This window comes from Canis lupus, chromosome 1, assembly GCF_011100685.1.
Source record: "Canis lupus familiaris isolate Mischka breed German Shepherd chromosome 1, alternate assembly UU_Cfam_GSD_1.0, whole genome shotgun sequence".
In the NCBI taxonomy this organism is placed as follows: domain Eukaryota; kingdom Metazoa; phylum Chordata; class Mammalia; order Carnivora; family Canidae; genus Canis; species Canis lupus.
In genome coordinates this window covers 29,824,518-29,896,606 of record NC_049222.1, presented here as the reverse complement: position 1 = coordinate 29,896,606, position 72,089 = coordinate 29,824,518, and the positions used below count along the sequence as shown (strand labels likewise).

Sequence of the window (72,089 nt, the reverse complement as noted above, 5' to 3'; positions counted from 1 at the left end):
AATCAGTGGTATTTCACTTTTCATACAGTTTTACCTATAAAACTAGTGTATGTATACATATATATATTATATGTAGATAATCTATGTATATCTTAAAGATTTTATTTATTTGTTTATTCAGAAAGAGAGCAAGAGAGCAAGGGGAAGGGCAGAGGGAGACTCTCCATTGAGCTGGGAGCCCAAAGGGCTTGAACTCAGGACCCTGGCATCATAACCTGAGCCAAAGGCAACGTGGTTAACCGTCTAAGCTACCCAGGCGCCCCAGTAGTGTATATATATTTTTAAGTGAAGCAGTATCTGTCTTCTTGCAGTTTGCTCTTCCACTGTGGGTTTTAGTAATATTCAAGAGCATACTGTACTTTCTCATAGAAGTGGGGCTCTTACCTTAACTGGCTCCACTAATAAAGTGGAGAAAGTCTCTTTTCTGACTAAAGGATAATGTTCTGGGTTGCTTAAATTTTTCATTATTTTCTTTGGCTCCTATTTTTATTTCAGAGATTCAAAATACTTAAGACCATGCATTTTAATTACATTTATTGTATAGGGTATTAATAATTTATTTTTCATTTTATTCTTATTCATGATTCCTTTTTTTTAAATTCATGATTCCTATGGACTTTGAAAGGTTCTCATTTTAGTTCCATACAGAGGAAAACCTAAAAAAAAAAAGAGAGAAAAATAACCCTTATAAAAGAGCTATCTCATTAGATTTGGCAGCAAACAGCAATAGTGCCATTGTTGTATAAACTAGATGAATAATTAATGGTTCCATTTTAATTGGATAGAAACAGAATGAGAATTGAACCAGAATTAAATTAATTCCTGACAGGAAGGAATCCATTTACCTGTAATTTTCTTACTAAGGGAGTCTCTTTGGTTTAGATTACCCCAGTGCATAGAAATCAGAATACCAATATCCATTTCAGTCATGTCCATTCCAAAGAAATGATTTGCTTTAACACATTGTTCATATTTTGCAGTGGTCATCATATAATTGTGATAGTACAATAAATCATGCAAAACTACTTGAATTAGATGCTTGTGAAGTGACCAGAAAATAATCATCTCCACTTTGTATTAATATATGGAGATCATTTTATTTTAAACTATTACCAAAATGATGCCTAAGTTGCTTTTCTTAACCAAAACCAACAAAACTTTATAGACTGTCAAGTCTTTCAATAGCTTCTCTACACTTTTGTTTTTGCATTGATAAAAATATGTATACCAGTATCACCTCTCTCATAGAATGGTTTGTGTTGGTTAATGGAGACAGTGCATAACAACGTGGAGCACATTGCTTGTCTTGTGGTAAATGTTTAATGCACACATTAGTAATTACCATTCAATAATGTTCATTGTTATTTATTTTAACAAATATATTTTAAAATATTAAATTGTTGTAGTTGTATATGAGAAATTGTGTTGGCTTTAAAAAAAAAAATCATTCCAAATCAGTATGAGACCTTTAAAATATCAGCAACTAACTTGTTCTTCTCTCTTTCCCCTGTTTTTCAGAAACTGAAAAAAGTTTTTCAGCTCCTATTTCTCAACTATTTCTCAACTTGGAGTGAATTAGTCCAAATGGGAACTAGTCTTGAGAAATGACCTCTCTCAGGGTATAGGTGGATCTGGTCCAAGTAGAATTTGTTGGCATGCCAAGCAAACCCAACTAGATAAAATTGAATAAATAGGAGCACATATAAAAATCCTGCATTTTAGATCAGAAAGTGGCTAAGCAGATGTTTATTGGAGAAGCTCTAACTTATCCAATGGTGGTTTGGGTAAGAGATCTGGGGGGATTTTAGTTAATTACAAATTCAGTCTAAGCTACTATTTGATTATGTCCATCTCTTTAAAAAAAAAAAAAAGAAGGAAAGGATTTCATTCATATCTGTTGTATTCTGGGCTCCACAAATTAAGAGAGAGAATGAGTGATAAAATCAGAATAGAGCCTGAAGACAAATAGAAGAGAAGACTGTAGACCTATTAAGAGTATTGACCCAGGGCAGACCAGGTGGCTCAGCGGTTTAGTGCCGCCTTCAGCCCAGGGCGTGATCCTGGAGATCCGGGATCGAGTCTCACGTCAGGCTCCCTGCATGGAGCCTGCTTCTCCCTCTGCCTGTGTCTCTGCCTCTCTCTCTTTCTCTCTCTCTCTCTTTCTCTCATATATAAATAAATAAAATCTTAAAAAAAAAAAAAAGAATATTGACCCAGCTAGGGAACTATTTTATAGAGTGACAGCTTTATTATTTTATTATTTATAATAATAATTTTATTATTTGAACCCTTAGCTCTGAATCTCTTTTTCTAAAGGTAAGGAAGTAATAAAAGTGGAAAATAGACTTTTTGTATATTCATCTTAAAGTGACAGATGATTCAAAGCCGAAAAATACTGAAATGTTTCAATCAAAAAACTTTCATGAACATTTGAAATGTGTAAGAGTTATCAAAATGTCTTTATTCATCTTAAATCTAGAAGACACTCCTGCTTGCTAAGAAAAAATTTTGGAAGGCACTAAGAAAATAGCTATTTTATCAGGACCATAAAACCATTCAGGAGGTAGATTGTGCTCATAAATATATTCTGAAAAAAAATTGCAGAAGTCTTGGTTTGATATTTCTCCCTTTTCCTCCTTGGATTTCTTTTCTTTTCTTTTCTTCTTTTCTTTTCTTTTCTTTCTTTCTTTTCTTTCTTTTCTTTCTTTTCTTTCTTTTCTTTCTAGTTCGATTTGTCTCCCTGGATTTCTCAATGCCATTTCTCAGTTTGTAATGAGAGAAGAAACCTTTGTAAAAACGCCCATGACTCTATCTTTCACTAGGGGAAAGGTGCTAGAGAGCTTTTCTCTGAAAGTTGTTCAGTCACAAAAGGGTCTGATGCTTTAATTTGGAGCACTTATTTTTGAGCTGTAGTGTCAGAGGCTTAGAATCTCCCCAAACAATTTAATTACTGGTCCCTTTATCTCCTTTATGCTTCTCAGCTCCTCCTTCCCAGAGCGAGGTTGGTTAAGCAGATTGTCAGATGGTGTCTACAGACTCCAGAGCTCTGCTCAGCCATAGATGTACGCACTTTTATAGTCTTTGTTAAAATCGGGCAAGAACTTCTGTGACTATCCCTTTTTCAGTAGAGGTACAGATGCTTTTGGTGGTTATGGGATGGAGGACACATAGCAGCCTGTATTCTGGCCATCATCCACACAGGAAATCTGGAGATGTCTGTAGGTCCTTGTTTCCCCAGCAATTATTACAGAGCTGTTCTTTCTAGCTGAGGTTTTTTGGTCTTTTGTGATTTCCCCTTGCCCGTCGTCTTGTGTGCTGCTTCCTCACGTACTGATCAGTTTTTCTGTCCTCTTCCTTGCTCTTCTTTTCATATCCTGTCTCTCCCAGTTTATCAAGAGGAAACGGTTGTAACCAGAGCTTCCCCCCGCCCCTCCCCGCATTGTAGAGTGGTACAAAAAAACGGATTGTTCTTTACTGTGTTTGGTTTTATTAAATCCTCAGCTGTTCAGAGGCATTCTGAGAAGAAGATTTTAAAATAGCAAAAGTTTATTCTAGGTAGCATGCACCAAATAACGGAACTCATTTCCAAAACAACATGAGTTACAGAAAACTATCTGTATCATTTTCAAGAGAAATCTGTAAGATTATTTTATGTGATGAGATACTCTTCCTTAAACATCACAGATAATCCTTTCTTGTTATTTCTACATATATTTTTATTGACATAAAATAAAAATTTATTTTGAATAGAAGTTTGCTGTAAGCCTTAATTATTTTAATTTGAATATAAAATGATTTAAGTGACGCCTGGGTGGCTCAGCAGTTGAGCACCTGACTTTGGCTCAGGGTGTGATCCCGCAGTCCAAGGATTGAGTCCCATATCGGGCTCCCTGCATGAAGCCTGCTTCTCCCTCTGCTACATCTCTGCCCCTCTCTCTGTGTCTCTCATGAATAAATACATAAGATCTTTTAAAAAAATAAAACAATTTAAACTTTAGGTCACAAACTTCTGAAACAATAGAAAACTACTCATGTCTACTTATCATGAGAGTTTGGCAAATAATGACAAAGGCAGATGTGTAATAACCACATGGTTTCTCTGCTGGTAGCATAAAACCACAAGTTACATCCTTTAGTGTATATATTCAAAGTTTCCCCTTTAGTAGAATGGTAAGGTCTGTTAGTATCCATTGAAACCTCCTCTTCCCACCACCTGTCTCTTTTTGCTTTGAAAGCTGTGATTTAAGTCCTTTTTCTAGTCAACCAAGTCAAGCTTTAACTTAAATTATGGGAAACATCATTTGATTCACACTAAAACCTAACCAACCTAGTGTGCCAGGCTACTTTGTGGGGTTTTTTGTTTGTTTGTTTTTTGTTTATTTTATTTTTTTATTTATTCATTTATTTGACAGAGACAAAGCAAGAGCAGGGGGAGTGGCAGGCAGAGGTGGAGGGAGAGAGTGAAGCAGACTCCCCATTGAACAGGGAGCCTGATGCTGGATTCTATCCTCGGACCCTGGGATCTTGACCTGAGCCAAAGGCAGACATTTAAGGACTGAGTCACCCAGGTGCCCCTGTTTGTGGTTTCATAACTATGATTCAGTAACTTCTTCTTAAATGTAAATGTGCTTTATTTAATATTCTATATGCCTGTTTCTTGAATATAGGAATCTCAGTGTGAGTCTGTACAGTTAAGTCATTCCTATTGGGAAGGATTTTTTTTTTTTTAAGAGACTTAAAAGGCAGTGAAGAACTCTTCATTTTTGGAAACTGGAGGAAAGCACGTCCTTGTTACCAGAGGCAGAAAGCTTAGGGACATCATTGCCTTTAATAGCAGGAAGAGTAGGAAATGCGCTTGTTGAGTTCAAGACCTACCCAGGAGGTTGCCAAGCAGTGCTGAAAGTGCCACATGGTTTCTTCTTGCTTCTGGTGGTAAAATGCAAGAATAGAAAGAGTAACCAAAAGAAGGGCTGTTAAAAAAGAGCCAGGACCTGAAGGTTTGAAAATTCTCAGTCTCTGAAGAGGCAAGAGATGCTGAAGTTAAGAAATGGCTTTTGAGAGAAGTTCACATTCAGTGTGAGTTTTCATAGCATCAGGTTCCTCCTCTCTTACCTGGTTAAAAATAATGTTTATATGTGTGATGATGATTATTATTAAGGATTTTATTTATTCGTTCATGAGAGACACAGAGAGAGGCAGAGACATAGAGGGAGAAGCAGGCTCCCTGCAGGGAGCCCAATGTAGGACTTGATCCCAGGACACCAGGATCACGATCTGAGCAGAAGGCAGATGTTCCACCAGTGCCACAATATTATTATTTTTTTTTGTAGATTTTATTTATTTATTTATTTATTTGAGAAAGACATAGTACATGCATAAGCCAGGGGAGGAGCAGAGAGAAAGGGAGGAGCGGACTCTCTGCTGAGCCAGAAGCTCCACATGGGGCTCAATCCCATTTCCCCAGTATCCTGACCTGAGCCAAAGGCAGATGCTTAACCGAGCCACCCAGGCACCCCTGTTTATATTATTTGATATTAATGTTGATTTGACCCTGAGGAGTGTGTGTGTGAGGGTGCCTTGTATTTCCTCCCCACAGATTGTAGGCTCTCTGAGACTAGGTTGTTTCATGAAGTTGAGGTGCAAACATCCAAAAAGGCATCCAAAAAATGCCTAAAGTAACCGAAAAAAGAAGCCTCAGTAGGCCCTGCTAAGTATGCCATGGAGCTCTACTGAAACCAAAAGAGAAGAATCAGGGCTAAATCTGCCAAGCCCAGTGCTGTCTGGCTCACCTGCAAGGAAATTGCTTAGAGAACCAGAGATGCTAGGAACCAATAGCTGTCAGCAGTATTTCAGGAAGAGGAAATAGAAAACTTGTAGGTGTCTGATCACTGGCTACATTAAGAGCACCTGGGTGGCTCAGCAGGAGAGTCTGCCTTCGACTCAGATCGTGATCCCAGAGTCCTGGGATCCAGTCCCACATCAGGCTCCCCAGAGGGAGCCTACTTCTCTCCCTCTGCCTGTGTCTGCCTGTCTCTCCCTGTGTCTCTCATGAATAGATAAATAAAATCTTTAAAAAGGAAAAGAAGCAGCATACTATAAGCATGCAGTGTTTGAATCTGTGAGACCTCCTCCAGCTTCATAATCTCAACCTTTTGGCACAAATTGTCACAGTGCTTTGATATGTAGTTATAGAAGTTAGACAAAAATGAAAACCAAAGGTATTCATTGTGAGGAAGCCATGTAATATATTGGTTTATCAAAAGGATTCTATTTTTAAATTAGTTTTTCCTCTTAAGCAATAATTAAAAATTCCTAAAGTTGTGAACATATGAAGCATGATCCCTCAACTTTAGTGCTGTTGGCATTTTGGACTGCCAAACCATGGAGAGCTGTCCTGTGCCTTTATAGAATACTTCACATTCTTGGCCCCTATTCTCAAGATGTCAGTAGCGCCTTACCACTACCACTCAGTTGTGAGAACCAAAAATGTCTCCAGACAGTGCCAAATGTCCCCTGGGAGACAAAAATCACCTCCTGTTGAAAACCACTGTTACAAAGGAAAATAATCATAAAAGGAAGGAAAAAGGCATAGAATTTAATTGTTCATAACTCTATTTTTTACTGAAATAATTCTGGATCTGTGTTCTGTTTTATTTTATTTTATTTTTTTTAAGATTTTATTTATTCATGAGAGATATAGAAAGAGAAAGGCAGATACAGGCAGAGGGAGAAGCAGGCTCCACTCAGGGAGCCTGATGTGGGACTCAATCCAGGGACCCCAGGATCATGCCCTGAGCCGAAGGCAGAGGCTTAACTGCTGAGCCACCCAGGCATCCCTGTGTTCTGTTTTAAAACAATTATACAAGTTTAAATAATTGTAAATTAAAGCAATGTACCAGTTTGGGTTTGAATATTGGAATTTTGCTTTGGGAAAAAATACTGTAGACATTTCCTTCAAAAGTAAGCAAATAATTTATGTGAAATTAACACCTCACGTATCAGATTAGGAAGTCTGAAATGACTAGGAAAGAACCCACATTTCTTAATGTCCAATCCAGGGAATATTTTTTATTAGAACAGTCCACTTTATATAACTCCAAGTAATCATCATTGTCAGCTAGGGAATTTTTATTTTTATTTTTTAAAAAAATATTCATTTATTTATTTTAGAGAGAGTGTGTGGGAGGGGGAGGGCTAAGGGAGAGAGAGAATCACAAGTCACCTCCCCACTGAGTGCAGAGCCCGATGCAGGGCTCAATCCCAGGACCGTAGGATCCTGACTTGAGCCAAAATTAAGAGCCAGATGCCTAACCAACTGAGCCACCCAGGTGCCCTGTGCTGGGGAATTTTTTCTTTTTTTTTAAATAAATTTTTGGCTCTCAGAATTTTTGAGGCTGATAATAAGTTATGTTTGGAAGCCACTGTACCTGACCACAGTGCCATCCTTTCATTTATTTTAATTGTAATTGTAAATTATGTTTCATGGTGTTCAGGTAGGTAGAATTGAATACTCTTAAATTTGGGGTCATATTGCCAACTCTGTATCTTCCTGTTCACTCATAAAGAAGGGTATGAAGGGAGAGAAAGAAGAAGGGAGAGAGAGAAAAGGAGGAAGGGAGGAGGAGATGTATGTGTGATTGTTTCCCAAGGGGTGGTGGTCAGCAGCCTTTCACACTGCACAGGGGAGTAAGTGGCTGGTTTTGATAATTAGTTACAGGATATCAAAGTGACTCCTGCCTGTTCTCTCATGTGACTCCCATCTTCTCAGCAGACATTTTCTGAAATGGTTTACAAGAGCAAAGGCAAGAAGAAATATTAGGTGTGTTTTGTAACAAGCCCTTCACACCTCAGACAGCAAAAAATTAATGAAACTGACAAGGTGAATGGCTCCTGGAGCCAAGTGAGGCCTCAATTCCTGTGCTATTAGAAAAGGTGCCAAGGCAGGTGAGGGCTGAGAGCCTACGTGGTATTTTAGAATGAAATTGCCCCTCCCTGGCGTAGCCAGTTCTCCTCTAGACAATGAAGGCAATCTGTGGTTTCAAATATGGGAAATTCTAGTGAGTAAATGAATCAAGGATTATTATTACAACAGACAGTGCATTTATTTATAAAAACTCCTAAAGACATTATAGAGATTTATTGCCTCTACTATATTTGTATTTACCTCATATTACAGTGTTTTAGGAATTTAGAATGAATCAGAACTCTATACATTTTCCAATAAAATTAGTTTTTGTAAGTCTCAATTTAAATAATTGTATTTGTTCTGGTGAATTCTGCTTTTCTTCAAAATACATATTTGGCTAACATGGCTCCTTACAAGGTTTTCTAATGTTAATGTTAGTTTCTTACAGTTGTCCATTTTACTTTTTGAATCTCTTACAGTGCCAGTACCAACCAATATTACAATTGAGGCCTATAACTTTAATACTGTCCTATTTTGGAACTACCCACCCATGCCACAGACTCCTGTTTTTACTGTACAGGTAAAGAACTATGGGTAAGTGTTACTCTTTTATCTTTTTAATTCTGCTTTTGTCTAGGTCTTTATACTTCCCATAACTTTGTTTTTTCTCATCATCTTTCTTTCCCATGTGGAAGAACTTCTTAAACTGCTTGTATTTCCAGAAGTGCTAAGGATGCAGATTAGTTATTTTCAGAGTATTCCTGCCTCTTAATTCTTCTATCAAAATTGAAGTAGAAGAGTCCTGACTTCTGAAATTTTTTTTTTAAAGACCTACTTATTTGAGAGAGAGAGTGCACATGTATGTGTGCTGATGGGGAGAGGGGCACTGGGAGGAGAGGAGAGAGAGAGAATCCTCTAGTAGACTCTCCACTGAGCAGATAGGCCAACTCCGGGCTCTGGCTCAGGGCTCGGGCTTGACACAGGGCTCAGGCTAGATCTCAGGGTCGTGGGATCCAGCCCCACATCGGGCTCTGCACTCAGCGTGGAGTTTGCTTGTCCTTCTTCTCTGCTCCTACCCGTACTCTCATTCTCTCTTATAACTAAATACATAAAATATATTTTTTAAAAAAAGATGTCCTCTAACTTTCCATAGTAAATGTATTATTGAGTAGAAAGATAAAAATTTCAAAAAATTTTTCAAAAGTGTCAGGAGTCTCTGTAATACATTAGATTCTGCAGTCAAGTAATGATTATGTTCACAGAATCTAGAGTGGTTTAAAGATCAGATTTTTAAAAACTGTATGTGGAATGTGCTTTGTTCAGGTGTTGTATTTTGAATTGAGCCTCTTTATTGTAAAGGTATTTCTAGTACTTCTGACCAGAGTAAGACTTCCTACTTTGTCTGGCTTCTCCATCCTATCCTTGATCAGTTCTTTCTACCAGCTCCATGCTGTACGTGAAAAGCAAAGCACAGACAGAGATTATTCAAGTTTGTATATTGACAGTAAATGTTACTATTGTGTTTCTTTATTCCTAATTTTAGGGAAGCAGTATGGATTGATGCCTGCAACACCTCAGATCATTACTGTAATATTTTTCCTGTAATTAATGATCCATCACTTTCTCTCTGGGCCAGAGTTAAAGCTAGGCTTGGGCAAAAAGAATCAGCCTATGTAGAATCAAAAGAATTTATTTTATGTCGACAAGGTGAGTAGATCTTTGAAATTTGAAAATATTTACGCATATCTTCTGTATAGATTTGCTTTTATTAGCACTTGCTGAAAATAATCACAAGAAACCTTTGGAGGAATTTAGGGAGTCTGTGTCTTCCTGTTTGCCCAAGCCCCCACAAAATTGGGCTGAGATGTGCCCATCACTGTACCCCTTCTAAACAATTACATTTCCACTCCCTGAAAGCATGGGTCAGTGCTGCCCCCAGGGACTCTCTAGGAGCCTTTCCCCTCACCCCCTTCCCTATAACTCCTTGCTGAGTTATACTCACTGACATCTCCCTCTTCCACACTCTGCCTAGTCCCCAAGACCTTGAGGAATTTTATCTACCAACTTAATACATTAACAAATGTTAGATTTCTATCATCTCCTCAACCCCCAGTGATTTTCAGCCCTGACTTCTGCCAGCTATGCATTCCCGTGATATACCTGATCTTAGTTATTGCCTCGGGCTCCAAAATCTTCATGGCCCATTCCTCTGCTCTGACCAAAATCCTACTGTGTAGCTCTCATACCCTCACTCGTGAGTAAAGAAATGATCACTTTGTCCTCTCCAGTACTCTAGGCCTTGTGCCTTGCTATCCATCTTCACTTCCTTCTTTGCTTCCTCCACCATAGCCTTGGTTCTGCTCCTGCTCTTTAGATTGTGCTTACTTATTAGAGGCCCTTCCTTTACTTGCCCTTGAAATAATGTTATATCCCAGAGTCCATGCCTTTGTCATCTGATAGCTACACCATCAGATTTATCAAGGGCACACTGTGCTAGAAAGTATGCCAGGCCCTGAGGAACAGACCTGCGTGGCACATAGTAAGTGGGCAATAAACACATGAAGAATAGGTAAATGATTCACCAACAAAGTGTCAAGCATTGGTGACACATAATCATAAGCATTTGCTGAATGAATGAATGAATGAATGAATATCTAATTTTAATTTTCACAATAAAAGTTCAACATATTTAGCAAGCTTTTATAAGAGCCTTCATGCCAGATGTCCATAGATATTGGTAATACAAAGAGTTTCAGTGAGTGTGCAAAGGTAACTAAAATGCCTTTTCTGAAACATTTTTTGAGAGAAAGATTTTCCTTTTTATCTGCAGAACCACAAAAAAAGGAAAAATATCCTGATAGAGCTTACCGTTACGTCAAGGTTTTTTTAACCTTGTAAAACAATATTTACCTTTTGGACTAGAAGTGACTTTATTTATTTATTTATTTTTTATTTATTTTTTTTTAGAAGTGACTTTAAACTATTAAAGAGTTTAGATTTGATAAGAATACTTCCTGCTTGAGATTAACATTTCTTTTTTAAGGACATTTAGAATATCTTCTAGGTCTTTGTGGAATGGTTTAAACATGGTCCTGCTTTAGAGCAACAGAAAGAGTAGGTTGATTGATTTTGGCAATTTTATGTAATGCGCTGTGAAGTTCCAGGGATAGTACTAATTCTGCTTTTGTGTGTCCTCCCCACCACCACAGGGAAAATTGGACCACCTGCACTGGGTATCAGAAAAATGGAAAACCAAATCATTATTGATTTATTTCATCCTTTAACTGCTATAAGTGGAAGACAGGCAGTACCCATATATGATGAAAATAATTGTCACACATTCATGTATATTGTGTATATGAAAATAAATGGAAGTGAGGTATGTGTTTCTGTTGATCTGTTTTTCTGTTGCTAGCATAAGTTGTCTCTATATGTAATGTAATGAAAGTAGAATGCTTATGAACACTCAGGCAGGACTTATGGATCATAGGTGTTGGTAAGAAAAATCACATAAATAAATGTTGAGGGGAGTCAGTATTGGAGTAAATCACTAGTGCTGGGCAGGTGGATACATTTAAATTTTGTCTTGCCTCATTTAACAGCATGGCTCTATTCTAGGATTTTAAACCTGTTTACTTCTATTTCTCCACTGGTAACATGAACATAATTTTAATCTTTTCTTCTTCATGGCTAGTGATGTAAAATAATAGGAAGATATAATTGGAATCCTTGTTTTTGAAAGTAAAGGTTAGCGGTACTGCTGTGGGAATATACTTACTACACTGGTGTGCAGGCCACACTTGGATTGGAATGATTCTAGTCCATCCATTCTCCATAGCGCTGCTGTTGCTTTATTTAGTAGTATTTGTCAGGCATGTGCTCTGTGCGTTCCTGGCACCAGCAGATAGCAGCAAATAGTACAGACAGTGCTCCAGTGCTCCATGTAATGGAGGAAAACAGAGCAGGGACAGGGGATGGGCAGCAGGGTTGGGGGCAATAGTGCTTTTCCGTAGGGTGGTCAGAAGAGGGAAAGGTGAGACTGGAGCCAGGTCTGGAGGAGGTTAGGAGGTGACCTTAAGGGGTATATATGGGGAAACTGTTGGAGGCATAGATTTTGGCAGAAGCACACTGGGTGTGAAGAGCAGCAAGATGGAGCAGATGAGGTCAGAGGTCACCGGGGGCCACATCTCTTGGGGCACTGGAGAGATTTGATGTTTTTCTGACACAGACGTTACATCTCTGGAAAGATTTGAGCAGCAAGAGTGACATTTGACATAGATTTTAAAACATCACTCTGGATGCTTAATGGAGTTGTCCTGCTGAAGTGCACATCTGACCTTCCTTCACTGCTTAAAATCCCTTCACAAATCCCTGTGAGCTACAAAATCATATCTAAATTCCCTTTCATGGTATGGCCTACAAGGCCTTTATGATTTGGCCTCTGTGTCCTTTCCAGCTTCCTGTCTCCCCATTCTTTCCAGCCTATGTTTTATTTGTGCTTTGGTGAGTGACTTTTGGCTCTTCGTTCCCTGTGGGTACCATGCTCTTTCCCAGAAGGCCCTCTCCACCTTCTCAGCTTTGGCAAGTTTCTACTCACTCTTCAGTATTCAGTGAGCATTTCATCTCCCCTTTGAATTCTCTTCTGACACGACAGACTGCTTCTGTGTGGTTCGATGATTCCTAGCTCCTTTGCAGGCCTCGTGGCTCACATGTCTTTCTGCTCTGGCGGCAGTTGTTTGCAGTCCGGCATCCCTGTTCTGCCTTCGTGCGTGCAGGCGCTCCCTGGCACAGGTGATGCTTGTCCTTTGGCTGCTCGAATGAAGGATAAACTGGCAGAGGCTGACTCAGTGCCTTCTGTGTACTACCGCTAAGAGAAGCCGCAGTCATTGTAGAATAACTTTTCTACAGATGCTTTTCTCTCTCATCAGCTAGGTATTTAGCACTATTCTCAAAGGACTAATGACCATTTGTTGCTTTAACAACTAACAGTGAGGGACACCTGGGTGACTCAGTGGTTGAACATCTGCTTTGGCTCAGGGCGTGATCCCGGGGTCTTGGGGTCGAGACCCGCAACAGGCTTCTGCAGGGAACCTGTTTCTTCCTCTGCCTATGTCTCTGTGTCTCTCATGAACAAATAAATAAATTCTTTAAAAAAAAAAAAAAAAAAAAAAAGCAAAACCAAAAAAACTAACTGAACATTCCTGCTATTTGAGCTTTTAAATTTGTTGTCACTACAAAGAACATGTTCATGGATACATAGCATAGTACTGTGTTGAAATAACAAATTGACTTATTGTTTGACATCAACACTATTTACAGACCTATTCAACTTACACCACATAAATTTCCTTCAGGTGTTTGATCAGGATAAATACGGTACTTTTTTTGGTTTTTGTTTTGTTTTCTGCAGAATGAAAGAAGCCATGCATTTTCTCTGTTGTTGTTTCCCCCATACAGACAACATACAGAATGGGTATAGAGGACGAAGATGATTGCAATGAGACTCAGTGCCGCCTTACGATCCCAGTGTCCTCCCTCAGTTTGAACTACTGTATTTCAGCAGAAGGAGTCTCAAAAGAATGGTCTGTTGTAACTGAGAAGTCCAGAGAGCTTTGTATTACCACTTTTGATGGTGACCACATAGAAGGCAAGTTTCTGCTGGTTGTTCCTAAATACAGGGAGGGATAACTGAAAAGAGGCAGTTTCAATAAATCTCTGTCCTTTTTAAAAATACTTAGCAATTCCATTTCTTAGAGAAGTCCAAAAGTAAAAATAAGCTCATTTTTCAGGCACTGAGAAATCTAAAACAACCGATTTGGAAAGCTATGTGATGACCTTTTGACCCAGGGGTAAAGAAAGCACACCTAAACCTCCAAGCATAAATGTCAGCATTTCAGGATTACACTGTAGTGATATAAGGCAACTTACTATTTACACATAGCAAGAAGTTATGTTTCCATTAGAATGTTCGTAATGGGGGTGGTAAGTTTAAAAACTGAATAGCAAAAATATTCATTGTCATGTGTGATGCAAACTAGACAAACACTGGAAATTAGTATCCAAAAATAAATATTGATAGGTTATGTTATGGGTCATTTTTATAACACTTAATAATTTTATTTTATTATCTTTTCTTTGTGTGTGTGTGGGGGGGGGATTTTTATGATAGAACTTTAGAACTGATATTCTCAAGTGGCAGGTACCTTAACAAAAATTTGGGCTGTTCTTTGCACTTATGAAATTTAAATGTTCCATTATAGATAATTTCTAAAATATAAAAAGCTGGAAGAAAAAAAAAAAAAGCTGGAAGAAAACAAAATTATTTGTAGTTCTTTCATCCAAATATTTAGTTAACAGTTTGGTGTTTTTTTTTTTCCTCATCCCATTTCCCTTTTTCTACATAGCTATGATCATTAGTGTATAGTATATACAATTTTATACACTGCCTTAAGTATATATTATAAATATTTTTCCATTTTAATTCATATTCTCTATTAGTATTATTTTTTAATGTATGTAGACTGTTTTATCATGAAGAATTTATATTCATTTTAATGTTCCTCAGTTTGAGACTTCTAGATTATTTACAATTTTCTCTATGATAGCATGTTTTGATAACTGTGTGTGAATATATATATATTTTCCAGTTATAAGGCTGTTTTTAAATATGGCTTTCTTTTATTTTTATTTAAAGATTTATGTATTTATTTTAGAGAGAGAGCATGAATGGGAGTGGCAGAGGAAGAGAGAGGGAGAATCTCAGGCAGACTCCATGCTGACATGGAGCCTGAAGTGGGGCTTGATCTCACAACCGTGAGATCACGAGCTGAGCTAAAATCAAGAGTCAGATGCTTAATTGATTGCACCATCCAGGTGCCTCCCCCAACCAAAATTTTATGATACAAATAGCTTCTTGAAGAATGGGATCTAGGCCAAAAATTGGACCAAATGCCTAGAATTTAATATTAGTAACTTTTAGGCTATTGTAACAAAGGTTTCAAATAGTTTTTTTTTTTTCCAAATAGCTTTTCACTTAAAATAAAGCAGTGCATTTTATGCCAACTTGCATTGCTATTTTGAAAAAATAAAATCCTAATTAATGTACAAAGTGTGAAATAATGCAAATGCCTCAAATTTATTTTTTTTAAACTGAATCATAAACTGAGTTACTACTCTGGCCACATGGTGGCAGCACAGTGTCTCAGAAGCCGTATTCCCTGCCTGCCTGCTTGTGCCGTGCTTCTACACACAGTGCTGGCATTAGTTATGAAGTTATTTTATCTTTACTGTTGTAATAATTTTTTCCACATCCTGTTAATAATATATCTTATACACTCGTTCATTTAGTAGTAATTTTTAGAGTGACAATTCCAAAAAAGTAACTTTGGAATAGAAATTAAAGGTAATAAAATGCTAGTAAGGAAGACAAATGCCACCAGGATTTGTAGGGCGCTGTTAATTTGGAAGAGAGGACAGTGAAAATAGAATACTGAAGATTGTGGGGCAGCCTGATGGCTCAGCAGTTTAGCGCCGCCTTCAGCCCAGGACCTGATCCTGGAGACCCAGGATCGAGTCCCATGTCAGGCTCCCTGCATGGAGCCTGCTTCTCCCTCTGCCTGTGTCTCTGCCTCTCTCTCTGTGTCTCTCATGAATAAATAAATAAAATCTTAAAAAAAAAAATACTGAAGATTGTGCTTTGAAAATAAGCAGCATTAGAACAAAATACACAATAGTGATTATAGATGTATGTGCTTTGAAACAGATCTTTCCTAGTTTAAGTTATTATTTCTGGTTTGCATTTAAGGGCATCTAATTCTTGTGCAGCTTTCCTGTCCGTGTATGTTATGTGTATGTCTATCTCTTTAAAGGTATTTACAGCCTCGAAATAATTATAAAATGTGACAAAAATTCTGAGGAGCAAGATTAAATTATTACATTGTCAGAATTTACTTCTGAAGGGATAGATTTTTTTAAAATTTTGTCTTTTGCCTTATTAACGGGGAGAAAAGTGTAACTCTGGAAATACCCTATATTGGGGGGCTTTAAGGAAGTTCTTATGAAAATCTGTTCTCGCTACTTTGTGTCATGGAGATGGAGTTACAGAAAGTAGAGAATTGCAAGTTGAGAAGAGCCCTCTTCATATCTAGGATATGTACCTGAGTGTTTTTTTGTTTTTTTTTTTATCTTGCCCAACTTCTGTGGCAAGGGTTCTTTGCAACTCTAACCATATTAATTTCCCAGTTGGCAAATCTATTAAAGAACAGCACTAAGACTTTAAAACTATTTCATGGATATAGCAGTATTCTATCCTAATTCTAATTTGTGATTTTTCCTTTTTTAGATTCTGTTTGGATTCCAATTGTTGCTGCTCTCCTACTTTTTCTAGTACTTATCCTGGTATTTGTGTATTGTTACATTAAGAAGATGAATCCATTTAAGAGAGAAAGCATCATGTTACCCAAGTCCTTGGTAACATATTTAAATATTTTTCTTTAATTATATACCGTAAAGTGTTCAATCTGCCACACATCCAAAACCACATAATTTTTACTACACATCAGGTACTTTTTAATGTACAGAACAAGAGCATAATTGGATAAGTCTGTTAAGAGCTTAAAGTTTAGTGGGAGAAGAAAATAAGTATTCAGTGGGAGTATGGTGTTCAAATGTAGAAGTTTACGTGCATGCCAATGAGGACTGTCCATCTTTGGAGGGTAGGGCTTAGTTGTGGCCTTTCTGGAGGCAGTGATGCTTAAGCAGTCTTGAGAGACAGATAGGAGTTTATCCAAGTACTAAGAGATAGTATGTGCTAAAGCCTAGCATCAAGAAAGCATGGCTTCTGAAACTCCAAAAATACAGAAACACTATTATGGTTGGAGTATAGAAGGAAAGATGGCCACAGGAGAGTGCGCCCATGCACGCACATGAACAGGGGGAGGGGCAGTAGGAGAGGGAGAGAAATCCTTAAGCAGACTCCCCACTGGGCACGGAGCCTGATGCTGGGCTCAATCTCAGGACCCAAGATCATGACCTGAGCCGAAGTAGAGTTGGATGCTTAACTGACTGAGCCACCCAGGCAACCCAGAAGTTTGAAAGTTTGATGTTTTAATGTCAAACATTTAAAAGCCCTTTGTAGGGCAGCCCCGGTGGCTCAGCGGTTTAGCGCCACCTTCAGTCCAGGGCATGATCCTGGAGACTGGGGATCGAGTCCCACGTCGGGCTCCCTGCATGGAGCCTGCTTCTCCCTCTGCCTGTGTCTCTGCCTCCCTCTCTCTCTGTATCTCTCATTAATAAATACATTTTTAAAAAAAATTAAAGAAAATAAAAGCCTTTTGTATAATGAAAAGAACGCTTACAGGTAACAGAATGGTAACTGTTTGAATGAAATAGGACAGGAATAATATCTCTGTAACACACTAAGGACCCATATCAATTTGTCTTGAAAGCGCTTTATGTAAAGTGAATAAGAATTATCAGTGGTAGGTAATTCATGTATGAATTATAGTATTTATTCTTACTGATTTAGGATAAATAAATAAGTAAGCACAAAGTGACTTTGTAGTATGTAACTTTATACCCACTAGAGAAGGAAAAATAAACCTGACTATCCAGTAGTATCAGTAGTGGTAAAACTGATATATACTGGTAAAAGTAATACAACTCTGGTAGAAAGGTAAGCTTATAATGGATATGGAGTGTCATAGTGCCATAAACAATGCCACAGCCTTTGACTTAGTGATTCTACTTTTAAGGATTTATTCTTTAAAAAACTAAAAAACTCCATAAATAAAAAGATGTGTAAAAATATTCACTTCAGCATGTTCTATAAATAATAAAAATTGGAAACTCTTCAATATTTGCTATTAGAGAAATTAATCATCAGTATAAAGAAATTATATGAGGCAGTAAAAATTCTAATAAAAGTTATAATTATGAAGATGAATGGTGAAAATATTATATAAATAGGTGTACTCCCATTACAAATTTAATGTGCATACATGTGGAGACAATATAGAAAAAACAGCACATACTGGTTAGATGGTGGATGACTTTTTAAAAATTCTAAAACTTATTTTTAATACAGTGTATTTTCATTTAAAAGCAAGAAAAGGCAACCACCTGATACTGCTACATTGTTCCCATAAGTATGCCCTTTAGTGGTATATTTCATTGTCCGTTACCCTTAGACCATGACTTTTAAAGGACATGCACTTAAGCTTACTACTTTATTATTTTTAATCATTGACTTCTCTTCCCTTAGCTGTCTGTGGTAAAAAATGCCTCTTCGGAGACAAAATCTGAATCAAAATGTGTATCACCCGTCACCTACCAGCCAATTGTCCCAGAAAATGAGAAGATGGTCTGGGAAGAGCAGTTGTCTCCAGCAACAATTGTAGGTATGCCTACTGAAGACAACGCCGGAAAAATGGAACCCCGAGAAGACCTTTTCAGTGAAACAGAAGTGGTGACCACTGAACAGAATACTTCTGACATGGCTTCTAGGCGCCCTCTGACCCCAGGAATGACAGAGAATTCTGTCCATTCAAATAGTAACCAGTCTGAACCCTGTGTTGTCGCTTTCAACTCCTATCACTCCAGAAATGGTTCTGACAGTGGCGTTGTGGAATCGGACAGCTTCTTATCTGACTCAGAACTTCCCCCAAATAATAAAACTGAAATAAAGAGCGGAGAACAGGAGACTGTAATGCTGAGAAACACCACCACCTCCTTTGGTTATGACAAGCCACATGTGTTAGTGGATCTGCTTGTGGACGAGGGTACTAAGGAGTCCTTGATTGGTTATAGACTTACGGCAGATTCTGGAGAGTTTTCCTAAGATCAACAAAGTTGCAGCAACTTTGAAGGATTGGCTTTTCCTGAACAGTTTTCTTGCTTTCATGATAGGATCATGATTTCAGAAATTATTCTTTGTCAATATCAACCAAATAAGAGTATCTGGGTGTACATAAAGTGCAAAGAGCCTCTCTGGCATTGTTACATTTGGTCTGAAAACTGCAGAGGCTTTGAAAGAACAAACCACTGTCACATTTGAAATTTTCCATCTAGATGGGTTGAGTAACTGTGAAAGCTCTTAAGAACGCTGCTTCCTATGATAGTAGGTAAGATGCCCCAGGGCCCTTTCTAATCACTTCAAGACCTGTAAGATTCTATTTCTTTTTTCTTTTTTTTTTTTTTTTTGTGCCTCAGCATGGTATTTGTTTTTGGAAGTCTGTATATAGTTGTTATTTTTTTAGAGAGAATGTGAGAGCATGAGTGTGAGGATGAGAGACAGAAGAAGAAGGAGAGAAAATCTTAAGCAGGCTCCATGTTCAGCGTGGAATCTGATGCAGGACTTGATCTCACGACCCTGAGGCTAGGACCTGAGCTGAAATCAAGTTGGGTACTTACCAACTGAGCACGCAGATGCCCCTATGTATATAGTATTTTTAAATGTTTACTTTCAGGAGAAATCCTGAAAGCTTTCCAAAATTGAATTTAAATTGTAATTCAAATCAATAGACTTAGTTAAGAATATGTAAATAGAAACATGTATATATTTTTTTATGGAACATTGCATTTAGAGATTTGTAAATAAAATATGTTTAAAATTGATTTTTGTACTCATTTATTCAAGCACTCAGGCAGTTAATATAGTATTTTTTATCCATTTGTTGTTTCTATGCACTAAGACTATGGAATTATTTTCTAATTCATATCTAATCTTTAAAATGGTGCTACTCTATGAGATACTTACATCGTTTTGGTGCTAAATGTGTTGGTGTTGATGAATTTGATGGGAGCATATGGAATCCAGATGGTATTGACCCAAAGGAACTGGAAGACTTCAAATTGCAACATGGATCAATCCTGGGCTTCCCCAAGGCAAAGCCCTATGAAGGGAGCATCTTGGAAGCTGATTGTGACATCCTGATCCCCGCTGCCAGCGAGAAGCAGCTGACCAAGTCCAACGCACCCAGAGTCAAAGCCAAGATCATTGCTGAGGGTGCCAATGGACCAACAACCCCAGAGGCTGATAAGATCTTCCTGGAGAGGAACATCATGGTGATTCCAGACCTCTACTTGAATGGAAGGAGTGAGCTGGAGGAGTGACAGTGTCTTACTTTGAGTGGCTGAAGAATCTGAATCACGTCAGCTATGGCCGTTTGATCTTCAAATATGAAAGGGATTCTAACTACCACTTGCTCGTATCTGTTCAAGAGAGCTTGGAAAGGAAATTTGGAAAGCATGGTGGAACTATTCCCGTTGTGCCCACAGCAGAATTCCAAGACAGGATATCGGGCGCCTCCAAGAAGGACCTCGTGCACTCTGGCCTAGCTTACACCATGGAGCGCTCCGCCCGGCAAATCATGCGCACGGCCATGAAGTACAACCTGGGCTTGGATCTGAGAACGGCCGCCTACGTCAACGCCATTGAGAAGGTCTTCAAGGTCTACAATGAAGCTGGGGTGACCTTCACATAGACACCTGGCTGACCTCTTCACCGCCCTCTTCCCCCCTTCATCTGCAGACCCTTCACAAGTTTACATGTAGCCACAGAAATCTCTCGCGCGTGCTCTCTCGACTTACTAGATAAATGGACATCACGCTCAAGACATCAGTCCAAATCCGCCCCTTTGAGAAAAAGAAATTAAGGTTAGGGGATCATGTACCGGCCGACGAATATGGAACTAGAAACGACCTGTGCCACAGAGCCATTTGGGTATTTTTGCCTTTAAATGGAAGGTCTCTTCCCTCCAGCTGTGCTGCCTTGCTCCTCGCCTGCTCTGGGAAGGTGGGACCCCCAGGGCAGATCCTGGGGCCGGGAATGCACCTGTTGCCCAGCAGCAGCCAGTGGCTCACTGCCTCGGCTCTGGACGAGTCTGAGACCTGTGGTAGCTCTGACGCCTCTGAGCAGCAGGTGTGGGGCATTTTCAGAGGGTGGCATGGTCCTCAAGTGACTTACTGGTATTTTACATCAGCAAAATAACTCAGTTTTACAGATTGCAACAAAGATAAAAGCGGTTTCTCTTTATGCATTTTATTCTCTTAGAATAAAATAAGTACATGCTGCTGTAATAAAATTGCCTTTAATCACTTACCAAGCCTAACCTTGACTCAAGCAGTGAATGCCTATAAACATAATAAATGAAAAGAAGCTAGTATTTTTATAATATAAAACAGTATCATTTATAGCTTATCAGTCATGTATTGTTGTCCAGCAAAAAAATAAGTCCAATGGAGAATTAAGTTATCTTCACACCTGCCAATGGTGGAGGCTATTTTTTGACTGTCAGAATTTACTAACTGCAGTTACGACATAGAGTCCAAAGAGTGCAGTAACCTCCTTATCGTGGTAATTAATTGTTCTCTTCCGAAGATCTGTGTTGTCTAATTGAACAATAATTCAAGTAGAGCGTCCCAGAAAAAACCACTTGGACTCCCGCTCTGGAGTCTAGCTGGCGGCTCCGAGCCCTGCCAGGGGCCCCGACTCGGCCTGCCTCGGCGTCCCCTGAGAGGCCTGAATTCTGCTCGCAGCTTCATTACCACTGGGCTGGAAACATCCTTGGGTTGAGTGTTTTGTTTGGGAGTTATTTCACGAGGGCCTTTTAAACAGTGGTGTCCCAATGAAGTACTAGATATTATTTATGTAAGAATGAGCTTTTTTTTTTTTTTTAAACAATATCCTTTCAAAATTTCTAACTACTTTGTAACTGCATGACTTAACCTGGTGATAAAAGCAGTTATTAAAAGTCTACCTTTTCCAAAAAAAAAAAAATAATAATAAAATAAAATAAAATGGTGCTAAAAATAATGTAATCTTTAAAAATGGTCCTTTTATGGTCTCTGTTTCAGTTATACCACCCAGGTTACCTAATACTATTCCAAGCTGTTTGGGGAGGGGAAAAAAACGATTTTCTGTTGAGCATGAGGATTGAGGGGTCTTTAACATAAAGATGGTGGTCAAAACCATTGGAATGGGTGGGAGCCCTGAGAAGCATGTGGTGTGAAGAGAGAGTCCCCAGTGAGAGACAAACCAAGAGTTAATTTCTATATTACACAAGGAGTTCTTGGGAATTACTAAGAAGGTAGTAAATTTTAAGATTCAAATAAATTAATTGACCAAAAAATATGTTTTAAATACAACTTCTATGAGTAAGTTAACCAGGGAGAAATATTTCCCTTCACTTAAAAAGTACAGATTAAAATGAGGTGCTATTTTATTCTATTAGTGGGGGAAAATGTAAATACTAGTGAGATTTTGGTGAAACTAGTATACTCACTTATTTGGGAACAATGTCTTAACTGCTATTTTAACTAATATATAAGTACATATATTTCATAAAAATACATATCCTTTTCAGAACTCAATCTATTCTATGAAAATTATAAAAAATAAATCCTTAAAAGCATACATTAGAAAGGGGAAAAGCAAAAATAAGAAATGATTGAAATAGACAAGTTAACTGCTCTCTAAAAGGCCTGTGCTAATCATAGACACCACTGCCACATGTGAATAGGGTACATGGTTTTATATTTAAATTTAAGTGATTGCCTAATCTTATCCTTTGTGCATTCCTTTGGGTACTGTTTATTTTTCTGTTGACTGTATCCTTTGCCATGAATTATATATTTATTTTATAGTTTATCTCTTATCCTGCACATGTTTAAAATGTTTATAAAGTCAAATTTATTCATCTTTAACTTCCATCTTTAAGAAACTCCCTAGAAGATATGAACTTATGCCCACATTTTCTATATTATTTGAGGGTCATTGTTTATTTCATCTCTATGTTTAATTCTTTTTTTCCCCCTCTAGATTTTTTTTTTGTATAAGGAGTAAGCTGCCATAGTAAATTACCATGAACTTGAGTGGCTTGAAGCAATCAATGGAAATATAAACCCTCACTGTTCAGAGGTAGGTCCAGATTATACTGGAAAGCTTTAGGGGGATCCTTCTTTGCCTATTCCTAGCCACTGGTGGTAATTGGCAACCCTCAGTTTTCCTTGAGTTTTCGCTATAGTGTTCCAGCTGCGGCCTCTTGTCACGTGGCATTCTGTCCTGTCTCTCTCTGTGTCCAAATCTTTGTCTCTAAAGACAATGGTCATTTCCAAATAAGATCACATTCATAGGTACCAGGGGTTAGGGCTTTATATCTTCTCGGTGGACACAATTCAACTCATATTTTCCGTGACAAATCAGCTTACGCAGTACTTCTAAGTCATCTAACTTCTTTGCTGATTTCAAATGTCACATTTATGTCTTGTGCCAAATTAAGACTTCTGGGACTGTTTCATTTTGTCTTGTATTTATATCCTATTATCTATCTACCTTTCTTTATTCCTTTCTTTTTTAAAGATTTGATATTTTAAAGTAATCTCTACACCCAGCGTGGGGCTTGAACTTAAAATCCTGAGATCAGCAGTTACATGCTTTACTGATGGTGCCAGCCCGGTAGCCCTGCATCCTACTGTTTTAAATGTTAGAGCTTTATACTGGCATATTTGAGCTTTCGAGGCCCTCCTTAATACTTGACGTCAATGCTTACCGCTCATGTTTCTTCTCAACAATTGTTCTTTGAGGTGAACTAGAAGAATGTTTGCCAAGTTTCCCCCCCAACCCCCCAAATTTTCCAGTCTTTTGGGAGTTGTGTTGGTGTTGCATTTACTTTGTACAATGTTTAGGAATACCTTACATTTTACGAAGTTGAAAGTTCTTCTGCAAGAATGGGGAATATTTCTCCCATTCTTAAGACTCTCTCAAGTCTTACATCCCTTATGGAAGTGTTATACTTCAGGGTGTAGGGCATCTCTTACTAAGTTTACTCCTCAATATTTGATGTTATAGTTTCTAAATGACTGTAAAAAAACAAGAACTTTTTGTTACAGATTATTTTTGGTACAGTCACAATCTATACTTTTATTTTTTGAGTTTTCAGTTGAATACTCAACTGGTATATTGGTTGTGCCAATATACAACTATATCATCTATAAATAATAGATGCTTGTTGCTAATATTATACTTCATATTTTATTCCCTTGTCTTCAAACTTTGATGAATTGGCATGGTCTATTTCCCTAGAGCAATACCTACTAAATCTTAGAGGAAAAGCTGGTGACTGTGAGTAAATCATTTAGCCTTATGGGAGTTGAATTAAATTCTCTCCACCTTTGGCTCCAAGAGTAATTTCCACTTACGTCAACCAGTAAGGAGATCCTCATCCTGACACCATTCTTAAATTAATTTTTCTCCTAAATTGTTACTGGTTTTACCCAATTCTCATTGCATCATTTCATGCCAAGTTAAATTGTCTAAGATTATTGTGTCACATTAAGATACTTTTTATACCCGAGAAGAATATGAAAGGATGACTTAGATCATAAATTCCAGTTTTGTGGGGTGATTAGTTAGCTTCATTTATGAGGTGAGATACTTGATCTGAATTTTCTCCTCTGACTCTGTATTCTGGACTCTTGGCCACTTTCTACTAGAGCTACTAATGGAAAATAAAAGGAGGGAAGGAATGAACAAAAGAACAAATGTATAATTACTGAACTGTTTTCAAAAATACTCCACCTCATTTCATTTTCCAGCACCTTGTGGAGAGGAGGAACTGCTGTTCCCCACTTAAGATGAGAAAGCATGACAGCACAGTTAGTGACAACCCCAACCCGCCCCTCCCCTGGTGCCTGGTGGGATAAAGATTCTGCTTCCCATGCTTTTCCCAGGAAATCTCAACTGCTTGCTAGTGGTGGTTTGCATGCTTGGTGGTAGATCTTAGAGTAGGAAATATTTTCTGGGATGCTTAAGCTGTGTTAAGAGACAATAAAAACATTCCTTAAAAACTAAAAGGGTGGAGGTGAGCAATTAAGTAGCTAGGAGAAAGGAAACCCAGAAACAAATCTGATGAATTATGTATACCAACGAAGAGATGGTAAAAGGCTGGCTGGCTTGCACTAAGTTCCCTCACTGTGCCAGGTACTGCTGAGTGCTTCACTTGTGCAGCCTCATGGCTAAAATCCCATATAACCCATATTTATAAGTGAAGAAACTAAGACTTAGAAAGAATTACTTCTGTCACATAGCTACCCCATGCAAAGCCATTTTTTCAGAATGAGAGTGAGTATGAGTTTGCCAGACTAGAAGCTCCGGGAAGGAGAAGCAATCTATAGAGCACCATTGAGTAGCTAGGAAGAGGCCAAGGAAGGCATGTTATACACAATGGGTGGAGTGAAGTGTGTGGGGGCCCAAGCAAAAGGTGTCCCCAAAACCTACCCGTCCTGGGTTAGAAATTATGGCTGGAGAAGAGTGCTCTATATTCAAATCTCAAAGATGGATCAGTTTTGAATGATGATGTCTAAAAAATGTCTTCTTTCACCTAATTAGAGCCAAGCACGCACCCATAGCCCCTAGTCTCAAATATGTGAGGCTAATGGTTGATTAAGAGCAGGGGCTCTGACATCAGACCCTTGAGTCAGGACTCCAGCTCTGCTACTCACCCAAGTGGTTGGAGCAAGTCACTTGCTTTCTCTACCTTGGTTTACTGTGAAGCGATAGTATTGAGCACACACTTGTGGTACTTGCAAGGGCTATATGCCAGCACTTCATGAAGATCAGCTCCCAAAGTGTGGGAAGGAAACAACAATTAAATCACCAAATTCTTAATTATAAACAAACTGACAAGTATAACGAAGAAAAAGCACAGAGTGCAGCTGCAGCATAACAAGGGGACTTAACTGAGATTGGAAGTCAGCCTCTTCAGTGACATTTAAGCATAAATTGGGTGGTGAATAAATTGGGTGCAGGGAGAGCATTTGGGAAGAAATTTCTAAACCTAAGGAACAATAAATGTAGGATCCTGAGCTGCAAATTTTATTATTTTTTCATATTTTAACATACATAAGAATATTATTTTCATTTGGCTTCTTTCCCATTTCAACATGTCCTCTCATCCTCACAGCTGAGCGGTGCCATCAAGCGGAATCAGGACTCTCCCCAGGAAGTGTTGCCACTTAGGGGCAAAAGATAAATGTCAGTGTCACACTGACCCAGACAAGGAACAACCAGACAGGGGGTCAGAGCTCTCCCATCTTATGTTCCCTATCCCTACTTCAATGCTGACATTTCATTATCACTCTCATTTCAAATGTTCTGTGCTTAACCTTCCAGTGGCTTCACCTTCTCTCAGAAAGCATCCAGAATCCTTGCCATGGCTTTTGAGGCCTTTGGCCGGCTTGCTGGGTGCTCCTGCCCTCCTTGCCAATGCTCTACCCCTTCCTCCTTCCCCTCCGACCCCAGGGCCTCTTACTCTTTCATCTGGACTTCGCTGTTCTCCCTCTTATTGTTCCTCTCATTCCTTCCACCGTGTCTGCGTGACTCCCTGCCTCGGGAGCTCAGGTGTCTGTTCACACAGCACCTGCTTATCCAGGCCTTCCCTCCCCCATCACCTGCAAAGGCATCTGCGGGGCCTTCTTGCACCCTGCACCCTGCTCTGTCTCTCCACCATTGATTGTATCTATTCACTGCCTGCCTCCCACACGTGTTAGAATGTCAGCTCTGTGAACCAGAACTTGTCTAACCCACCGTATATTTCTAGAATTTAGGACAGTGCCTAAATTTTCAATTTAGAGCAAGTTTTCAATAATACTTGCTGACTTGATAAATTGTCTATGCAACCACTCCTATTTGGTTTATCATTATGCCCATGTCAATATTATTTTTTTTACAGCACTGTGTGTGGAGGGGGGGAGGTATGTGTATAGAGGAAGAGAGAATATATCTGCTTCTGATAGTCCAGAAAATTTGAAAACGTGTACAGAATTGCAGAAATTCTTGCAAACCAGAACTGATGGAATCAACCAAATGCATGGAATAAATGGAATAAAGGTGTGGGATTATAATCAGATAATAAAATTAGACAAGCTGCCAAAAAAACCCAAACCCAGCTCTTTTATGTTGGAAGGATATTAGCCTCCCTGTCCTGTCACAGCTTGCCAAATTCAGTGAACTGGTTTCACCTCAATGATTCCACCCGAGTTATGTCATCTATAGAACTGTTTGTTCCCATCATTTCCACAGAGCTCATGCAGGACTAGCATGGAAAAAGGTCTGACTCCCTCCCTCTTAGGGCCTGAGGCAATCCTCTTTCTATACAGCAGGATTCTTGCTTGACTCCTGCCAGAATGTTCGGGAAATATCGTGGCCACTGCCCAACTCACCAAACCTGGAAAGAGGACTAATATTTATCATGGGTCTGCTACAGGCAGATGTTTGGCAAATGTCTCTTACTGGCCCTCCTTGCTCTCTGGTGAGGCAGCTATTATACATCTTTTCCAAGTGAGGAGCCAAGGGCACAGGAAAGCAGTTGTTTTTTGGTAAACTAGAAACCAGGGCTATATCTTGGGAATGCAACATAGTAGGAACTCAGAATGTACCTAAAACATGGAAAATGAGGAACGCCTGGGTGGCTCAGTCAGCTAAGCATCCAGCTCTTGGTTTTGGCTCTGGTCAGGATCTCAGGGTCCTGGGATGAAGTGTAGGGCGTTGTGCTCAGCAGGTGCTCAGCAGGGAGCCTGCTTGAGGATTCTCTCCCCTGTGCCCTCTGCCCCTCCCCCGGTGCTCTCACTCTCTCTCAAAACTCAAATAATGTAAAAAATCATGGCTGGAGGATAGCAGGGCTGGACCTTCTGGAGCAAGGGGTGTTGGTGGTGGTGGTGGATGGGGTTGCCCCAGAGCCTGGGAAAAGGTGCACGTCATAGGCTAAGGAGTCAGCCAAGCGCTGGGACATGGGAACCTAGGGCCTCTGCTGGAGTCGCGTTTGGCTGGCAGAAGGACACAGGTGGGGAGAAGGTAAGCACCCTCTGCAGGATTAAGGTGGAGTCCCTACACTGGGGAATATGGGATTTTAGAAAATAGAAATGTAATTGACATAACATTCTATTAGTCTCAGGTATGCAATAGAATAGTTTGATGTCTGTATATATTATGTAATAAACACCACAATAAGTCTAGTTAATGTTCACCGCCACACAGTTACAATTTTTTTTTCTTGTGATGAGAACTTTTTTTTTCTTTTTTTAAATTTTTTTTATTTATTTATGATAGTCACACACAGAGAGAGAGAGAGAGGCAGAGACACAGGCAGAGAGAGAAGCAGGCTCCATGCACCGGGAGCCCGACGTGGGATTCGATCCCGGGTCTCCAGGATCGCGCCCTGGGCCAAAGGCAGGCGCCAAACCGCTGCGCCACCCAGGGATCCCGTGATGAGAACTTTTAAGAGCTGTTCTCTCAGCAGCATTCACTTACACAGAACAGTCTCATTAACTCTACTCACCTTGCTGTACCATTACATCCCTCGGACTTACTTCTCTTATAACTTGAAGTTTGTACATTTTGTATATGGGATGTTTAAATGGGTTCAGGTAAGAATCCAGAGATCCCAGAAATCAAATGAACTTAGCCTGTGCTCTAGGTTTGCCTAAGTATTTGGAGGGGAAAAAATGACATCCTTTGGGCCTTTGAGTACCCGGATGGGAAACCCATCACAAGTGGATAAAGCGGAGAGAGATCTACTTTGAGGGATTCGAACTCAAGCTTTATCTAAAGTGCAGGCTTGGGGCACCTGGGTGGCTCAGCGGTTGAGCATCTGCCTTTGGCTCAGGGCATAATCCCGGCGTCCTGGAATCGAGTCCCACATCGAGCTTCCTGCACGGAGCCTGCTTCTCCCTCTGCCTGTGTCTCTGCTTCTCTGTGTCTTTCATGAATAAATAAATAAAATCTTTTAAAAAATAAAATAAAGTGCAGGCTCTTCCCATTTGTCTTCGAATATACATGATGCTTTAACTTTGATAACCAGGCAGCTTCCTCCAGAAATAGCCTTCAGTGAGGCTGGAGATACACTCTCATACAAACAAGTTACTTAGGGTGGTTACTTGTGATGCTACAGTAAGATAAGACCAAAAAGTCATTACTTTAAAATGTAAATGGTACTTTCCTTACTCTGAGGTTCATGAGGATTTTTCAATTTTATGTAGAAACTCAGTGTACCCCTCGTTGAATGGATATTACACCTAAGCAGTTGTGCGACCATATTTTATCTTGTTCATGATAATAAATGAATACTAATTCCTTTCTGCCCTTCAACTCCTAGAAAGCAAAACAATAAGAGGGGATTTCCAAACTGCACATGATTGCCTAAGTCAGCATCTTCTCTGAGAATCATGAAAAAACAATGAGAATTAAAATTAAAAAGCTTTATCCATGGATCAGAAAAAAACAATCTAAATTGCAGAATTCTTAAAGAAAAAAATAAGGAAAATATCCCACTTCAGAGCAAAAAGATGGAGCCTCTGGGATGCATTTCAGAGTAATTTCCTAGTGTAAATACTTGTACTGGTATAAAACAAAGAATGAAACAAAACTGTACTTCAATAATAATTTTTTTAAGCAGGAAAAGCTTTTATGTGCATAAATGTCCACGGACACCTTATAACCCTATTCAAATATTAGGATTTTTGTTACTGAAGTTTTTGGTTCTTTCAAAAAAAAAGTAAAACAAATGAAATAAACATCTGACTCCTGGAATTCTTATAAAAATAAACAACAAATTAAACAGAAGATAGTAGGAAGGAATTTTAAAAGGCAAAAGAAGATATAAATGAAACATGAATTTTTTTTAAAGTAGGAGGTACAACCCACTACAAAATCTGATCCTTAAAAAAATTTTAAAGATAAATAACTGACTTAACTAATAAAATTTTAGAAAAGGGAGAAACTGTCATTACTCAAAATAGGAAATTATTTTTAAAAATCACAGAAACAAAAGAAATAAAATATGTATATCATTAGGGAATAATTTGTGTAACTATATGCAAATAAACTTAAAAGCATGAATGAAATGGGTATTCTTCTAAAGAAAATACAGTCTGTAGAAACTAAACCTAAAATAGAATATCTGAACAGACTAAGAGAATTCTAATTAGAAAATTACCAAAGGAATGCACCCCACCCCCGCACCATGTGCCCTGTTCCCCAACCTAGAGAAGTACTCAGATGATTGATCAGGAAAATCTCTCCAACCCTCAAGGAACAGCCACAATCACAGGTCACACAGATTACCCAGTCCAACTGGAGAGTTGGCAGTGGTACCACATGGTGTTGTAAAGCTCGAGTTGTCTGTGTGTGTCTGAATGAACCACAGTAACCTCATAGATCATCAGGACTCCTACCCTAGACCATAAAAGCAGAGAAGCTTCTTCATGTCCTTTTAGCTTAAATCTTGTAAACTTCTGCCAGCTGCCCATACACATTCCTTTTCACCGATTCACTAGCTATGCATTAAGGGCTTACCAGGTGCCTAGCACTCTCCATAGTATAACAGTGAACAACACATACAATGTCAGGAGGGGACTCGTAGAGTTTATATTCTAGTGGGGGAGATAGACAACAAGAATAAAATAGTTTACCAAATGATAAATGTTATGGAGACAAATTAAGCAGACAAAAAGATGCGGACAGATGGTGAAGGGCAAAGTGCAGCCATGTTGGGTGGTCATGGGAGAATTCACTGGTAAGGTAATATCGAGTAGACAGATAAAGGAGGTGAGGGTGATTCTGGATATCTCATAAAGAGCATTCAAGCAAGTGAGTAAAAGACTTTAGCATGGGGATGAGCCTGGCATGCCTGAAAAACAGCGAAGAAAGGCCAGTAGGGCCAGAGCACTGTGGATTAGGGGAAATGTAAGAGGTGAATTTAGAGGTAATGGGGCCAGAGTACCTACAGCCTTGTGGGTGAGTATAAACATATTGACTTTTATTTTGAAAGAGACGTGAGAACATTAGAAGGTTCTATGCAAAGGCTATGAGCTAACATTTTAAAGAAACACTCCTGCTGATGCAGAAGACAGTGGGAGAGGTGGGGAGAATGGACAGGAGGCTCCAACCACAATCCAGGAAAGACATGGTAGAGGTCAGGACCCAAGTGGTTGCAGTGGAGGGGGTGGCAACTGGGTGGATTCTGGCTTTGCCATGAAAATCTTTCCAGAGTTGAAACAATGTTCAAGCACATGCTAGTGGATGGACATAATGATTGGTTATATCCAGTAGGGCTTTCAGGGTCAGCAAAAGACCTTGGTCAAGAACAGTTGAAACAAAATCAGAAAAAAAAAAAAAAAAAAAACCAAAAAAACAAAATCAGTATCATCTTTTATCAGAGCAATAGGAGTGAAGAACAGAAAGTTACCCTAAGGAAGCCCTAAGTCTTATGAATGGAGATTTAAAATAATGTATTAGTGTTCATGGCCCCAAAATTAATCAAAATTAAACTGGATCAGATTGGTCATTGTGTTTATTGCATGTATTTGAACAATGAAGTTCCTTTTTTTCTGAATTCACATCCATAAACTATTGTGAAATGCATGCCAATTATTTCTAGAATGCAGAACTGCTTAAAGGTCATGAGTATTATTCAGAGTTATTGAGGTCCCAGCACATAAGAAAGAACAAATAGTTTCCCAGTTATTGGTACTACAAATATGTAGTTCTCTCTAGGTCTGAGGAGAAGAGTGGATTTCAAATCAACATTCATAATTAACTTTAGAAAGAGGACCTGCTGCTTACCAAATCATAGAATGAGGGAAAGAACCTGGCTAAGAAATGATGCAGGCCCCATTAGGACTGGCTCTGCCCTCTTGTTCATCACTGCATGCCTAACACAGTGCGTGGGATACAGCATATGCTCAGTAAACATTCACTTGAGTGAATCAACAATTAGAGAAATGAATGGCCAAATTTTCATTGACATCATTCTATCCCTTTTTGGAATACATATTATAAGTGAAGAATAACACATAGTGATTTTATAATGGACCCCTTAGGTCAGCCAGACCTGACTTAACCCCTTGCTTTGTCACTACATGCTATAGAGCTGGCTAGGTTCCTTGAGCTTGTGTCTTGTTTTCTTCATCTATAATATCAAGATAATAATACTGACCGCCAGGGCTTGTTGTGAGGATTAACTAAAATAATGCATGGAAAGAATTTAACACACTCCTACATAGTTACTAATTCCAGTCATCAACATTAAATGGCATTTAAATTACTAAAAGAGTTTTATGAAGATAGTATGTTGTAGATAAACTTAAAATATTTTTCCTTTTGTTATGAAACAGTTCAAATATATATGAATATATAAAAGTAGAAATTATAATGAATCTCCTTGTACCCAATACCCAGTTTCAATAATTATCAGCTTATGGCTGGCCAGTCACACTCTTTGTGAGCCCTTGGATTATTTTGAAGCAAATCCCAGGCATCATGTCATGTTATCAATAATACTTCAATATGTATTTCCAACAATAATAATAATGATACATCCCATATCACACTTAAAAATAATTAATAATGAGTCCTTAATTAGGTGAATTGTTGGTCTGTGGGAAACCACAGTGAAAAAGAAGGGAATAGGGTCTATCCAAGGCAGGTGCTTAGGCAAGTTCTTTTCCAGACCTGGCATGATGAAGGCACCCCTGTCACTGTCCAGGTAGACTTTTCCTACTGAAGGGGGAAGATGGAGAATGAGTTGAAAGTCAGCATTTCATGCTTAAAGCAGAGTAGATCAGACATCTGCTATTTGTAATTTTCTTACTTCCAAAGCAAATGTGTTTTCATTGGAAATAATTCTGTACAAATTTTTCTGCTTCCAAATTGGTGGGATTTTAGAATTTAATTAGAATTTACCTTCTCATCTACCTGAGGCATTGTAGCAGAACTGGCTTTTAGGCAGATTATGATATTACACAACTAAAGAGCTCATGGAGTGGTTATAGGACTGGTTTGGTTTCTGCAATTTAACATAGTGCAAAAGTTCACATGCATCTTTGCAAGAATTCGATTCTTAGTATATTCTGTGCTCTTCTTCTTTCTCCTCTAATTGTCCCTTATTTGTTCTACAAAGTCATTAACCCAGTGCAAACCCTAATTTTATTGCCTGCTGCACTACTTATTAAACTTTGAATGAAAATAGCTTTCTTTTTTTTTTTTCTTAATTGGAATTTGGAGCAATGGAGTTGCTTCAAAACAAGAGCTTTGGTGTCAAAGGTGTTCAAACACAGGTTATCACCCCCCACTTAAAAGCCAACATTAATGTGGGGCACTGGGGTGGCTCCACTGTTTGGGTATACAACTCCTGATCTCAGCTCAGGTCTTGATCTCAGGGTTGTGAGTTCAAGCTCCACACTGGGCTCCATGCTGGGCATGGAGCCTACTTAAAAAAAAAAAAATAGCCAAGGTTAATGCAAAGTCTAGAGTTCACTGGGTAACATCAGTAAGTAGATGCTGCTGAAAAGCCTAGAAGACAGGAAGCACCAAGAGGGTGCAAAGAGAGCCTAAGATCTGTTGCATGTTTCTTCTTTGAAAGCGTTGGTTCACTCTGAGCAATGGAAATCCCACCTGGAAGAGATGAGGGGTCTGGTTAAGAAGTCGGACACAGCCTGGAGGTGCTGGAAAGCCTGGCGTTATTTTCACAAACCTGTCCATAGTGCTCTGGCAGTTATGTCTACCTCCCTTTTGAAGTAGGCTTTGGAAGGTAGAGACAATGTCTACCTTAACTGCTGCTGCACCCTTTCTGTGAGAATAATCAGCCGCAAATGTTTGTTCAATGTTGTTGAGCGAAGGCATGAATGAGAACTGCTTAGCAGCCCTCTCTAGTACTTACTACACAGGCTGGTCTACCAAGAACTTAAGAGAGACTACAGAGGCATTTCCTCTTTTGACCTAAAAATCCTCATTCGAAAAAAAAATATTACTTTCTTCTTGTGCTTTCATGTACAATTATAGTGCCTCTACAAACATGTGGTTTAAAAATTGGTAAGAAAAAATGAATATAATGAATCATAGGTGAAGCATAGATGACCTAGTTCGATCAGATTTCAAAGAAGATATGAAAAAGATACGATGTGGCTCAAAATTATTGTTCTCCACATTCAACCTTTTAAGGACTCAGTTTGACAGCTCAAAATCTTTCAGATGGCTGGAATGGAGGGTGGAAATGGAAAAGGAAGACTTTAGTGACTGCGGCCCTGGGCCACCAAGGATTAGCAAGACAGATGGATGAGTAGGGCAGGGAGGCGAGTGGAGAGCCAGGGGGGTGTGGAGGCCATGAGGTAAACACCAAGGAAGTTAGTCAGAGAGAGCTTCCAAGAAGGGAGGAAAAGGAAGAATCAACCAGAGATCCTACCAGCTTGAACCACTGCCAGGAGTCCAGATAGCTGCCACTGGCAAGCACATTTCTCAGAATCGCTTTGCCAGCTAAGTGGTGGTGGCTGGCAGTGTCTCTGCCTCCCTGGGCTAGATTCCCTGAGGGCCTTACGAGCTGTTTTGTTCCCTCACCTTTTCATGCCTTGCACAATTCCTGCCCTACCCTGCCCTCTGATCTGCCAATCCTCAGTGTTTTGCTCTTTCTTTTTTTTTTTTTAAGATTTTATTTATTCACGAGAGACACACAGAGAGAGAGAGAGAGAGAGGCAAAGACACAGGCAGAGGGAGAAGCAGGCTCCACGCAGGGAGCCCGACATGGGACTCGAACCCAGCACTCCAGGATCATGCCCCGGCCGAAGGCAAGCGCTAAACCGCTGAGCCACCTAGGGATCCCCATGTTTTGCCCTTTCAAGGCTAACAAAGTCCTAGTCCCAACAAAAATAAGCTTCTACCTTGAAGTGACTTATGGCAAACATTTTTGAAGGGATTTTTATACTTTTATAATAAACCTAAAATAAAAAAACATTATAGTTGCTTCAGGGAACCATGGTTAAACCCACGAGGGGATGTCCAGCATGAGGATTCTTCAGTTTCCTCTTCTGTCCAGAGCTGTGCTCTCAGTGAAGGGACCACTGGCTGCCTGACAGTCGCACACCAACCATGATGCCTAAACACTGCTTTCTAGGCTTCCTCTTCAGTCTCTTCCTGACTGCTGTAGTAGGTAAGTGCTTCACTTCTTTTTAATTGCTCATGATTTTGTCATCTGAGTCTGCTCAAGGGGCTGTTGGAAATGGCACCACTGCTTTTCTGGGCTTTGTCAAATTTTCAGCTTTCTTCTGTTGTGAAATGATCAGAACAGACATGGGGTCAATTTCTATGTGCAGCCTGCGTAACTCCACGTGGACTTCACAAGGAGCTGCTAAAGAGGAGGCGCTCAGGAAACTTCAAGGGAAACTACAGCACAGTAGTTATGAGCAGGCTCCTTGCCTGACTACCTGAGCCTGGATCCCAGATCTGCCATTTACTATCTAGGAAACTTAGGGCAATTGACTTTATCTACCCTGTGCCTTAATTTCCTAGTCTGTAGAATGGGGATTGTAAGTCGCCGTGAGGATTACGAGTTAATATGTACTCAGTGCTTAGAGCAGTGCCTGGCACAGAATGGAGACCATAAACTTCATTTGAGAATTTGCTGTTGGTCTTCACAGAGAACTTTTCAAGAGCAGTGAATATCTTGTCACCCCAAGATACCTCTGATCAAGGCCATTACATTCCCCCAGTGAAAGATAGCTACCTGTCAGCGTGACTTAACAAATGTTCCCAAGACTATACAATTGCTCAGAGACTGATAACATGAAAACAATTCAAGCCCTCATCTTTCAGAAATGAGTGGATTTGTGGGGCACGAGGTTGGCTCAGTGGTTGAGCATCTGCCTTCAACTCAGGTCATGATCCCAAGGTCCTAGTATTGATCTCGCATTGGGCTCCCCACGAGGAGCCTGCTTCTCCCTCTGCCTATGTCTTTGCTTCTTTCTCTGTGTCTCTCATGAACAAATAAATAAAATTAAAAAAAAGAAGAAAGAAAGAAAGAAAGAAAGAAAGAAAGAAAGAAAGAAAGAAAGAAAGAAAGAAAGAAAGAGAAAGAAAGAAAGAAAGAAAGAAAGAAGAAAGAAAGAAAGAAAGAAAGAAAGAAAGAAAGAAAGAAAGAAAGAAAGAAAGAAAGAAAGAAAGAAAGAAAGAAAGGTGTGAATTTGAGTGGACTATACCTTTGGTCCTTGGCAATAGAAAGGACTTGTTTAGCAAAATATAGCAGGAATTCAAGCACTAACAAAATGATTCTGGCTCTACTTGCTACAGGCCTGGAACTTTGGGCAAGATCCACAATGTTCTGAAGGCTCAGCTTCCCCATGTGTAAAATGTACTAATAAAAATTCCTACCTTATTTGGTGGTCATGAATATGGGATACTGTGTAAAGCTTTCCACACAGTGCCTGATACATGTTTCATGTTCATATATGCTCAGTGATCAGTGAGTGCCAGCCAGAGGAGGCGGAGATGAAAAGGAGGAGAAAGAATATCCTCAGACGCTCATTGCTTTTTTTCCACGTCTCTCCAGAGGCTTTGTTCTTGGTTTCTGCAGTGGAGGGGTGACAGCAGCAGGCTCTGGAGTCAGGTGCCTGGTACAAAATCCGCTTCACCAATTTTGTCTGTCAGAGGGAGACTTCAATAGTACTTTTTTCATAGAAGAGTAGGGCAGATTAAGTGAGTTAACACAGGTACAGGCCCTCAGTGGCTGGTACCCGGTGATCTGTTATTATTGGTGGTAGCAGTGGTGGTGTTACAAAAGTGAGAGAAGAAATCCAGAGACAGAGGGGATAAAGGACATTGAGCTGACCATCTCTGGGGTGGCACAGGCTCCAGGAAATTGTGTTCATCACGTCCTGAGACTTCTGGAATTTTTCTGTACTGCATAGGACAAGATCCGGTAGTGATTTTGGTGAGCAAAATCAATGGTGGCAGTAGACTCTTTCCAAGTACACACCACCATTTGATGCACTGAAGGAGTTCCAAAAAATAAAAATAAAAGCAAACAAAAACCAAACAGCTCCCTTCAATAGAATAAAACAAAGCTTGAATGTTCAGAACTGAGATTGTGAGCTCAGAAGTATGTTCTCACTTCTCAAAGATTTTTTAGCAAAGGCTTGAAGGTGGTAAAGAAATGAAGCGTGTGGGATTCCAGGGGAGAGCTAGGACCGGTGCAGGGACCCGCAGGTGGGAGCACACCCGGCGTGGCGGAGCAGGAGGAAGGGGGCCACCCTGGAGTCAGGGGGGGTGGGGTAGAAGATGAAGTCGGGAAATGATGAGGATGTGTTTCCTGACGCCCTCTCCTTCTGCCCAACTTCCTATCCCTGATCAGAAACCCCACACTTGCTGGGAGGCAGAACTTCTTCACCCCTGCCCATCTTAGGCTTTCAGCTGGGACTCATTACCAAAAAGGCAGATTAACAAGAGAAAACAGAATCATTCCATCACACATCACAAGGCAGGAACCCAAGCGAAGAGTCACTCACATGGTGCTTGGTATTCAGCTTCAACACAGAGCAACACGTTTACAGGGACCCGACGGGCCACTTAGGCTTCCGAGGGTGGCAAACTGTGGTAGTAAGCTCAAGGACCTGACGGGAGGAACTGATGGAGGAAGGTTTGTGTGCAGACTCCTCTGGTGCCGTCCTGGGCTGAGAAGTCTGTCTCCAGTAAAAGGAGAATTAAATCCTGCCTTCAGGCAGGCAAAGGGGAGGATATTGAGAGTTTTCCTGTATGTGTTGCTTCTTCACTGCCTTCAGCTCACACTATTTTTTCTGTCAAAGAGGCCTATTTTGGAGTGACGTATTCTGGTTTCCTTCAGACTCTAGAATAAAATTTTGTCAACGTCTCTTGCCTCCAGGGGACTGAATGCAGATCAGACTGGGTCACTCACTCAGTGATTAAAGGAAGAAAGCACAAGCCGTGCGGGTACACAATGATCCCCTCTCCTGCCACAATTAGTGTCGAGATTCTTTTCAGAAACACGACAGCGTCTTGGGTGGTCTCCCTTGATAGCGTGGACGGATTCATCTCAGCAATTTTGCTTGAGTTCCTGGAGCCAGGATGCAAGCTGGCAAGTGCAGCCAGGACTGGGACTGCAGAGGAATAAAGCCAGGTCTGCTGGGAGAGGTTGGGGACCAACGAGGCAACAGCCAGCAGTTGAGCAAGAACCTGAGAAAGGAGAAACCGAGTGCTGTGCTGAGGTCTTAGGACCAAAACTGATCCCAGGCAAAATTTCCCCTCAGTGTAGCAGTAATATAATGGCTCCTAGGAAGGGGGGCAAGTGGCCTTGGTGTGGGCTTCTCATGTTGGTCATTACATTGCATCACCATCTTGGGCGGGACTGAGGACAATATTTTTTCACTGCTACTTACTCCATCTGGAACTCGGGAATGGACTCAGAGAATATCATGTTTTTATAGTCTGGGACACAGTTGTTCTGGAACTTTAGCGTGCATAAAAATCCTCACATTCAAGATCCAAAATGTTGACTTCTGGGCTCCAGGTCTCCCAACTGCACTTACAGCAACTGCTTTAGGAAATCCTTATGCAAGGATCACACTGCCAAGTATTACTAATAACAATGGTGCCCATGTCAATGTTCAAAGCTTTTCCTTCTCTTTTTATTTTAGAAACTCAGTCAGCCTATGAGTCTCTGAAGCCTCAGAGAGTACATTTCCAGTCTCGAAATTTTCACAACATTTTGCATTGGCAGCCTGGGAGGGCTTGTACCAGCAACGGCAGTGTCTATTTTGTGCAGTATAAAATGTAAGTAATTTGAGCTTCCTCTAGCTGACAGAGATGGCCACTAGAATCAGATGTTCTAGTATGCAGTGGAGTGTAAGGATCTTTTTTTCAGTTTCAGAAGGGTTAAGAAGAAGCAGAGGTAGGAACAGGAGTGTCCTGTCTCCTTGAAGTCTGCCTGGGGACACAAAATGCATGATGAGGTGCAGTCTGTGGGGGAGATACTTCATCCTTCAGAGACCCAGGACCGAGACATTACAGGCTGAGCCTTTGGCTTCACAGTGGACCCTGGCACATGGTGGACCTTCTACATATCTATCTAATAAATGTTGGAAGCAAATTGCTTAGCACATAATAGGTACTCAACCAAGTTGATGCGATTGATAGCTGAAGAAGCAGCTGTGTGACATATGGAGATGAGTGTACAAAATGTATTTTAAATTCAAAAGTCATTTTTGAAAACTTAGAAAAAAATTCTTTTCAAAACCAAATACTCCTGTAAGCATGAACTTAAATCTGAGCATGCTATGGCACATTCCTCTCTGTGCTCTTCAGCCGCTTCTGGTGGATTATTGCCAAAACTCAGATATGATCCATTCCTTTCCTAGGTTGACGCCTGGAAACAGAAGCTCCTGATTTGCAAATGACAGGTTTTCCCACCCATACATTTTTGGGGGTTTACTGAGGCTCCACCTTCTCTTCCATAGTTTGAAATGCTGGCTGAGGGATACTGAGACAGGAGATATTATGGTTTTATATTCACCATTTTTCATTTGAAATTCAGAAAATCAGATGTAGCTGTGGACCAAAATAGCAATTTTTATTCCACAAAGTCATCCGTGTCTCTCTAGCACGGGGTCAAGTTCAGATGTTACCATTAACTTCTTGCTAATGTCACAAGAACTATTTCCAGAAGTTTCTCAGTCTTTAACTGCTGCTGCTTGTCTCAACATATTTTATGTAGCAACTGTAAAGTTTATACATCTTTATGATAAAGCTTTCTCCATTCTAAAAATAGATTTGTGCATAGTTGGAGATACTCCATCACATAGAATGCAAGCATTGGTTTTTTTTTTTTTTATACTTTCCCCTTAGGTAACATAAATAGGGCCTATTTGTGATCCAGTGTTAAAAGTGGATGAGAAGTTGTTTAATGAAGATTAAACTTTAGGGCCCCATGGGAAAATTTTATACTTGTAATTATTTTTCTTAAGGAGGGTTCCCAAATTCATATGAGATTCAGAATACTTGGATCCATTCTCCTCTATCTATGTGCTCAAGAGCACAGTGCAGATATATATTTTTGAAATCTTTCACTTTGGTTCTATTCCATTCATGTGGGTCTACTGTTAATATTGGTCCCATTTGAGACAGGACAAAAAATGAAGTATCACATTACAAAGAGAAGCCAGCCACTATAGCTAAATTCAGCTAGCAGAGACAATGTCTCAACAACAAATAACAGTGAAATAACATCAAATTGTGCTCAATATATGTTATGGTTCTGCTCTGATAATATCCTTTGGTAAAATGCCACGGTGCCATCATAGAGTTTACAGAGGACGGACACCAGAAATATTCCTCATTATATGGCTAGAAAGCTAGATTTCAAGTCTTTCCACAAATATTTTGGGCAGACTTTCACCCCAGCTTCTAAATTCTACTCTGTTCTCACCATCATCTTATTGCATCCTGTCTGATTTCTAACAGAAAAAGAAGAGAAGCATTAATCTTCCCTTTTGCTGTTACACCATCCCGTCTCTTTGGCTGAGTCAACCTATCTGCCTCTTTCCCTCATACCTTTTTTTCATAGGTTCCCCTCCCTCCCTCCTAGTTCCTGATTAAGTACTCCCTGACGACAACCCCTGCTCAATTTGCGACAAAAAGACTGACCAAATATGTTGGGTAAGCAATACCTGGGATGAAAAGTGGTAGCGACTTCTCAGAATTGGCCACATTACTCAACAGCAGGCTGATGAGAAGTGAAGAAAGCTACAGGGTCAACACCTCAGAAGCATTAATGATGTGGGAAGCTACTGCTCAAAAGTGGAAGTTGGCTCACATACCAGAAGAAACACTTTGCTAAGTATTTAAAACCCCAAAACCCTTTTGTTACTGATACAGATACAGATACAGGTGTCAGGCTTGGGTTTATCTTTCAGCAAGATAACGCTTTGATTAACAAGAATAAAATTTTTTTTAAAGATACTTGAGAGTAGCCAGAAGCTTTCACAGAGGTACTGATGCTAGAGGACAAATCTCAATGAATCTGAAAAATTCATAGATTGAAAAAATGGAAGACTCCTTCAATGGGGGAAAAGAAAATAACTCTCAGATCTTTGTCTTTATAGGTATGGACAGAGACAATGGAAAAATAAAGAGGACTGTTGGGGTATTCTAGAATGCTTTTGTGACCTTACCAACGAAACATCAGATATACAGGAACCGTACTATGGGCGGGTGAGGACCACCTCCGCTGGGATCCACTCGGGCTGGACCATGACACAGCGCTTCACTCCATGGTGGGAAAGTGAGTTCCATGGAGTTTCTTTGCATTTGCTCTTCCTGCCCCCTGAGTAGTCCCACAGAGCAGGCCCTGTACTTTGCTGAACTCTATGGCATCATCTCGTTTGACCTAATTCTCACAACAACCTTAGAAAATGGCTTTTGTTATCCTTCTTTTGTAGCCCATGAAACCAAGGCACTGAGGCTCCAGTGGTTGGGCGGGTCTCATGGCTTGCACAACCCAAGTCAGTGTTCATATTCTGCTGCATCTGACTGTAGCTTGCTGCCAGACTTCTACCTCCTAGGAAGAAAAGTAGTTTCAGATAACAGAAAAGGAGTCCTTTCCTGAGCATGGGAGTTAAGTTCCTGGAAATATTCCTCAGAAGGATTTTCTGTTGAGGAAATTAAGACGTTTTATCATCTCCCCAAAGGGGAAGCCAGAAGTTTACTCTTATATCCATTCCTCAGTGACCTACATTCTTTTTCTAAATTAATCATAATCCTAGAATAATCTAAAATGTAAATTATAAAATAAACCATTACCATGTAAAATAGTAGACAAAAGGGAAAAAGAAAAAGAAGTCTTAAATGTATAAAGATATGCATAACAAAACAAAGAAAATATGGATATTTACTGCAGTCTTCATAATCACCACTAGTCATGAAGCCATAGTTAATATTTATAACTTCTCTCAGTATTAACTCAACATTTGCTTTCTTTCCAGCTAGTACTTTAGCTCTTCACTCTTGAGGAATTGGGGTCCTTTTGGTCTTTCTTGTATTAGTTTAGCATAATCTGACATATCATAGAATATAGAAGCTCTAAGAGGCACCCCAGAGTTACGAAGCATACTTCTACTTGGTCCTGTTGTATATATAGCAACTCTTCTTCCCCTTGATACTCAGAGCCAATTCCCCCGGACAACACAAGGACCTCGTTTTCTCCTTGTTGGTTAAATGGCATGAAGAGCTCCAGTCAGGAGGCAGCTTTGACTTCCAGTTCTTTGAACCTATTGTTATAATCAAGTATGTGGAAAACAAACCATTTCATGAGTCGTTCACCATGTCTAATAGTGAGAATAGTGAGCCCTCCAACTTCCACTTCTTATATCCTAAACCAGTGAATGCTGTCTGTGAAAGAAATAGCACCATATATTGGTCACAAGATTAGAGCATATATCAGTTCATATACAACTTTGACAGATCTTGTCTCTCAAACTGAGTTTTCAAATAGCCACTTTATCTTTTGATAAAGCCTGGAATTTCTAAGTGATGGGCTATATGGGAAGGCCAAATATTCTTGTGGGTATGAGACTAACTTCACCTCTTCCATATTAACTTGGTTCTACTCTCATAAGCAATGTATCATCAAGTATTATGCTCATGAATAAGATAGTCACTACATTCACATTGAGGTGGTCAGGGGCACTGCTGATAAAAGCACTGAGGTAGAGAAGACAAATCTATAACAAATCTACAAAAATGTCTATTCCAAAAAAAAAAAATGTCTATTCCACTGTCTCTTGTCCCCTCATTGTTAGAAGGGATAAAAAATATCTACTATATAAAGTGAACTATCCTAGGGGTGCAGTATTGATCCTCCTTACAGGGAAGTTGGACTCTCAATAGTGTCAGTCCAGCCTTGGCAAAAGGAAATTCATATTGTAGAGTCTATATATAGTCTCCATCCCTTTCATAAAGTCATTTTGTTCATGAGCCTAAGGAGCAAGCATGGGGAAATAGGCTTTCACTGCCTCCACATAAAGTTTTTGTATTGAGATATAATTGACACCCCTTTCAGTGACCTATATAATGTGAACAATTCAGTGATTTTCAGTTTATTAATAGATATTACAACCATCACCTACAATCTGTTTTAGGATATTTTCATCACCTCATAAAGAAACACCATACCCCTTGGCTGTCACCTTTATATTCTCTCATTTCTCCAGCGCCTTAGCCCAAGGCAACCACTCATCTACTTTCTGTATCTATAGAGTTCCCTGTTCTTGACATTTCATATAAATGGAATCACATAATATGTGGTCTTTTGTGACTGGCCACTTTCACTTAGCATAATGTTTTTAAAGTTTATTCATGTAGCGTGTATCAGTACCTCACCTCTTTCTGTGGCTGAATAATATTTCAGTACGTGAATGCATCACATTTTGTTTATCCATTCTTCAGTTGATGGACATTTAAATTGTTTTTACATTTTGGCTATTATAAATAGTGCTCCTATAAACATTCATATAAACATTTGGTGCTCAAATAAACATTTGGGTAAACAAATGTTTTCATTTCTCTTAGGTATATACATAGGAGTGAAATCCCTAGGTCTCATGGTAACTCTGTGTTTAGTCATTTGAGGAACTGCCAGACTATTTTCCAAAGCAGCTGCAACAATGTACATTCCCTTCAGCGGTATATGAGGGTTCTGATTTCTCCACCTCCTTACCTGACTTTTTGATGACAGCTGTCTTCGTCAGTATGAAGTGGTATCTCATGTGGGTTTGATTTGCATTTCCTTGATGATTAATGCTATTGAGTATATCTTTTCATGTGTTTATTAGCAGTCCACTTCTGGCCAGCACCATCATGTCATGCAGAACCTTCTGGAAATCAGGCTTCTTTTTTCCCCCCTTATGTTAAGTAGTCATAAGGGATTCTTCAAGATGCCAACTATAGACGAGGAAGTAATAAGACTGAGTTGCACTGAGAGGATAAACCACCTACTTTCGTAAATTAATTTGATGTTTAGACCTGCTAGAGGCTGGACTCCTATAATCCATTTCCACGTAATGTTGGCATGTTTTTGTGTATTTTATGACTTTATGTATCAGAGAACACCCAGTTTATGATAGGAAACTCAGGTCACATGGCTCCTTGATATCCCTTAATTCAAGTATTCAGTTTTTTTTTTTTTTTTTTTTTTTTTTTTTTTTTTTTTTATCAGGGCTCAGTAACAAGGAAATCTGGAGCTTTTTCTCCAAAGAAAATAAACTATTTTTTAATAGTTATTTTCTAGAGAGGGTATGACTTTTTTTTTCCCAAAAAACGTGGACTTAGAATTTACACAGTCTCTAAATAGCATCCTGATATGCCACAGATAATTTGAAGATTGTTGGATTTTTTGGATCATAAAAGACAAGTGGCTGAGCTGCTTGTTTGCAACATGAACTAATTAAGAAGTCTGTCATTTAGTCTGGGTCCTTCTCAAAGCTGAAAATCTTATGGGTTGCTTTGCAAATGGGTAACACAACTAAATGTGGTATGTGTCTTACAAAATACATACAGGCCCAACAAATCTAGTGAATCTTTCTCAGCAGCTGAGGATGCAAAGTGAAGCAACTTTCCTTTCACTTGAGAGGAAATGTCTCAATAAACCCCAGAGGAAATTTAAAATCCAACATTCTGCTTCAGTGTACCTTACTAAAGTATCTACAGTGCCTACAGGACTTTAGGTATACCAAGTTCATTCAGTATCATGTGATAAATTCAGTGGACCAACAAGATATCCTGTGGTACAAAGATTAAAGATTCTGTAGACTATCTGTGACAGATCCAGATGACAATGAAAGCCAAGTGAAAGGAAATTGTTCTGATGCTTTCTAATTATTGGACAAAGGAAGGAAAAAATTCTCCAGTCAATAGCTACATTGATTGGCTCCAGAACATAGACACTGTAATTGAATACCAATACCCTATGGTCACCACCTGAGTATATTTACAATTATCCCTTGTATTTATTCAAGATCCATCTTTTTGGGAGAGGAAAGCGTACTTCAAATAAATGAGTTAAGTGGAGAAGTGATGCATCTTCTACCCCTGCATTTTTTTTTTAAGATTTTATTTCTTTAATCATTAGAGACACAGAAAGAGAGCAGCAGAGACACAGGCAGAGGGAGAAGCAAACTCCATGCGGGGAGCCTGATGTGGGACTCGATCCTGGAACTCTAGGATCACACCCTGAGCCGAAGGCAGGTGCTCAACCACTGAACCACCCAGGCATCCCATCCTTGCACTTTGTTTTTTTTTTTTGTTTTTTTTTAATTTTTTTATTTATTTATGATAGGCACACAGTGAGAGAGAGAGAGGCAGAGACACAGGCAGAGGGAGAAGCAGGCTCCATGCACCGGGAGCCTGACGTGGGATTCGATCCCGGGTCTCCAGGATCGCGCCCTGGGCCAAAGGCAGGCGCCAAACCGCTGCGCCACCCAGGGATCCCTCATCCTTGCACTTTGAAAGCTGTTTTTGAAGGACAAATTTTGTTCAAAAGAGAAATTCCATGGATTCCACTTGGCCTTTCATCCCATAATAACTTCCATGTCACAGACCAGGAAACCCGAATGGAAATGAATTCTGTCAGTTGTTGTGTATATCTTATTAAATTTACTTTTATTACCTGACCACTATAAGAATGCACTATAAGAGGCATTCTGAATCCCCAGAGGTTATCATCCACTCAGAATCAAGGTCCCATTACTGGCCAGAGTCTGTACTTAGCTTTCTCAAATTCCTAATTACCCTCTGGAGAACGATGAAAGAAATTTTATCATAAAACCGGTAGCATTATTTCTTCACTTGCTTTCCAAATCTCACCCTAGTGATTTAACTAGTGCAATGCCCAATTAAATCCAAACTAATTAGTTCATTCCCAGAATGCTAGATGCTTTGGAATTTAGAAAAGGCCATCTTTAGTTCTGCAAGTCTTCAGCTAGTAGGAGAGTGGAATGGAGATTGAGCGAAAAATCTATGGCATTCTGCACAGTATTTCTTGAAATAATTTGAGATTCAGCCCAAATACACTCCACCAACAATTCTCTGGTTGAGGAAAAGGAGACTGTATGACTAAGCTGGTATATAGCAGTGAGGGGAATTTGCAGAGTAGTTTAATTACTATATTCAAGCGTAGAAATGGGGTCAAGTTCAAATTTATTCCTCAAAGCTTTCTTGAGTGTGATCCATAGGCTAGTTGGTAAGATTAGCCAAAGACATAGGCTGAGATGAGCTGAAGCTTCAACTCAGTTAGATTTTAATTTAGATGATGTTGCATTAAGAAAGGTTTGAGTTCTTTTCATATGACTATACCACGAATGGAAAAAAAAAAAAATCCCAGAACTAAGAAAGCCTTCTGCCTGGACCTCTTAAGAAGAATAAGAAAGGAATGTGTAACACAGTCAAAACTGGAGCCACTCTTGTTGAAGGGATAGTGAGAGCCCTGGCCCACTTGCCTATTTCCTTAGCTCCAGCTAAGGAAAGCTTCTCCCGCCACAAGTTCTGAGGCTTTCTGAACAACAACAAAAAATGTTTTGAAAAACATGACATCCTATTAAGACAGCATGTTCCTAGAGTCTGATACAGGCCTAATGAATCAACTGGCTGCACTGACTCACCTGAGACCTGTTTCTGAACACTGGGGTGTGGTTTTAGGTTAAGGGGGTCTGGCTCTTGGTATCTATTTAAAGACAAAGCAACATTAAAAAACTTCTTAAGTTGAAGTAGCCTTTGAGCTCTGTATGATTTTGGTATTACCTAAGACCATATTTTCTTGAATTAAAAATAGCTGTGGAGTTTCGAGTGGGCCTGATTTTCTAATGGAATGACTTAAGGTCAGATTAATTCATCACCTTGGCTCCATTCATCCCACAAGTATATATGAAACACTTACTATGCTCTGGGCATTATACGAGGTCGTGGGGAGAAAGGAGAAAGCACAGCAAACACGAAGAAGTTTCTTTCTTCATAGAGAGATTTTGGTTTAATAGGGGAAGATAGACATTAATAAAATAATAATACAAACAAACATAGCATGATGCAGGTGGTACAAAAGAGATCAATAGTGCTAAGACAGCCCTGGACAAGGACAAGAAGGGACCAGGTTAGGGATGTAGGAAAAGCATCTCTGGGGAAATGACACTTGAGCTGATATCTAAAGATGATATGATATGAACAGTTAACTAGACAAAAAAAGTTGGAAGATTTCCAGGCAAAGGGAATAAGGGAATAGCATTGGCAAAGGCCCTCTGACAGGAGGAAGCAGGACAAGTACAAGAGACTGAAAGATAGATGCATGGTAAAGAAGAGCAGGCAAGAGGACTGTGGAATAAGATGGGACTGGAGAGATAGATCAGGAATGAAAGTTTTCTATTAAGGAGTTATGATTTCTTCCAGAAAAATATAAAGTAATTTTAAAAAAGATTTATTTATTTATATTAGAGAGAAAGGGAGAGTGCATGAGTGAAGGGAGGTGCAGAGGAGGAGAATCTCCAGCAGACTCCCTGCTGAGCATGGAGCTGGACATGGGGCTTGATCTCACCACCCTGAGATCATGACCTGAGCCTAAATCAAGAGTCGGACACTTAACTGACTAAGCCAGCCAGGCACCCCTGGAAAAATACAAAGTAATTTTAGTCAGGGATGACATGATCAGATTTGCGTATTGAAAAGATCACTTTGGCTATATTTGAAAGCACAGATCAGAAAAAAAAGAGATTGGATACAGGTAGGTAAGTTAATGAATTCCTATAACAGTCTGTAAGTCAGGATTTGGCTTGAATTAGGATAATGGGAAGGACTATAGAAAATTTATCATTGAAGAGATACTTGGTAGGAATAATTGGGCTTGGTGACAGGTCACATACAGAAATAAAGAAGAAGGACATGTCAAAGACAACCTCCAGGCTTACGGCTTCCATAATTAGATGAATCACTGAGATTTTTTGGTGAGGTTTGATGGAAAAAGACCAATTTGACAGAGTACAGAGTATTAGAAATTGAAGATCATAATTTAATTTTGACTATGTTGAGTTTAACATGCTTTTCAGATATCCAAGGGAAATCTCTGTGCAGATCCAGGATTCTATTAGACACACATTTGTGAGTCATTTACATATAGTACAATGGGCATTGATAAGATTGCCTAGGCAGGAAGTGATGAGGAGTGCTGTGTAAGGCCAGGTGTTGAAAGAATCCCAACAAAGGATGCCTGAATAGGGAAGATAAATCTCAAAAGGAGACTGAAAAGAAATAGCCAACAAGGTAGGAGAAAGCTAGAGGATATATTTGTGAATGCTCCGGGGAGTGAATGTATCAAGGAGAAAGCAGTTGAGTAAAATAGCCTTGTGAGGTCAAGTAATCTTAAACTGTTCATTGTAACAATCACAATTCAGTGCGTAGGTCAAGAATGGTCACTCAGTTACAAAGCTCAGCATCCTAGATCACACGCAGGGAGCTCCTGTGATGCCTGCAGCCAGGCTCACTAGTACTCTAGGCCAATATTCGAAATATATACTTCACCTGTATTTAAGATTCAGTGTCAACACAAAGGAACCAAACCAAATCTAAGATAATGAAGGTATACATTCAAAGGACAGGTTTTGCATGCACATAATTAAAAGAAAATTCTTCAATAATGATAACTTGGGCCAGAAGGGATAAGGATTGGTCAGTTTACACATAAATATTCTAGTGAAAAAATATATATAGTAGTATTTAATCTTGCCAGTATTCATTCTTTAACTAATGTCTGCCAATTGAAGTAAGTCTAAACTCTGAGTCACATTATTAAAAAAGGGCGGATTTTTTTTTTTTTGTGCTAGATATATGACAAGAATGTTAGAAATACATTTTTTATCCAGGAGAAAATTAAACATTCATTAAACTAGCCTACAAATCTAAACAATAACTCATTCTTCTCAGCTTGCAAGAATTTGGAGCACGGAAATCACAAAGAGGATTAAATACCAACTACTTCACAAAATTAAAGTGTAATCAAAGGGGAAATCCTTCATCTTCAAGCAATTAGGCAAAATTTCTGACATTTGAAAAGTGAATTAACAACTTTCGCTTCAGATTAAATGGGGTGAGATGGGGGTGGGAGATTGTGAGGGTAGAAACTGTCCTCTTCTAAAATGCTTACAAAGTCTGGTAAAACATTACACATTCCTTTAACCCTGCAGAGGAATATGAAAGAAAGTAAAGGAAATCTCCAGGAACCAAAACAAAGTAGGTGGAAACCAGAGGGGAAACCAGAGAATAAACAAGGTGAAGACTTATTGTCCTGAGAGGATTTTCCCAACTGAGTAATTAGACCCTGAATAGTAACAGCCATTCCCAGGGCAAAAGATGAAGTGTAGGCCAGCACAAAGTGAGGAGTTACAACTGGTACTCTCACAAAGTCTTATACACTTGGAAGATCCCTATAAATAAAAAAGCAGACTAGGAGAAACCCTTCCAAGAAAGGAAACAGAGGAGGGTGTACGTTTCTGTCTCGACTCTGTTAGCAATCAACTGTTTCCTAAATTCATAAAGGCTTGAGATTCAAATATATCCAACTTTTGTGTTTCAGAAAAACATCAGCTTGAGGTGGTACCAGGTTGATGGTGCCACAGGATAGCTTGCAGATGCAAAACCAAATACCAGAGTTCAGAAGCAACACAACACATATATGGTCATTTGATTTGTGTCCACAGTAGAGTTCAGTGGAGTCACTGTGATCTAAATGAGGCTAAAGAAAACAATAAATCTTGTTCCCCTACATTGCCCATTTACAAAATTAAGTCTGGCTGATGAAAACAATAAAACTCAGCAGCTGTAGCTTGTGGGCCAAAGTACCTGCTTCTATTTTTGTAAATAATATTTTATTGTGACGTAATCACACCCATTCATTGACATTTTGCCTGTAACTACTTTTATACTGCAAGCAATAGCAAAATGGAGTGGTTACAACAGACACACATATGGCTCAAAGGCCTGAAGTATTTATTATCTGTCCCTTTACAGAAAATATTTGCTGACTACTATTCCATAAGATAACACAGGAGAATATTTTCATGGCTTTGGGATAGGCAGATCTTCAAAATCACTAATGCTGAGGGACATAACTGATAAGTTGGACTACATTAAAATTAAGAATTTCTGTTTATCAAAATATACTACTAAAATGATGAAAATGCAAGTCACAGAGTGAAGTTGTTTACAATGTCCTTGATTAAGGACGATGTTCAGATGTATAAAGACTCTTACAAATTAAGAAGACTAGACAACCAATTAAAAAATAGGCAGAAGACATGAACAGCTCTTTGCAAAAGAGGACATCCAAATGGCCATTAGTCTTCAGAGAAATGCAATGAATTGGTAACAATGAATTGGTAACATAATAGAAACACAATGAATTGGTACTACACACTTGTCAGAATGGCCAAAATTAAAATTTCTAAAAAGAATAATGTCACTTGTTACAATGTGAAATATAGGAACTTTCATATACCACTAAAGGAATATAAACTGGTATGTCCACTGAAACAAAGAAATCTTTATAAAAGCTAAAACTATATAAAAAAACCTAAGTCTGTGAATAAATTATGATATTCATACAATTAAATACTACATAGTAATCAAAAGAACAAACTCTTGACACAGGCAATAATATGGATGAATATATATGTATGTGTGTATACGTATATATGTATATATATATATAATATATAAAAATATATATATTAGTTTGCTATGGCTGTCACAGAATACCTTAGACCACCTGCTTAACCAACAGAAATTTATTTTCCCACAGTTCTGAGGTCAGAAGTCCAAGGCCAAAGTAAAGGCAGGTTTGGATTCTTCTAAGGCCTCTCTCCTTGGCTTTCTTTCTGTGTCCTCACATGGTCATCTCTCTGTACTCATGCATGTCCGTGTCTTTTTATAAGGACACCAGTCATATTGGATTAGGGCCCACCCACGTTATCCACGAAGCCAATATGACTTCATTTTATTTTAATTACCTCTTTAAAAGCTCTATCTCCAAACAGTCATATTCTGACATATTAGGAGTTAGAGCTTCAATTTATTAAATTTCAGGGGACACAATTCAGCTCATAATTTCATATATATATGAAATTTCACTATATATACATATATATACATACATATATATATAATGAAAGAAGGCAGACACAAAAAATGTATATTGTGTAATTTCAAAAACTAATGTATATGGGGGCATCTGGATGGCTCAGTAGTTAAGTGTCCAACTCTTGATTTTGGCTCAGATCATGATCTTGGAGCCATTGGATCGAGCCCCATATAGGGCTCCATGATCAGCATGGAGTCTGCTTGAGATTTTCTCTCTCTCCCTCACTCTTTCCCTCTCCCCCTGCTCAAGTACACATGCTTTTTTATTTTCTCTCTCTCAATAAATAAATAAAATAGTTTTAAAAATACTATAGAGATGGAAGTCAGGACAATTGTGGTTATCTTCTGGGGTTAAGTAATGGGGAGAACATGATGGAAATTTCTGGGCTGCTAGAAATGTCTTGTTTATTAATCTAGATTACAGCTATTCAGGAGTGTGTATTTTTAAATATTTGTTGAACCATTGATTTATGATTTATTTATTTGTCAGTATCTATCTTACAGGTCAATAAAAGTTTATTTAAAATTTAAAAATTCATACTTACCTGGCAGGACAGATAGCATGATCATGAAGGTAGTTCTCTCAGGGTGAGGCTCATCTATTGCATTCAGGTCATTCTGACCCCTGCAATTTCCTCAAGCACAGGGAATTCAGCTGTACAATTTCTGTTGGTAGAGGACTATGTTCCATGTTTCTTCTGATTAAAAAAAAAAAGAAAAATTAAAAAATTCAAACAAAAGCCAAAAAAAAAAATTGTCAACTTTAGACATGTGCTCACAATAAAAACACAAAGGGGCAGATCATTTTAAGCTAGTTTGTAAGAAACCATCATCTACCTGACTAGCCTTTCAAGAATTTATAATAGGGAAGGCACATAGCAAAATAAATAACTTTAAAGACATAACAGAGGAAATAAAAGCACAAGCAAAGTACAAAATATTATTTTGGGGGGGCCAGGGAGATTGAAGAAGACCCAAATAGAGCTCATCAAAATGAAAAAAAAATAACTGAAATAAAAAAATTTAATATGGGAATTTAATGATCAATTTAGACATGGCTGAATAATGAATCAGTGGACTGGAAGACAGGTCTGAAAATAAATTCTTTTTTTAAAATTTTTATTTATTTATGATAGTAACAGAGAGAGAGAGAGAGAGGCAGAGACACAGGCAGAGGGAGAAGCAGTCTCCATGCACTGGGAGCCCGACGTGGGATTCGATCCCAGGTCTCCAGGATCATGCCCTGGGCCAAAGGCAGGCGCCAAATCGCTGCACCACCCAGGGATCCCTGAAAATAAATTCTAACAAATGTTGAATTGCAATTCCAGAAGATAAGCTTACACATCTTTTTATGTACTATCTGGCTATCTAGCTGCCTAGCTATTATCTTTCTTAGTTAATTTTCAAGAATTATAAAAGATATGAAACTAAAAACTGAAAACATGTAATGAATACCAACCAAGAAGACAACAATATCCATTAGATAATTAATTCCACCTAGAACTACTGTAGTTAATCTGAGAAAAATTAAAGTGACAATTTATCTAATTTTCTTTCCTAATTCTTAATGATTTGGTTAATTCTCTCTCTGGATCCTTCCCACACTATTTTATTGCATATAATATAATCCTGTTGAATGAATTTTTTTTAAAGATTTTATTTATTTATTCATGAGAGACACAGAGAGAGAGATAGAGGCAGAGACACAGGCAGAGGGAGAAGCAGGCTGCACGCAGGGAGCCCGACGTGGGACTTGATCCTGGGTCTCCAGATCACACCCTGGGCTGAAGGCAGCGCTAAACCACTGAGCCACCAGGGCTGCCCCTGTTGAATGAATTTTATAACAATTTATCTTCAAATGATTTAAAGCTGCTTTGAAATATTACAACTTTAAGAAACTACAAAATATCTGTCCTACTCTAAGATCTCCAAATAACTTTTCACGCTTCATTTCCCAAAACAATCACTATGGGCTGGGGAAATGATTGAAAATATCCTCTTAAAGCTGAATCAGAAGGTATCTGTCTTTTCAAAGAAAAAAATGATCTTTAAAGAAACAGACATTCATATTTCAGGTGTCAGCAGTATCCTTTCATAATGATTTCTGCCAAATCTCTGAATTTAATAGTGACTTGTTATGTACAATGTGTCCATGTGAAATATTACACTTTTTAAATGATTTGTCAAACTTTCCTATTTTTCTCCAGCAAAAATAGATCCTCCAATCATAAATATAACCCAAGTTAATGGGTCTTTGTTGGTGATTCTTCATGCTCCAAGTTTACCATATAGAGACCAAAAAGGAAAAAATGTATCAATAGAAAATTACTATGAGCTACTATACCGAGTCTTTATAATTAATAATTCACTAGAAAAGGTAAGTTCAGGTGAATAGATAAGTTTGGTATTTTTCTTTTGTTCATTTGAGTAACATTTTAGCTGTAAAGTATGTCCTCTCTTTTCCACTCAATCTGCTCTTACTTTTCTTTACCTTTTTTTAGTTCCTTCTCACTTCCACCCTCATTGATGACAATTGGCTCTCGGCATCATCATCACAACTCATGTGTATGGTGCCTTTGTTGTACTTGTCTCCACTTAATCTTGCTTGCATATCTAAAGATTGGTGTTAACAATATTTGATTCCATTTGATGACCACAATACTCATCTTTATGAATTTTACACACACTTTTTGAGCGGCGTTTGGGTCACAGCATTCTGTATTTATTCCAATATTGCTATAATATTTTAATCCACCATCAGTGCCTTTACCTTGTTTGATGCTTAATTGAACGCTCCTTTTCAGTGTCCATCTAAGACAAGATTTCTTTGGTTGTGAGGAACAGAAACCCATTCGACCTGTTACAAATAGGAAAGGGGAGGGGGGAAGGGAGGAGTTTTATTAGAAGGTACCAAGTGATCTTAGGGACAGGCAGAAGCAGGAAATTAAAGGAAGGACACATGGAGAAGCAGGTCTTAAAGGATCCCAGTCCACCTCTCTGGCCACAAGTTGCATATTGACAGTGGTTTCCAAGTCTCCTCCAGTCTCCTCACTGTACAGTCCAAATTCTTGAAAAAGAGACTCTGGCCACTGGGTCAACCAGTGAGCAGCCCTCATGTCACATGTACATAACAATGACCTGTCCCTTTATCAGGCTCTGAACAAGGACTCTGGGGAAGGAGGATGTGTCTGGGAAGAAACTCTATAACCCGACTACTACCTGAGACCAGGGACAGCTTATTAATTTTATCAAAAATAGAGCAAATCGGGCAGCCCGGGTGGCTCAGCTGTTTAGCGCCTGCTTTTGGCCTAGGGCATGATCCTGGAGACCCGGGATTGAGTCCTGCATCTGGCTCCCTGCATGGAGCCTGCTTCTCCCTCTGCCTGTGTCTCTGCCTCTCTCTCTCTCTCTCGCTCTCTCTCTTTGTGTGTCTCATGAATAAATAAATAAAATATTTTTAAAAATAGAGCAAATCAGTGACTAACCAAGAACCATTTACCATCTTATTTTTCCTCTTTATGTATAGGAGCAAAAGGTATATGAAGGAGCCCACAGAATTGTTGAAATTGGAGCTCTGGCACCTCACACTGGTTACTGTGTGGTGGCTGAAATGTATCAGCCCATGCTAGACAGAAGAAGTCCAAGAAGTGAAGAGAGATGTATGGAACTTCCTTGAAGGGGTAGGGAATGCCCTACAACATGGAAATCAAAAGCTCTCTGAGAATGAGATGGCTCATGGTTGAAGGATCTCACTGAAAGTTGTGTTTATATTTTCTTGATGCAGTGTTCACCATTAGGAGATCTTTGTTTATCCATTCTTTCTTCCTTCACATTTTACTTGTAAACTAATTTAAGCAACACCCAACACCACTCAAAACATTGGAACTTAAAGAAAAGGCATAGAACAAAGGGCTCTCTGAAATGCAGAACTTTATTTCTGAAGGTAACATCCCAACGACAATCTGTATTGCTCTAAGACAGCTAAATAAACATTTAAGGGCCAAGGTAAAGGTAGGCATTTAACAAAATATTGTTGGATTAATTTTTTTAAGATAGCATTATAGATGGAAGCAATCCTGAAGCCATCCTTTTTCGCTCTCTATTGAGACAGTTAACATGACATAGATAGGCCAATTTATGCATAAAGGGAACTTTTACCTGAATGAATATTTTCCCATTCATTTCCTATTTCATATGAATATACTTTTTCCTACATTTCTATTGTAAAAGATTTCTACTTAATGAACCAATATTTTCTTTTAAATTCTATTCTATGTAAATAAAAAAAAGTATTTTAAAAAACCTCATGATCTCTGGATTAATATCTAGATTAATATTGATAATAATATCTAAATATAAAAGGAATCCTCCACAATACAATTTCCCTCATTTAATACATACTCACATTAAGGTTTTCTTTTCTGTGTTTGTTTGTTTTTTAATGTTGCCCTAAAATAATTTATCCTTATTCTCAAAATCAAGTAAATATTTTTTTAAGAACAAAGTAAAAAGAAACTTTGACTCCAAATTATACTGTTCTACTCAACCCTCCTGGGCAAAGGGTCTCTTGCTGGTAATACCTCCATATTCTCTATATGCAAGGATGTTATGAATGACATTTTGACTTGGGGACATGGGGGATGGTTGGGGATCAGATAGAGGTTGACTTGGAGCTAAAAGCACACCATGGGTGGTAGGCTTATTTGGGAGAGGGCCTGGAGTGGGCAGATATTATAAGGCCAGAGAAAATCCATCAATGACCTCCCAGCAGCTCTGCTGTGTCCTGGCAAAAGGTCTAGGGCCTAAGCCTCAGTGTAGGCAACAAAGAGCTGCTTTCTTCACTTTCTTCACTTCTTGTATGTGTGTTTAGGGTTGGCTTTCTTGTGAAGAAATACATATCAGAGGATATTTTGTACAGTTCCTCAAGAAAACTGGTCCAAAATGTGATAAAAATACTGTTAGTGCTTCTGGTTATATACAATTACACACAATGATAGATGGCTGAAAAATTACTCAGAATTGCCTGAAGGGGCAGAGTAACAGAGCAAGAGCTAGAGAATTCATTTTCTTGCTTTCCCACAGGGTCAGAAAAAATAAATTTGAGCATAGATCTAGAGACAATCTCAGCCCCATACTGAGAACTGACCATAAAAATAGGTGAAGGATGGTCATTTCCCCAGGCACATCTCTCCACAGGTCTGGGCTTCAGTGTGTGTAAGTCTGCATTGGTACATACATTGTATCTTTAACCCTCAGGCCTGTCCACAAGGCAGTCATGATTATCATGAAATAGATGGTCACTTACTTTACAGGCAAGCCTCTGAGAAGTTGTGATTTGACAAGGTCAGAGACCGTATCTATCTGCTCCACAGCTTAAGCACTTTATCAGACCCTCTAGAACTTCCTCTGGGATTTTGTACACACAGATATCTCTTTAGTCTCCTAAATTAGTTTTTCTTTTTAAAGACAATTTATTTGAGAGAGAGAAAGAGAGAGTGTGTGTGTGAATTGGGGGAGAGGTAGATGGAGAGAATCTTCAAGCAGACTCCTTATTGAGCGTGGAGCCCAACTCAGGGCTCGATCCCATGACCCATGAGATCATGACCTGAGCCATAACCAAGTTGGATACTTAACCGACTGAGCCACCTACACACTCCTCACAAATTCCTTTTTCTTTTTTTTTTTTCAAATTCCTTTTTCAAATGTCAGTTTCATTCTGTTGAACTTCGGGATTTTCTCTTTTTTTCTTTGATGTCATTCGGTATATTGAAGGACAAGTATTGACCATTAGGACAAGACAGCAATGGGGGCAGAAAGATCTGATGGGACAGCTGTGCAACTGGGTAGCCATCTGCTTTCAGGGACAAATAGAGCAGCACCAGTAGTACTTGTTTGCCCTAGATGGTTGGAAGGTATGTATTCACTGGAAAGATCTCATAGTCTATGCAGTTGTTAGCAAACATTCACTGGTATGTTCCATCTCCAAGTTGCCCTGAAAGCTAGTGTCAAAAATTTCTCTGGTATCTTGATTCTCAAGAAGAAATTCAGAAATTCAGAAATTCATTTTATAACAGAAGACCCAATGTTTTCAAGGCAAAAACAAATCCAAAAAAACAAAACCCAACAATGACAGCAACAAAACAACCTGATGAGTTGAAAAGCTGATTTAGAATGAACTCTAGACAAATCTTTTAAAATGATAACCATAGAAATTCTTACACCAAACTGTATGATTCCCTTTAATTATGTGTCATTTATCCAGAGACATAAGTGAACTGGGAGAATAGAATATTTTTTATTGTTTGGGTGGACTTCCTTTTGTTTATTTTACTTTATTTTTTAATTTAAATTCAATTTGCCAACATATAGTACATCATTAGTTCCAGATGTAGTGTTCAATAATTTATCAATTGCATATAACACCCAGTGCTTTTGTTTATCGTGCTGGTTGGGACCACATTCTCCAGAAAGGAAAGTGAGCCTCTGTGTCTCAACAATAACAAAACTCACTACATAGACCAGTGTTTGGTGTTGTCCACACTGAGCAACTGAAATTGATCTCTACAGAATAGGAGTGATCTGGAGAGATCTTGACCCCAATGACCCAAAGATGTTGATTTTTTTTAAAAAAGCTAAGACCTCAATCCGTTTCAGCACTTCAATGATAGTTAGCCTCTCTTTACTCACCTCCTGGACCTGATGTGGGCAGGGGCTGGTCCATTGGGCATTGCTTCCCCTGTCTAGGGCTTCCTCCTTTCTAACCCCCCTGTTGGTGACTGAAAGCAACCAGGAGCTGGTTCTGCCAGATATTTGCACTGGGACTTTTTATCTATCAAAGATAAATCTGGAGCAATATACTTTGCCTTAGGTAAAACTAATTCCAGACATTCTGTGCAACTGGAAATTGATATTTTAGGCAGAAAGGCCCTGTTCCCTGCCCTTGAAGCCATATAGTACTCAAGGCTGATGATACTGGAGACAGCTCTGTTTAATCCTATTAGAGCTCTAGGAAGGTAGGAGATGGTGAAAAGAGGCCGTACAGCAGCTAGGGCGGACACTGCAGGGTGGGTCCTTTCCTCCCACTCACCCCTCATGTCACCCACCGATCCCAAGATTGCCCCGTGATGACCCCATAGCTCTATTCTTCTTTGTTACTCTTGTTTGTCACTCTATCAAGGGGTTTCCTCTCCCTCATACCGCATCTTCACCTGGTGGGATCTGACTTAGGTCAATCAGGGTTCTTCTCAAATCTTGAGAGTGAAGGAGAGAAGCCTGCTCTCTTCTGTGGGATCACTCACTGTAAGGATCAGCCAAATGTGGAGCCACTACCAGCCAACTTTCCCACCAGATAGAGAAGCCCATTACGGACTGAAGTGAACACCAAGGAAAGCAGAGTAAAGATGGAAAGAGAGATTTCTGACAGAACTCAAGTAAATTCAGTTGCACTAAAAATTAATTTAAACTACAGTAAATCCGACTGAACTTTGACTCAAGTGAGCAAATAATTTACTTTTCCTCCTTTACTTTGACTAAATTTCCATCACTTGTAACCCAGAGATCCTTGACTAGTAGAATAAAATAATAAGCATGTGTGGCATGAATTGTGTGCTGTATTAACAAAAGTAAACTTTCTCCGTGTCTACTATAACCCTTAAATACAGACAGGAGCATTGCTAGAAAGTGTATCTTTCTACAAATGATATAATTAATGCAGTTGGAGTTTGGAAAAGCCCTACAAAGGTGTATCATTCTGGTCAGGGCTTTATCAAAGATTGGGGCAGCCACAGTCTTACTTGCTCAGCGAATTCTCAACTTGGGTCTATCACTTGGTTCAATTTGCTTCCATCTTGGCACTCAATATATGTGATTTTCATTTCTACTCATTTTTGTAACAGTAAATCAAGGTCCCATGTGATGTTCTCCAGAAATCATATGGCTGTATGAATACCATAACTAAAGGACAAGTATCTCCCTCTTGTTGTCTTAATATAATCTTTAGGGTCAAAAGTCCTTTTAGAAGGCTCTGTGTTCAGGGGCACAAATATTTGTTGATGCCCTAGTATATGCCCCTTGCAGTGCTATTGACTTTATTCCATGTACCACACCTACAACGCCTTCAGAACTTGTTTCAAATGCTTACAGCTCGCTTGTTCTCTCTCTCTCTCTCTCTCTCTCTCTCTCACACACACACACACACACACACACCAGCTGCCAGTAAATACTTCTCATATGTCACTTCTACTGGTTTGAGAACAGGGCTTTGTAACTGTCTAGATTCTAGTCAAGGGATCCCTGGGTGGCGCAGCGGTTTGGCGCCTGCCTTTGGCCCAGGGCGCGATCCTGGAGACCCGGGATCGAGTCCCACATCGGGCTCCCGGTGCATGGAGCCTGCTTCTCCCTCTGCCTGTGTCTCTGCCTCTCTCTCTCTCTCTGTGACTATCATAAATAAATAAAAAATTTAAAAAAAAATAGATTCTAGTCAAGACCTGACTTCACCACTATCTTCCATATTTGCATGAAGAACAATATTTTGCACTGTTTACAATTAATCTGTTATTTTATGTTTTCTCAAAATAGCTTTAGTGAAGAGGAATGTTTCCAGAAAGTTGTTTGTCAACTCCTTAACAGAACCCCAGTTTACAAGTGTATTTCTGTTCTTATTTTTAATGTTGTATGGCACCCCGGGGCACAGATCCTAGGCATCAATAGTTTTGCCACAGTAGCAGGAATGGAGCTATGGAGACAAGACACTGACAGTCTGCTGAGACCTTCACAGGCTGGGACCCACCGCCACTAATATACATAGAGTTCCAGTGGTTCAAGTTCATTATTAAAAGCAGCAAATCTCATTCTTTCAAGAAAAGGTAGTTGAGATCATCACTCTTGCTTTTCATAGACCTCTAATAAGAAAAATGAGCTCACATTGTTCTGTAAGGAAAATATCTAACATCTGAACTTAATCTCTCAGCACCTTCACCCCGAGTGGGTGGAAATTCCTTTCCCTTCCTGCAAATAAGTAGGAAAAATAATCTAACAGGAAAGTGGCCTAAGTAAGGATTTCCTTCACTAGCACAATAGCTAGTATAATATAGGCAAACGTTAAGTGTTTGTTGACAAATTGAATCACCTCCCCTGCACAGACATTTGCTATTCTTTCAAGATCCTTCATATGGGAACCACTGTCTTATATTTGAAAACTCTCCCCCCCCCCCCCCGACCCCTCAGGTTTATGAAATAGCAGCCAGTGTTTTCTCTCCATACTTCTCTTGCAACTAAGGGGCAGTACTGAGTCTCTGCCAACCTGTAGCCCTGCCCCAGGCTTTGAATCCCAAATAGGTTTTAAATGAGCAGTCTTGTGCAGAATCCCTTCTGGCCAGAGTGGTGAGAGTGGCACAGAGACAGCCTTGGCTGCATTTTTGGTGGCAGCACCAATGGCTGGTGTTTGAGCTTTTAGTGGCGTAAGCTGCACTGGCTATGCCCACTGCAGCACAGGAGGCTTTAATGGGCCAGTCTGCAACACAACTGGAACATTGTTCCCAGCTGTGTAGCCCCCTAATTGGGTTCTCGTCCCTGCCACACACCCCCTTGCCACCAAGAGCCTGTGAGTTATCCAAAATACATTTCTTTCTTTCTATTAAAATGAAGTTGTAACTTATATGCCAAAAAAGGACACTAGTGTTAAGGATATAGGTCAGTTACTCTTACATATGTATTCTGTGTGTATTTCAGATCAAGATGTAGAACATTTCCAACAGGCTTCTTTGCATAACCCTCACACTTCTTGCACTTAGTATCCCCCAAGGGGTACCCACATCCTGATTTCTATCTCAGAGACAATCTATATCCGTTTCTGAACTTCACGTAAATAGACTCATACAGTATGTAATATTCTGCATATGTCTGCTTTCATTATTGTTAGGTCTGTAAATTCCATCCATGTTATGGCATGTATCAATAGTTCATCTTTTTAAATTAATGCGTAGACTTCCATTGTATATTTAAAACACAATTTATCTATTCCATTCATGGACATTGGTTGCTTCCAGTTTGGGATATCACAAATAAAGTTTCTACAAATTTTCTTATGTATGTTTCTGGAAGGCATACTCACAGATTTCTGTTAGATATATATACCCAAGAGTAGATCATTAGGTATGTTTAGCTTTAGTGGATACTAACAAACCCATTTTTTAAAGTAATTATTTTAATTTATATTCCCACCTGTCAATACAAGAGAATTTGAGTTGTTCTATATTCTTATAAGTATTTAGTATTTTTAATATTTTAAATTGTAGCCATACTGGTGGGTGTTTAGTCATATTTCAGTGGGGCATGTGTATTTAAATGAGCATGTATTGAAGATATAACTCATGAATGAGAGTACTAGAAGAATAGTAAACCTTATAGAAAGGACTACAATAGAGAGAGAAGTATTTATGGTCATTGAAAAAAAGATAATATAAATACTAATTTATAGACAAACCTGGTTAATGTCCTCCAGGGAAATGAAACTGTAACTTTTAGTGATATCTTCTGAAAATTATATACATCTCTACAGGAAGAGAGAGCATTTGCATTGCTGTAGAGAGAATAATTTACATGTCATTCGATTTTTGGAAGTTAACATCTATCTGAAGTTGTAAAATATCCTAATAATAATTAGTGGGTCAAGGATAACCCTGTTTGACAATGAAAGGACTGCACTCATCCTTTTCCCTTTACACCTTATGGATCTCTTTTATTAATAGTTCCTTCACTGTTATCATCAATAATCTTGTATTTCCACCTGATACACGTACACAGATACAACATGAAGCATTATTTAACATATAGAAACCAACGTGGTATAATCAGTGAGCCTAGAGCTATACCTACTTAAGCATTTACTAAGACCACAAGGTTTCTATTTCAAAATTTTGTAAAAATTTCATTTTTAGTAGTCCCCATCTCTCCAAAGATGTTTTTTTAATTGCTTTTTTATTCCAAGATTAGAAAACTAAACCTGAGAAATTCATCTTGACCAGTTTTTACCTGTAGCTACTAAAAATGTGGGTGAGTCCCTCTCTCTTTAAGGTCCCAAAAATCTTTTAGAACTCAAACCTGGGACTCCTGGCTGACTCAGTTGGTAGAACACAGAACTCTTGATCTCAGGGTTGTGAGCCTCATGGTGGGTATAGAGCCCACTTAAAAACAAAGAAACAAACACCAAACCCATTGGGAACTGACCTTCCTTAGTATATAAGACTGGATATCTGTGAATCAAAGCAGGTACTAGACCATTTTACTAGGGGGCTTTTTAGGTGTTGGTTCTATGTGTAAAGAACAACCCTTGTTCCATATGGTGGGTTTATCATACTTATTTTTAAAAATTTATTTACACTTTCAAAAAATCTGTTAGGTTGTACAATCAATTTTCATCAAATTATATTCTGGTTTAAAAGGCTGTTATTGACTCCTCGCAAGGAAATATGTTGCCACTAAAGGGGAAAGCTTCGCTTGTAATAATTATTCCTGAATTCCAAGGGGTTGGTGAGAATGATAACCTTTCATAAGTGTTCTACTTAATTAGGATTAGAGATAGAAGAGTTTGAGATAGGTCAAGTAGCAATTATCTATAAAAATATAACAACAAATATTAGCCTTATTCCAATAAAAAATCAATTACATGTTTCTCATCAGTTCATTGTGTTTTATTTGATTAATTCTTGCATCCCTAGATATTGAGGATGGGTAGTCTGCACTCATGGATTCCTCTGTTTCTGGATTGAAGAGAGTTCTGGAAATCATGACTCAGACCCATGGTATAACCTGACAGCTATCTGAGCACTATCCACTCAGAAGCTATGCTATTCTAAGTCTAGCCTTTGAAGTAACAATAGATGCAGAAGTATCTGGTAGAGTCCTTTTGATTAAGTCTCTGAAACCATCTTTTTCTGTTAAGGGTCCATTTCTAGAGTTGTAGCTTATGGCAAAACCTTTGGGCAAATATGCGAGGAAGACTGAAACCATTCATCTATTAGGAGACAGACTGGCTGCCATTAATTTGTTATAATTGCTACAAATATCAGGATGGAGGGAACTAAAATTTTCTATCAGGGTATGATACCCATTTACTTTATGAGGATTTTATCAACATTTCCCCTGAAGGTAAGAATGGCCTATAGATAGCCAGGGCATTCACAAATTTCCAGGACCTTCCAACCTATCCTGTAATGTTGTCCATGCACTGAAACACATTTGTCAGTAATCCTTTACCAACACAGAATTAATCTATAAAAGGCTGAGCCTCTCTTTTATTTGAAAAATTTTCCCACCCAGCTCTTATAACAGTGTTGAACTAACTAAAGAAATATGAGCCATACCAAAGCTAATGATTTTTAGCATCTTTCTTTTTATAAAAATAAATATATACATACATACATACTTACTCACTCACATCTTTTGCCTGGAGGACCTCCAGGGAACCACAGCTTGTAATAGGTTATTTGTAAAATGTCTTGAAAAAAATCTTTTTATGCATCCAAGATCTAACATTGGGAAGACACCAATAGAATTAACACAGGTGGAAGTCACATGGCTCAATAACATACATGTGTCATCAGTGATCAGAGAATGACCATAGTATACCTATTATGGTCTGGCCACCTACTCATAAGAGTGACCAGATAGCATTTAGAAATCAACAAAACCTGAATTCATCCAGAAGTAACTTTATGACTGATGCTTTTATAAAACCAGGGAAATTTAGACACAGACACAGGAAATGTAGCCATGTAAAGATGGAAGCAGTCTGGAGTTATGAAGCCACAAAACAAGGAATGCTGAGGATTGTCAGCAATCCCCAAAAGTTTGAAGTGGCAAAGGAAGGACCTTCCCTGAGTCCTTCAGAAAGAGAGTATGTCCTCCCAATGCCTTGATCTCAGACATCAGAACAAAGTCCTTGTCTGGACACAGGTTTTCAGACTGACTTAATTCCTACCTTGTAGGTTTGACACACTTTTCCTCATTTGAATGGCAGGTAGCTCCAAGGAAGCTACGTGGGGGAAAAAAATCAAATTGAATAGGAAGGCAGCACTCTGAATGTGTTCTTTACCAGAGACTTCTCTGACTGAAGAGCCTTGACAAGCTTTTGAGAAACGCTCTGAGTATTGGTTTATCTCCAACAGTTTGGGAGGTAGAGTCAGTTGGCTTTTCAAACTTTCTAAGCCTCCCCTTTCTGGATGCTATTCTCTTCATCTGTGTTCAAAAACCTGCTGATTCTTAAAAAGTTCATCACTCTTTAAAAAGCCTTTTTACAAACAGCAAAAAGTAGCAACACAAATTAACGTTCTGACTCTTTCCAAGAGCTTCCTCTGCAGAAACAGAGGAAGCAGTCTGCTTTCCCCATTACTGTAGATGATCATTTTTCCAAATGTGTGTGTCAACCAGAAAAAGTCATCAGCCTCTGAGCCTGAAATGCTGTATGTACCCCCATTACCTGCTGTTCTCCTATTACACCAATGCCACATTTTATGTTTTAGCTATGACAGCACCATTTCCCAAACCCGTATTAGGGCAAGGGCTAAGCTACCGTAAAGGGAATCAAAAGCATCCTGGTTTAAGTATGATAGCTATTTCTTTCTCACGTTATAGTACAGGGTTGAAAAGTGAGTTCTGCCCCAGGAAATCATTCAGGGACCCATTAGAATGAAAGAGGGCTGTAATCTCTAATACACAGCTTTCCAAGGCTGCCACAGAAATAGAAAAAGGAAGAGTGATTCAAAGGAAACATCTTTAAGAGGATGAACTGGCAATTATGCACATCAATTACATTCATTTCCCATTGGTGAGGACTTAGACACATGGCTACACCTAGCTCCAAGGGAGTTGGAAACAAATGCCTCAAACAGGGCGGCCCCATTCAATAAAAAGGGAGAGAATGATTTGGGAGGATAATCGATAGTCTGCCCCTGTCAGCATAGTGCTGTACTTCATTCTTCATAATGTTTATATAGTATAAAAGGGAACAGACAGGGGCGCCTGGGTGGCTCAGTTGGTTAAGCCTCTGCCTTTAGCTCAGGTCATGATCTCCAAGTCCTGGGATGGAGCCCCACATGGGTGGCGGGGCCGCCCCTGCTCAGTGGGGAGTCTGCTTCTCCCTGTCCCTCTGCCCCTCTCCCCACTTGTGTGTCCTTTATCTCTCTCGGATAAATTAATAAAATCTTTTTAAAAAAAGACAGAACAGACATAACAGAATTTTTCAACTATGTCCTTCTTGGTGGATTTTTAAGTGGTTCTCAATTTATTGCTATTGTAAACCCTCTTTATACACAATTTTGTTAGCTGTACCTCAACTGCCTACTGAAGATTTACTAATTTACCCTCCTACTAAGGGCATTAAGTATACCTTCTCTCCTACAGCCTGAAAAAGTGCATTTTATCGAATCTTTTATAGTCTGATAATTTAGCAGGTGAAAGATGGTGTTCTGTTTCATTTTGCATTTCCTTAATTATATTGATTTTTTCCTTTCTTTATATAATCATTTTATTTCTTTTTCTTTTTTATAACTACCTATTCTAAGTTTTTGCCAGTTTTTTGTTGGTTTGGGGGTATTTTTTAGCAAATTTTTATTAGCACCTTATAAAAACTTAGCGTTTTTGCAAATATACTTGGGCCATGCTCTACGTTAGAGATGGACAAAAAAATAGGCTTGAGGATGCAATCTACCCTGTAAATGAAATTTTATTGGAACACAGTAGTGCTCACTTTCTAATATACTATCTCCAGCTGGTCTTGCACTGGAATGACTCTGTTAAGTAGTTGTGACTGTTTAAGTAGAGGAGAATGTCATCCCTGCCCATCTTAGGCTTTCAGCTGGGACTCATTAACAAAAAGGCAGATTAACAAGAGAAAACAGAATCATTCCATCACACATCACAAGGCAGGAACCCAAGCGAAGAGTCACTCACATGGTGCTTGGTATTCAGCTTCAACACAGAGCAACACGTTTACAGGGACCCGACGGGCCACTTAGGCTTCCGAGGGTGGCAAACTGTGGTAGTAAGCTCAAGGACCTGACGGGAGGAACTGATGGAGGAAGGTTTGTGTGCAGACTCCTCTGGTGCCCTCCTGGGCTGAGAAGTCTGTCTCCAGTAAAAGGAGAATTAAATCCTGCCTTCAGGCAGGCAAAGGGGAGGATATTGAGAGTTTTCCTGTATGTGTTGCTTCTTCATTGCCTTTAGCTCACAGTATTTTTTCTGTCAAAGAGGCCTATTTTGGAGTGACATATTCTGGTTTCCTTCATGACAAATTATTATACGGCCTAGAGTCTAAAATATTTACTTTCCAACCCTTTATAGAAAAGGTTTGTCAATCCCTGCCCTAGACTCACTGTAAGAATCTCCACGGTTGGGGGCTATGTTGATATATTTTGGAAAAGCTTCTCATGGAATTTTAAGTTCACCAAAATCTGAGAAACATGAGTTAGTTAGTTGTAGAATACAGAAAGGCACAGTTTCTGAGTAGACTTCTTTTAACCTCTTCCGCATTTCATATCCTTTCCTCTCCACATCCAACTATCCACAAACCACAGTCATTTTTTCCTTTTTTTCTTTTTTAAGGAAGCTCTTTTTTTTTTTAAGATTTGATTTATTCATGAGAGACACACACACACAGAGAGGCAGAGACACAGGCAGAGGAAGAAGCAGGCTCCATGCAGGGAGCCCCACGTGGGACTCAGTCCCTGGTCTCCAGGACCATTCCCTGGGCCAAAGGCAGGCGCTCAACTGCTGAGCCACCCAGGGATCCCCTACACAAACCACAGTCTTAAAAGAAACATACCTGGATTTCCAAGCAAGTAAAACTGAAAACTGATAACAGTCTGGTTATTCAGGCACTGTAAAATTATTTCAAAGTAGTAAAACTTTATTTTAAATAGTAAAGTTTTGGGGGAAAAATGAGGATTTCTTGATTATCAAAGAAAAAAATAACTCTCTTTAGGAAACAATTCTGATATGCAAGTTTACATGTATGTACATGCATAGACATGCATGTATTTGCATATGGTTTAGCTATGGGTTAAAATGATGTGGAGTGTGTACGTACATATATGATCAAAAATGCCACTTTGGATCAACACATGATTTGGCCAACCCAGTGTTTTTGTTCCTTTTTTTTTTTAAGATTTTTTTTTTTTACTTATTTTAGAGAGAGAGAGAGTCTTTCAAGCAGACTCCACACTGAGCCTGAGCCCAACGTGGGATTCAATCCCATGACCTGAGACCACAACCTGAGCTGAAACCAAGAGTCAGATGCTTAACCGACTGTCACCCAAACACCCCAGTATTTTATGTCTAATTTTATGTCTAAAGAACAAGCCCATTCTAAAACCTTTTCTAAACAATGAAATAATCACTCAAACGCATGAAGCTTTCCTCTTGTTGTCATTCTCAACATTGAAGGATAACGTGATCTATCTTAACTTTCTTTTAGTATTTCATTTGACTTTGTTATCCATGACTTTATTAGATCCTCTTTGGAAGATATATTTTTTAATAAAGATTTAATTTATTTAATTTATTTGACAGAGAGAGAAAGCAGGAAAGAACACAACCAGGGGGACAGGCAGAGGGAGAGAGAGAGAAGCAGGCTCCCCACTGAGCAGGCTGGAATAATGACGAGAGCCAAGAGCAGATGCTTAACTGACTGTGCCACCCAGGCACCCTCTGGAAGGTATTTATATTTTTGTCCTACCTTCACTCCACCTCACAAAATGTTTTACAATAATGTTCTGCTCCTAAAAACAGAAAACACTCTGACGTTCAATTATTTCATTAGGCACTAAAATCAGCATTTATTTTCTGTGTTTTCTCTTTTATTGTAAGTAATCTATTTCAGCACCACACTGAATTTTAGCCAAATGCTAACATAAATAAAAGTTTCCTTCCTAAATGGAAGTATTTCCTCTCAATGAGGAAAGAAATCTTTACATGCTACATCTATAGCCTTAAACCTTCTTATATGCCAGTTGTTGTAAATTTGAATTCCAAGCTGCTTCATAACTTATAAAAATAGAATTAAAACATACCAAAAATGTATATGTATTGCATCTACTCCTTAGGCTCGGGGTTTAAAATTGATATTTATTTTTAGGTGGCACTTTTAGTGCCAAAGTTTTAAGGGACTAAATAGTTTTTAATAAGGGTTGTGTTAGAAACAGTACTTTTGGGTTACGGATTAATGTATTTTTCCAGGAAAAGAGCTGTTTTGTTGTCATTATTCAGAAAAAGAAATTATACTCTCCATAAGATTTCTGGGCTTTGAACATATCAAATGTGGAAGTTAATGGCCTGGCCATGGGCCCCTCTGTTCCGAATAGCCTAAATTCACTGTGTAGGAATTTGCTACACAATGGCCAGTTTCAAAAGGGCCGTGGAGAGCCATAGATGGCACTGTGTGAAGACATCCATTAAAAACAACATGAGCACTTAGGATGTTTTGATTTTTTTTTTTCTATTTACTTATTTATTCCTGAGAGACACAGAGAGAGAGATGGAGACATAGGCAGAGGGAGGAGCAGACTCCCTGCGGGGAGCTGAATGCAGGACTCCATCCCAGGACCCCAGGATCACAACCTGAGCCAAAAGCAGATGCTCAACCACTGAACCACCCAGGTGCCCCCATTTTGATTTTTTTTAATGGATATTAGTTGGTATTTTTTAAATCTTTAAGATTTTAAGATTCACATTACTTGTTTAGTTCAATATAGATTTAGTTTGGTCATCATTAGGTTTGAACTTTCATTTTATCACTAACTTTTTCTCTTAGAGTCTCTTTCTGCGTTCATGTATATCACATAGATCAAAGGTTGGTAAACTATTGTCCAAGGGCTAAATACAGTCCTTGTCCTGAATTTGGTATTTCTGTACAATCCATGAACTGAGTGTATTTACATTTGCTAAGAGCGTTTTTTAAGACTATGCAATAGAAACCATATATGGCCCACAAAGCCTAAAATATTATCTAGACCTTTACAGGAAAGATTGTCTACTCTTCTCTTTATCATAGGCCACACACACACACACACACACACACACACACATAAACATCCACCTGGCCTGTTCCTATTATATTGAATGGGCTGACCTAATGGGAGATATAAGCAGGACATAGCTTTAATTTTCTCTCATCATAGCTTCCGTTCATGCTATGTTGGATCTCCCTTCCCTAACTCTTGGCATCTCAGGCAAACTAACTTTCCAGACAATTTCAGGTATTAAAAACTCCAGTCCAGGCTACACCAAAACCACAAGACCACATCCAATTCAAAGCTTCTCTCCTATCATTTACCCCATCCTGGTTTGAGGATCTATCAGCTGGGGATACAGCCATCTCAAGGCTAAGGTAGGGCTAGAGAACGTAGACAGGAAGCCGAACTCATTCAGGTTGCTGTCGGCAGAAGGCCTCCCTCAGTTCATTGCCATATGGATTTCTCCATAGGCTTGCTCATGACATGGCAGCTGGCTTCCCCCAAAGTACGAGATCGGACAGAAAAAGAGAGAGAGGGAGAGAAAGAAAAAGAAAACAAGGAGATAGAAGAGGCAGTGTCTTTTATAATTCAGTCTCCAAAGTGCCATGTCCTCACTTCTGCCCTAATGGTCAGGTGGGGTACGATATGGGAGGGCGCTACACGAGGCTGTAAAAGACAGGATGCAGGGATCGTTGGGGGCCATTTTGAAATCTGGCCACTACAACTGCTGATCTTTCATGACCCACTCGTTTTCTGCCCTTAGCAGATGGCCCCGTGGCATGTAACTCCTGGAATCCTCTGCTCCAGCAGCCTTCTGGCATTGGGTCCCAAGACCCAGCTACCCTACTTGTCTCGGGGAGAGTCGCCATCTTTGCCATACTAAACGGAAGAAATGCCCTTCTACGACCGCTTCCCTCCTGCCTTGTGCAGCCTACCGAGGCTACTCCAGCCAGCTTCCTGCTTTCAGAATTCTTCAGGAGGAAGGCAGGCACTAGAATATATGTTCACAAATCTGAGGACACATTTATTTCTCCTGTGAGTCAAGAATTCTCAACCACCATGCTCCCCACCAGAGCTCTCTCATCAGTCTTCTCTCTGGAGCACTTGGAGGCAAGTCAGCAAGCACCAGATGGGGTGAGATACCAGTCGCCCCTTGAAGCAGGATTTGTCCTCTTGGACTTCCTTTCAGATGTCAGGGTGGGAAAAGCACCAAGTCTCGTATGAATTCCTCTCGCTTCTTCTTCTTCTTCTTTGTTTAAGATTTTATTTATTTATTTGACAGAGAGAGAATGAGAGAGAGCACAACTGGGGGAGCAGCAGGCAGAGGGACAGGGAGAAGCAGACTCCCTGCTGAGCAGGGAGCCCAACAAAGGGCTCTACCCCAGGACTCTGCTATCATGACCTGAGCTGAAGGCAGACAATTAACCAAGCTACCCAGGAACCCCTGAAAACTGGGAGAGGGAATAAGAATGAGAATTAAAGGACAGTTTGGCCTCCACTTGGCACTTCAGGAGAAAAATAAGTGACAGGAATCGGTGGTACTCTAACTTTTGGAGGTACTCATCCCATGTGGGCCGAAGCTCTGTGCATTAGTAGAAATTCTAAGATGAGGGGAGAAATCCTTTTTACTTCCTGTTAGGTGTGTAGTAGGGGGAGAGGTGAGCATCAGCCTCAAGGAGGCCCTATGTGGTGGAGGCCCAATTCTTTGTGAAGAACAGAACCATTCCCAACATTTGTAGAAACTAAGGGAGGAAGAGAAATAAATGAGGCTCACATTTCATAAACTACATGTTTAAAAGCAAATAAGCTGTTAAATAAATTTCATTCTATCCTGCAATTTTGACAAATGTGCCTTCATAAGCATAAAATTGGGAAATGTGGAAAACTATGGTTTTTATGTGACTTAAAGTTGACCAAACATCAACAATGACTGAGTTTAGTTATTATTATGTGTGTCTGGGTGTTATGTTAATGGGCCAGTGACATTCACATGAGTAACAAACTAAAGAGGTATGTGATCTGTGCATTATTATCTGCTTACTATTATCATTATCTATTTACTTCATAATATTAATTATTTATGCCTTCATTTCTATGCGCTTCATTTAACAATTGCTAATTACGTTGTTTGAATCAAGATTTTCACTTATCTTGTGTTCTGCTGGCAGTATTGTGACAACCTTCCTGCAGACAGTGTAGTTTTGTTTTTTTTGTTTTTTAAAGATTTTATTTATTTATTCATGATAGACATAGAAAGAGAGAGAAAGAGAGGCAGAGACACAGGCAGATGGAAAAGCAGGCTCCATGCCGGGAGCCCAATGTAGGACTTGATACCGGGACCCCAGGATCATGCCCTGGGCCAAAGGCAGGCACTGAACCGCTGAGCCACCCAGGAATCCCCGACAGTGTAGTTTTGATATAGTTTTTACTGATTTCAATTTGGTGAAATTTTCCTCTACGAAGGCCTACAGACTGCTTTGGAAAAGTGAAACAGTCAAACATAGATTGGTTTTGTTGTCTTTATTTTTAGAGGATTTTGCTTATTTTATTAATAATGAATAACGATTTATAGCAAATAACTGTAGAGAACAAAAATTTTTAAATTTTTAAAAATTTATTTAATAGAACAAAAATTCAAGATTAATTTGATATTGGACATGATTTTCTTTTTGAAGAAAAGCTGTTTCACACTACTCTTTCAAGGCATCTTGTAGCTTATCTGGATTAAAAATCAACTCATTTATGGCACTTACTCAGCATGTTTATCCTTTGAGGATGTTTGTAAGGTTTTTTTTTTAATTTTTTTTTAATTTAAAAATTTATTTATTTATTTATTTATTTATTTGAGCAAGGGGAGGGGTAGAGGGAGAAGCAGACTGTCCACTGATCAGGGAGCCCAATGTGGGACTTGATTCTAGCACCCTGGAATCATGACCTGGCCTAAGGCACACTCTTAAATGACTAAGTCTCCCAGGCACCCATGACCTAGCCTAAGGCAGACTCTTAAATGACTAAGTCTCCCAGGCACCCCTTTATATAAGATCAAATTTTATATGTGTTTCATCAAACTGCTTCATCTTTAGGCAGATGAAAGAAAATATTTATATAATCTCTGAACTTCTCCAAAGAATTTTATTACTATCGGCCTTTTCTATTGGTAACAAATTCTAACTGT

The 72,089-nt window shown here is 39.1% G+C and overlaps 2 protein-coding genes, 1 long non-coding RNA gene, 1 other non-coding gene and 1 pseudogene across 5 annotated transcripts in view; 4 read left to right on the top strand and 1 right to left on the bottom strand.

Moving 5' to 3' along the window:
* IFNGR1 (interferon gamma receptor 1) overlaps positions 1-19,519 on the top strand; it is a 22,895-nt gene extending 3,376 nt beyond the window's left edge. The window contains exons 2-7 of the mRNA XM_038526132.1: positions 8,386-8,500; positions 9,450-9,613; positions 11,116-11,285; positions 13,364-13,553; positions 16,248-16,375; positions 18,168-19,519. Coding sequence (XP_038382060.1) covers positions 8,386-8,500; positions 9,450-9,613; positions 11,116-11,285; positions 13,364-13,553; positions 16,248-16,375; positions 18,168-18,743 — 1,343 coding nt within the window. The 3' untranslated portion in view covers positions 18,744-19,519. The remainder of the gene's footprint in view (positions 1-8,385; positions 8,501-9,449; positions 9,614-11,115; positions 11,286-13,363; positions 13,554-16,247; positions 16,376-18,167) is intronic.
* Positions 19,520-19,627: 108 nt separating this feature from the next.
* Positions 19,628-21,015, top strand: LOC102155014 (annotated as a pseudogene).
* A 13,416-nt stretch (positions 21,016-34,431) lies between these two features.
* IL22RA2 (interleukin 22 receptor subunit alpha 2) lies at positions 34,432-55,209 on the top strand. 2 transcript variants are annotated; one of them, XM_038526130.1, is made up of 5 exons: positions 34,432-34,881; positions 38,378-38,513; positions 40,841-41,019; positions 53,114-53,283; positions 54,433-55,209. In XM_038526130.1, the coding sequence occupies exons 1-5, from the start codon at positions 34,821-34,823 to the stop codon at positions 54,580-54,582; spliced, it is 696 nt and encodes a 231-aa protein (XP_038382058.1). In that variant the 5' UTR covers positions 34,432-34,820; the 3' UTR covers positions 54,583-55,209. The 2 variants fall into 2 exon arrangements, with proteins under 2 accessions (XP_038382058.1, XP_038382059.1); XM_038526131.1 differs by lacking the exon at positions 53,114-53,283 and having other exon boundaries at positions 54,433-54,595.
* LOC119870738 lies at positions 43,104-61,485 on the bottom strand. The gene is made up of 4 exons (XR_005353571.1): positions 61,390-61,485; positions 53,677-53,763; positions 51,452-51,604; positions 43,104-43,676 (listed from the first exon to the last, which is right to left on the bottom strand). It is a non-coding gene; the product is annotated as an uncharacterized LOC119870738 (long non-coding RNA).
* LOC119869884 lies at positions 51,444-51,606 on the top strand. The gene has a single exon (XR_005354877.1). It is a non-coding gene; the product is annotated as a U1 spliceosomal RNA (small nuclear RNA).
* Positions 61,486-72,089: the final 10,604 nt, after the last annotated feature.

Excerpts from the sequence above, each read along its gene's own strand:
- IL22RA2 (XM_038526130.1), top strand. The coding sequence starts at position 34,821 with ATGATGCCTAAACACTGCTTTCTAGGCTTCCTCTTCAGTCTCTTCCTG. Across the intron at positions 34,882-38,377 it reads CTTCCTGACTGCTGTAGTAG|AAACTCAGTCAGCCTATGAG; the intron begins GTAAGTGCTTCA and ends TTTTTATTTTAG. Across the intron at positions 53,284-54,432 it reads TTAATAATTCACTAGAAAAG|GAGCAAAAGGTATATGAAGG; the intron begins GTAAGTTCAGGT and ends CTTTATGTATAG.